Consider the following 72,089-nt stretch of genomic DNA (forward strand, 5'->3'; position numbering starts at 1 on the left):
TTGAATCATTATGTAAATTGCTTTATGAAAGAATATAACCTTATGTACTCCTGATAGAAACAGAAGTTGAAAGAGGCAAACCTGAATTAATGATTCCATCCCTGAAGAGTCTCAAGAGTGAATGGCTCACAAGGGATGCTTATGAATTTTATTCTTTCCACGTCCACCCTTGACTCTCAACTGGTGCTGAATAAGGGTTGTACAAGAGTAATCTTATTCTTTGTTCTACAATTTAAAACCGGAAAAATTATTTTTCATGGAAAGATGAAAAAATTATAAATATTAATCTATTAAATTAAGAATTATCAATGACAGGAAAAGGGAATATGGATTTTATCACACAGCAAAGTATTTTAATTAAAATTGTGTTTTTCTACCATGGCATACAAAAGAGAAAATACATTATTTACAACAGGCAAATCTGAACCTGTAATGCCCAGTTGTATAATAATGAGATACAGTGAGGTACAGGTTCCCTCAGTGGCTCTGTGGTAAAGAATCCATCTGTCAGTGCAGGAGATGTGGGTTCAATCCCTGGGTTGGGAATTCGTCCCTGCAGGAAGAAATGGTGACCCACTCCAGTATTCATGCCTGCAAAGTCCCATGTAAAGAGGAGCCTGGTGGGCTACAGTCTCTCGGGTTGCAAAGAGTCGGACATGAATGAAGTGACTTAGCATGCATGCACAGTGAGTTACACACTCTTCACAGAGAAATTTATGGAAATTGTTGAAGACTATAGGATACTCAAAATACCTGTTGGATGTTAATGGTAAAAAATTATATCTGCTGGGTAAAGATTATACTTCTTACTAGGAAGAAACTTATTTCACAATTTTAGGTTTGATAATTTTTCCCTTTTTCCTATCTTTCTAAGTAGGTGGGCATTTCTGTTAGGGCCTAATCAAGAGGCTCAATAGAGGCCCTAATCATAAAAATATCACTTCAAGTTATAGAAAGTTATAGAAAGGATTGACTAAATCACCACGTCATTTTCTACATCTTTTACTTTTCCTGCTGCTGCTAAGTCACTTCAGTCGTGTCCAACTCTGTGCGACCCCATAGACGGCAGCCCATCAGGCTCCGCCGTCCCTGGGATTCTCCAGGCAAGAACACTGGAGTGGATTGCCATTTCCTTCTCCATTTACTTTTCCTAAAATCTTTTAATACCTATTTTTGAGAAGAAGAGGAAATTGTTTCTATCCCCATATAAAAAAAGGAATCCACATAGCCTGGTTTTCTGGTTTTAACTATAGGGAGTAAGTATCTATCTACACACATATACATGCATAAATATATGTTGTTGCTCAGTGGCTCAGTTATGTCTGACTCTTGGTGACCCCATAGACTACAGAATGCCAGGGTTGCCTGTCCTTCACTATTTTGCAGAATTTTCTTATACTCTTGTCCATTGAGTCAATGATGCCATCCAACCATCTTGCCCTCTATCATCCTCTTCTCCTCTTGCTCTCAATCTTTCCAAGAATCAAGGTCTTTTCCAGTGAGTTGGCTCTTTGAATCAGGTGGCCAAAGAAGTTCAGCATCAGTCCTTCCAATGAATATTCAGGACTGATTTCCTTTAGGATTGACTGGTTGATCTTGCAGCCCAAGAGTCTCTCAAGAGTCTTCTCCAACACCACAGCTGAAAAGCATTAATTCTTTTGCACTCAGCCTTCATGGTCCAACTCTCATATCTGTAAATGACTACTAGAAAAACCATAGCTTTGACTATATAGACCTTTGTTTTCAGTGTGATGTCTCTGCTTTTTAATATGCTATCTAGGTTCATCATAATTTGTCTTCCAAGGAGCAAGTATCTTTTAATTTCATTGCTGCAGTCACTGTCTGCAGTGATTTTGGAGCCCAAGGAAATAAAGTCTCCCACCGTTTCCATTTTTTTCCTGTTTGCCATGACATGATGGGACTGGATGCCATGATCTTCATTTTTTGAATGTTGAGTTTTAAGCCAGGTCTTTCCCCCTCCTCTTTCACCCTTCTCAAGAGGCTCTCTAGTTCCTCTTCACTTTCTGCCATTAGGGTGGTGTCATCTCCATATCTGAGGTTATTGATATTTCTCCCTGTAAACTTGACTCCAGCTTGTGCTTCATCCAGCCTGGCATTTTACATGAGGTACTCTGCATATGAGATAAATAAGCAGGGTGAAAATATACAGGCTTGATGTACTCCTTTCCCAGTTTAGAACCAGTCCTTTGTTCCTTGTCCATTTCAAACTGTTGCTTCTTGACTTCTGCATACAGATTTCTCAGGAGGCAGGTAAGATGGCCCAGTATTCCCATCTCTTTCAGAATTTTCCACAGTTTGTTGTGATCCACACAGTCAAAGACTTTAGTGTAGTCAAGGAAGCAGAAGTAGATGTTTTTCTGGAATTCCTTTGCTTTTTCTATGATCCAATGGATGTTGGCAATTTGATTTATATTTTTCTATTCATAGCTTAAAAATTAGTTGATAATTAAATTTGCAATGAGTCACTGTCTAACATACTTATTGAGAGAACATTCTTGCATTGATCAAAGAAGATTCAATATTTTTGCTTTTATTTGCACAGTCTGTGATTCAAAACAATGCTGAATTCTTTTGTCATTTTTGGAAGCACTGTAATTCTGGGACCTCTTCAATTAATAATGTGTTTGTCAAGTTCACTACAGGGTACTGCTGTCTCTCAGAACAGATCATGACAAATTAGTTTGTCTCTTTACCATTCTTGATGAGCTCCAACACCATAGAAACTCTAAAGAAACTCTTACTCTTTTCCATCCTTCCTATTTTGAATTGGCATTTATTCCAAAACAATGAGTCCCTCTTATTTCTTCTAAGTTTTGATTCATTTGATCTGATCTTCAGTACAAAAGAGATGACAGCAGTGTTCTGGCTGGTATTACATATAAAGTGAATGAAAGCTTGAGGGAGATGAGAACCTCCAAATTATCTTCCTTTCATTAATATGAAAAAGTAATTCATGCTACGAGGAGACATAAACCTAACACACGAGGCAAAATTTATAATTTCATGGTTACCATAATACCAAGCAATGAACACTTTTTCTTTTATACTGTTTGTCTAGAGTATAGTCCCAAAGTGGGCTTCCCTGGTGGCTCAGCAGTAAAGAATCTGCCTTCAATGCAGGAGCTGCAGGAGACACAGTTTCAATTCCTGGGTCAGAACGATTCCCTGGAGAAAGGCATGAGAACCCACTCCATTGTTCTTGCCTGGAGAATGTCATGGACAGAGGAGCCTGGCAGGTTACAGTCCATACAGTCACAAAGAGTCTGACAAGACTGCAGCAACTTAGCATGCACGCCAAATGCTATAGTCCCAAACTAAGTCATTTTCTTATATTAATTCATGTATTCTATCTCATGGCCTAAAAATTAAATAAACTGAAAGTGTTAGTTGCTCTGTCATGTCCAACTCTTTGTGACCCCATGGACTGTAGCCTGCCAAGCTCCTTTTCCATGGAATTCTCCAGGCAAGAATACTGGAGTGAGTTGCCATTTCCTCCTACAGGGGATCTTCCCAACCCAGGTATCCATCCTGGGTCTTCTGCATTACAGGCAGATTCTTTACCATCTGAGCCACGAGTGATATATATACATGGGGCTTCCTTGGTGGCTCAGCGGTTAAAGTGTCTGCCTGCAATGCAGGAGACCTGGGTTCAATCCCTGGGCCAGGAAGATCCCCTGGAGAAGGAAATAACAACCCACTCCAGTATTCTTGCCTGGAGAATCCCATGGACGGAGGAGCCTGGTGGGCTACAGTCCATGGGGCTGCAAAAGTCGGACACAACTGAGCGAATTGCATTACAGGCAGATTCTTTACCATCTGAGCCACCAGTGATATATGTACATATGGTTTAATATATGTACATTTAAATATTAGAGTGATATACTATGTGACTAGATTAAATGTTAGATTAGATTTATTGGATTGATAACATTTATATTTTGAAGATACTATTTATACTTTTTATCATAAAAATAGAAAAGTAGAAAGCTCTTCTTATGTGCTTTTACATTTTATTATTTTTTCAAATGCTTTATATGTTGAAATTTTTTACTCTGCTAAATATTTGTAGTTCAGTAGTCAGCTGAATCATACTATTGTTATTTAAAGATTAAGATGACAGCACATGAGTTTCAAATTGGTTGTGTTCAAATCTAAACTGTACCTAAATAAGATGGAAATACCTATTTATTTTTGACAATTTAAATTTTCTTGTTGAGGATCAAGGTATACTGTAGTCTTCCAAATTTAAAATCCATGTTCATTTTACATATTCTTCATATAACTGGTTTTACATTATTGAATGATACTTTTTATTCTGTTTAAGGAAAGGAAGGTGGCTCTTGAATCAAAGTTTTTTGGTTATTGTGGTGGAAAAAATATATTTAAGCAAACATATTTCATTGAAGCTTATTGAAGCAAGAAGCTTTCTGGATGTGTGATTGTGCCTCTGAGTGTGCATGCTCGCTCACTCAGTCCTGTCCGGGTCCGATGCTTGTGGCCCTATGGAGCCCACCATGCTACTCTGTCCATGGGATTTTCCAGGCAACTGGAGAGGGTTACCATTTCCTCCTCCAGGGATCTTCCCAAACCAAGTACCGAACCTATGTCTTCTGTGTCTCCCTATCTCCAAATACTTGAAATTTATTTCTTAAAAGATAAAATTTTCAAAATTTCTATACCATGTACTTATATTTTCTACTATATTATTCTCTTTATTGTAATGGACATATATTATGCTGATTCTTATGTGATACACAGCATTATTCTGAGATATTATAACAGTAATGTAAATTGGAGCATTTGTCATGTACATGGAGATCACTTTAAGAGTGCTCACATGTAGTGGTTTATACAATTTTGACAACCCTTTGAGGTAGGTATCAATACCATCCTCATTTTACAGGTATGGAAAGAGAGGCAGTAATCTTTTTTGGAGGTAAAAAGAAAATGTGTTTTAGAAGCAAATTTGAGTTTGTCTCATCAAAACCATACTCTATCAAGTGATAACTGACAATTGAAATTTTATGATAATATCAGAACCTGTTAAACTATGTGGGATTCCTCTCCTCTACCATGTATACATAAACAGACTTCACTTTCGGAATTTTTCTCCCACTTCTTTAGTGTCATCCAGCTATCTATCTGTTAATGATTGATAACGCCAGCTGCCAGCTATCAATGTTTAAATACTTAAACACTTTAAAAGTATTAAGTATTTTTTAAATACTTAAATACTTTCAATTATTGAAGCTATATTGTTCCTTATTCGCTACCTATGTTTCCATATATTATCTAAATTTCAAGTGAAACTTTAAGTCAAAAGAAATGTCCTGAGGTTGACCTGATGAAATTTTGAATGCATAGGTTTTATGCACGTCACTTCATACTTTATCCCTTCCTATACTCTGTGTGCTCAGTTTCTCAGTCATGTGCGACTCTTTGCGGTCCCATGCCCTGTAGCCTGCCAAGCTTCTCTGCCATTGAATTCTATAAGTAAGAATACTGGAGCATGTTGTCATTTTCTACTCCAGAGGATCTTCCCAACCAAGGATGGAACATATGTCTCTTGCCTTGCCAGGCATCACCTGGGCAGCACCTAGCTTCCTATATTATTCACATAAATTCAATCTGACTTGTTGACTTGGCTGAGATTGCTTGATAATAAAATGTTTCATAATTTGTCAATAAATATCCTAAGTATGGTTAATTCATTAGGCATGTCCTATTTTAACATACATTGAAATAAGACTGCGCATTCACTTTTGATGTGACCACAGAGGCAAAGTGATTTGACCGCAAATCAAGAAATGTTGGCAGTCACCTGAAGCTGGAGAAAGCAAGACACAGATTATCTGCCAGTGATTCTGATTTAGGGCGTCTGTCCTCATAATTGTGAGCTGTAGATTTCACCACTATGTTTGTGGTAATTTGTTACAACAGTCATAGGAAATTAATACACCCTTTCATTTATTTTAACTATATGCCTTGTCCCAAAGATTACACAAATACATCTCAATTTATTGCATCAGTAAATGTTATCCACTTTAGAAAATGAAATATTTTGTGATATTGCTGTTGTACATGTTAATTATTTGCATATATTTATATTGCACACCCTATATTTAGACTATATTTCTATAGATATAGAATATAACTATATTTATACTCACATTTCTATATTTATAGACTCACATTCCCTTTGTTTTTCTTCATTTCCTGCAATGCCATAATTTCATGAGTGCAGTTTTACTTTGTTATGAATTTTACTTTGGCACAGGACTTTTGTGAAATCATTCTTTCAATTACTGTTTGTCAGAAAATACCTTAATTTCTTCTTCATTCTTGAGGAATATTATCATTGGGTATCAAAACTGATTTGCCAGTTACTATCTTTTTGTATTTTGCAAAATTATTCCGTTTGTCTTCTAGTCTCCAGCACTTCTGTTAAGAATTCATCTGTAAATCCTTTTTTTCCTATTCATGAAGATAGAGCATTCTTCCTCTAACTAAAGATCTTCTTTTCTTGGTTGTTCTGTGGCATGAAATCACAGGTTCTATTGTACAGATGTATTTTATTGCAATGACACATTCATAGTGCTTCTTAATAATGTGTACTGATATCATTTTCTAATTTTTTAAATTTTCAGTCATTATGTATTTAACTATGTATTATGTATTTAACTTTTACCCATCATATTTTACTTTATACTCTAAGATTTTCTTATAGGATTTCACTTACCTCTTATGTTAGAACTTTTTAAGTTCTATGTCATTGGTCAAATGTATATAATGCTCTTCTACATAGTTTCTATTCAAATCTCTATACTTATTTGTAAACTATTTTTACCCCTCAAGAATACTGGAGTGGGTTGTCATTCCCTCCTCCAGGGAATCTGTCTGATCTAACGATGGAACCTGGGTCTCCTGCATTGCAGACGGCTTCTTTACCATCTGAGCCACCTGGGAAGCCCATTATTAAACAAATATTTTGAGCTCATAATTTCAATTGCATTTATCACATAAGAAAATTTTACTTGATTTTTTAAAATTCTTCAGTTATTTCCTGAAAATTTCTCTCATCATCTCATTTAAAAAATTATTTATTTATTCAGTTATGCTGGGTCTTACTTGTAGCTTGTAGGATCTTTGATCTTCACTGTGGCATGTGAGATCTAGTTCCCTGGCCAGGCATCGAACCTGGGCCCCCTGCATTGGGAATGCAGAGTCAGCCACTGGACCCCCAGGAAAGTCCCTCATCATGTCATTTTAATATATTACTGATGACAATTATTTTAAAATCTTTACTCTGAAAACTCTACTATGTGGTTCCAGTATATTCTGTCTTCATCTATTTTTATTACTTTTTCTTCTTTCTTGTTTTTCAGTCATGTCAACATATCAGTCAGTATGTCTGATTATTTAATTTGATTTTACAATACAATACAAGCTACAGAAAAATAGAATTTGAGGTTATGAATAATGTTATTCTTTCTTCAGATAGGATTTGGATTTGATTCTGGGAAGGGAGCTAGAGGGAGATGAGATCACATTAGATTGTTAACATATTCAAAACCAGGCTTCAAGTTTAATGACTGCTATATTTCTCTGATTCACCCTCATTTCCATACTAGCAACTTCTATGGTATCTCAAGTAGAAAACTAGTGTGTATCAATGTCTCCACTCCTTGGTGAGTTCTGAACTCAAATATTTACACACCGAACCCTAAAATACTGACATAAATTTTATTTAATTCTCAACCTCTCAGAAGCAGTTTCCATGCAGGGTTAGTTTGCTTGCTTCCTTGATTTCTTTTTTTTTATTTTAATTTTGAATGAGTACATGACTTAAAGAGAAAGTAGTACTGAATGTCACACACTCTTTCCTGCCTTTTCTTTTTAGGATTTTGTTTTCTCAAGATACTGATACCTTGGTAGCTTTTCAATTTCATTTAAAAAATTTCTAGACATCTATTATTAGAGAAGGAGAGAAAGAAAGATTAGACTTTTATGTTCTTTTTTGAAGGTTAATTAGTTAAAGTAGTTTTCCATCCCTGGAAAAAGGAATGCAGATGTATTCTTCTAAATATAAAGTCTTCAATTCTTAAACTGTAAAATATTAAAATTTATCCTTTCCAGTATAATTGTAATAAAACAAAGGAGATGTTCAGTTCAATCCAGTCGCTCAGTCGTGTCCAACTCTTTGTGACCCCATGAATCACAGCACATCAAGCCTCCCTGTCCATCACCAACTCTCGGAGTTCACTCAGACTCATGTCCATCAAGTCAGTGACACCATCCATCCATCTTATCCTCTGTCGTCCCCTTCTCCTCCTGCCCCCAATCCTTTCCAGCATCAGAGTCTTTTCCAATGAGTCAACACTTCGTATGAGGTGGCTAAAGTACTGGAGTTTCAGCTTTAGCATCATTCCTTCCAAAGAAATCCCAGGGCTGATCTCCTTCAGAATGGACTGGTTGGATCTCCTTGCAGTCCAAGGGACTCTCAAGAGTCTTCTCCAAAACCACAGTTCAAAAACATCAATTCTTCGGCGCTCAGCTTTTTTCACAGTCCAACTCTCACATCCATACATGACCACAGGAAAAACCATAGCCTTGACTAGACGGACCTTTATTTGGCAAAGTAATGTCTCTGCATTTCAATATGCTATCTATGTTGCTCATAACTTTTCTTCCAAGGAGCAAGCGTCTTTTAATTTCATGGCTGCAGTCACCATCTGCAGTGATTTTGGAGCCCCAAAAATAAAGTCTGACACTGTTTCCACTGTTTCCTCATCTATTTCCCATGAAGTGATGGGACCAGATGCCATGATCTTAGTTTTCTGAATGTTGAGCTTTAAGCCAACTTTTTTCACACTCCACTTTCACTTTCATCAAGAGGCTTTTTAGTTCCTCTTCACTTTCTGCCATAAGGGTGGTGTCATCTGCATATCTGAGGTTATTGATATTTCTCCCGGCAACCTTGATTCCAACTTGTGCTTCTTCTAGCCCAGCATTTCTCATGATGTACTCTGCGTATAAGTTACATAAGCAGGGTGATAATATACAGCCTTGACATACTACTTTTCCTATTTGGAACCAGTCTGTTGTTCCATGTCCAGTTCTAACTGTTGTTTCCTGAACTGCATATAGGTTTCTCAAGGGGCATCTGAATGCAGAGTTCCAAAGAATAGCAAGAAGAGATAAGAAACCCTTCCTCACTGATCAATGCAGAGTAGATGTTAGACAACTATATCTTTTAATATCATTCTTTCCTCTGTAAATAATACCCATTGGAGAAACAGACCTTGAGAAGTTAATTATTTAAATCAGGAATTCTTTCAGAATATATTTACTGGGCAAATGCAATGAGCTAACCTTTGTGCCATGTTCATTAGCCCTGATCTTCTTTAATTCAGAATTAAGCAGATGATGTCATGATACTAAAGGAGATGTGGACGGATCACATCCTTTGAACCACATTTAGTCTGCCAGCTGTTTCACTGTTGGATATGAGCTAAGCATGCTTTCAACATTTCTGAATGTTCAAAAACATCAAGAAAAAGAGAATCATGACATGTGAATATTGCACAAAATTCAAATTTCTGTGATCAGAAAAAAGTCTTACTTAAATGTAGCCACACTCAATTGTCACATACTTTTCTGTGACTTATTTTACACTACAGTGTTGGAATTGAGTAACAGATATTATATGACCCTGAAAGTCTAACAGATTTACTGTCTGGTCATACATAAAATGTTGACAAATGAGTTATTGGATTATTGACTTTGTTTTTTGACTCAAAACAACATGGATTATATTCTGAAACTTTTTCAAAAATAAAACTTTTACTTTACAAAATGTCCATCAGCAGATGAATGGATAAGAAAGCTGTGGTACATATACACAATGGAATATTACTCAGCTATTAAAAAAGAATGCATTTGAATTAGTTCCAATGAGGTGGATGAAACTGGAATCTATTATACAGAGTGAAGTAAGTCAGAAAGAAAAACACCAATACAGTATATTAATGCATATATATGGAATTTAGAAAGATGGTAACAATGACCCTATATGTGAGACAGCAAAAGAGACACAGATGTAAAGAACAGAGTTTTGGACTCTGTGGGAGAATGCGAGGGTGGGATGATCTGAGAGAATAGCATTGAAACATGTACATTACCATATATGAAACAGATCACTAGTCCAGGTTTGATGCATGAGACAGGGCACCCAGGGCTGGTGCACTGGGATAACCCTGAGGAATGGGATGGGGGGAGGTGGGAAGGGGGTTCAGGATGGAGGACACATGTACACCCATGGCTGATTCATGTGAATGTATGGCAAAAACCACCACAGTATTGTAAACTAATTAGCTTCCAATTAAAATAAATAAATTAATTTACAAAAACATTTTAAAAAATTCTCTGAAGAAGCATTCTATACTTGAACTTGATTTTTTTTCCTACCAGCAAAAGCTCAAAAGGTATATCTGCATTTCTATTTTCTTTGGCTATACATTGGCAATTAGACTTCAGATAGTCCCTCTCTATAAATAGCATCCCTTAAGGCTTACCTTTTAAAAATCCAGAATTTCTAATTTGTAGGAAGGTGAAAGTCACTCAGTGGTGTCCAACTCTTTGCGACTCCATGGACTATACAGTCCATGGAATTCTTCAGACCAGAATACTGGAGTGGGTAGCCTTTTCCTTCTCCAGGGGATCTTCCCAACCCAGGGATTGAACCTAGTCTCCCATATTGTGGGTGGATTCTTTACCAGCTGAGCCATTTGTTGGAAAACCTATCCTCAAAAATTATGTCAAAATGACAACCTCAGCTCATGGATTATTTTAGACTCCTAGCATGTATTTATCCCATCCTCCATGGTTATATAACAGCTCCTTTAAAGTACCTTAGAAATTACATAGGTTACTTTTCAATATAAAATGCCACATCTATTTGATCATGTACATTTGCTCTTCAGTTATTTAGATAATTATTTTTCTATTTTCTAAAAAAAATAAGCCATATACAGAAAAATGGCTTGATAATAATTTACAGAAATAGTTGCAAGTAAGTATAGCTTAAGGCAGTTTGGCTGGTGGGAAACCAGATAGAAAACTGTTTTTTTTTTTTTTTCCATTTTAGTTTTGTATAGTTTACCTGATACTCTATGAAGTCTTTAAAATTTTTACTCTTCTCTGGTATGGCATTAAGTTTATAAAAATAATTTTACTGGCCAACTTAAATACTTTCAAGCAAATGATTTGTGAATCAGGTCCAAGTGTTAATCCAAGCTTTAATACTTCTAATTAATTAACCTTGGCTACAGCAGCTATAAGCTTCTAAGCAAGGGATTATTGGTGACTTATCTGAGAATAAAACAAGTCCATTATTTGAACAAAATATCTTTAAAATGGTTGCCTAAAACCTACAAAAGCTCTGAAGCATGTTGATATAAAAATCACTCTCAAAAACCAATTAATTCCCTTAAGATACTAAAACCTACTAAGCTTAAGAAAAAAAAAAAAACCCTCAAACTTTAAATACTTGATGATTAATCCCCTTGTCTTAAAACTTAAATTCAACCTTTCTAGTATTTGAACAGCAATTGAAGTAGAGCACTTATGCAAAAGAAAGGAGGCATTACTTTCTAGAGGAATAGTATGTTGATTGGGTTGGGACACTCCTATTTTTACCTACCTTTCCAGAAAATCTTGAATTAGGCAGTAAAATAACTTTGTATTTAAATAAAAGCAAATCAATGTAAAATTCAGAGAAGTGTGACTTTTGGAGCTATAAAGAATTTTCCAATTCTACGGTTTTATATTGTCTTGAAATGTGATTTTTTGCATTGGTTTTATGTAAAACAATGGCAACAAATTTAAAATCAAAATGTATAAAATCATGTCAATTCTCATAATCTATATTTTAAAATTATTGATGACATCCTCTAGGCCCTGAGGAATATAAATGCAGTGAAAATGAATCTAAATTCCCATTTAGTGTCACTTCAGTATAGCTGTAATGAATTTGAATGTGTTTGTGGTATATTCCTATTATAATTGTAAGTTCACAAAAATTAGAGAAGAACTGGAAAGATTCACATTCTTTTTTTTTTAATGATAGTTTATAAGCCCTATAATACATGCATCCCCAAATGTATATATTTTAAAATTTTTGGCTTAGAAAATATCAAAAATAAAATGGGAAAATCTGGGTAAAAATGACATAGTAAACATATATTTTTGCTTCCTTCCAAAATACTTAATAAAAAGAATTGATTAGATTTTTAGATCACAAGCCCATAAAGATGAAGCAAACAAAAGAGGAGAAAATAGCCAACTAAGTATTGGAGTGTTTAGAGTAAATTGGTAAATGGTAACTGAGCAGCAGACCAAAGAATGATAAATTCTAAGCAGACAATAAAGAGACTCATGTGACTTAAACTTCAGTTCAGTTCAGTTCAGTCGCTCAGTCATGTCTGACTCTTTACGACCCCATGAATCGCAGCACACCAGGCCTCCCTGTCCATGACCAACTCCCGGAGTTCACTCAGACTCACGTAGAACCCCTCAATTATTATTTTGAGTTGAATTCCATCTGAAAGCAAAGGCACAATGGACTAAATAAAGATATATTTTATAAATGTCACTAAAATAAGATACATTTTTTTTTTTTTAAGATACATTTTTTAATGCAAACAGATTATCTAGGTGTGATTTCTCACGTTTTGGGGTTAAAAAAAAATCATCATCTGTCTCTAATTGCAGAACAAAACTGCAAAGATAAAGCTTATTTTTCAGAGCTTAAAACATAGAGATAACAACTTACATTTGAGCACAGCAGCCCTCTTCTACTATTCTGATCCTAGCATGCTGAATCATAGAACACTGACATCCAGGTATGATGTGGTGGTGTGTGGGTAATTTTATTTTTTTTAATCCAACCATTCCCATAGGATTGGAAAAGAGATGCTATCAACACATATTCTCAAAGAAACCAGCCATCTAGAAAATCCAGAAGATAGCCCACATTTATTAAGCATTACCTTCTAATGGAGCTTCCATGCATCTTTTTATTCAGGAATTCTTAATTATGAACAGGTAACCAAAGATTACTCTACACATGGACATCACCAGATGGTCAATACCAAAATCAGAGTGATTATATTATTTGCAGCCAAAGATGGAGTAGCTCTATACAGTCAGCAAAAATAAGACCAGGAGCTGACTGTGGCTCAGATCATGAACTCCTAATTGCCTAATTCAGACTTAAATTGAAGAAAGTAAGGAAAACCAATAGACCATTCAGGTATGACCAAAATCAAATCCTTTATAATTATACAGTGGAAGTGACAAACAGATTCAAGGAATTAGATCTGAAAGAGCACCTGAAGAACTATGGACGGAGGTTCGTGACATTGTACAGGAGGTATTGATCAAGACCACCCTCAAGGAAAAGAAATGCAAAAAGGCAAAATGGTTGTATGAGGAGGCCTTACAAATAGCTATGAAAAGAAGTGAAGTGAAAGGCAAAAGAGAAAAGGACAGGTATACCCATTTGAATGCAGAGTTCCAAAGAATAGCAAGAAGAGATAAAAAAGCCTTCTTCAGTGATCAATGCAAACAAATAGAGGAAAAAAATAGAATGGGAAAGACTAGAGATCTCTTCAAGAAAATTCGAGATACCAAGCGAACATTTCATGCAAAGATGGGCACAATAAAGGAGAGAAATGCTTCCAACAGAAGCAGATGATATTAAGAAGAGGTGGCAAGAATACACAGAAGAATTATACGAAAGAGATCTTCACAACCCAGATAATCACAATGGTGTGGTCACTCACCTAGAGGCAGACATTCTGGAATGAGAAGTTAAGCGGGCCTTAGGAAGCATCACTATGAACAAAGCTAGTGGAGGTGATGGAATTCCAGTTGAGCTATTTCAGATCCTTAAAAATGATGCTGTGAAAGTGTTGCACTCAATATGCCAGCAAATTTGGAAAACTCAACAGTGGCCACAGGACTGGAAAAGGTCAGTTTTCATTTCCAATCCCAAAGAAAGGCAATGCCAAAGAAGGCTCAAACTACTGCACAGCTGCACTCATCTCATGCTAGCAACATAATGCTCAAAATTCTCCAAGCCAGGCTTCAACAGTATGTGAACAATGAACCACAAATGTTCAAGCAGGATTTAGAAAAGGCAGAGGAACCAGAGATCAAAATGTCAACATCTGTTGGATCATTGAAAAAGCAAGAGAGCTCCAGAAAAAACATCTATTTCTGCTTTACTGACTATGCCAAAGCCTTTGACTGTGTGGATCACAATCTGTAGAAAATTCTTAAAGAGATGGGAAAACCAGGCCACCTGACCTGCCTCCTGAGATATCTGTATGCAGGTCAGGAAGCAACAGTTAGAATTGGACAAGGAACAACAGACTGGTTCCAAATAGGAAAAGGAGAATGTCAAGGCTGTATATTGTCACCCTGCTTATTTAACTTATATGCAGAGAACATCATGAGAAACGCTGGGCTGGATGAAGCACAAGCTGAAATCAAGATTGCCCGGAGAAATATCAATAACCTCAGATATGTAGATGACACCACCCTTGTGGCAGAAAGTGAAGAAGAACTAAAAAGCCTCTTGATGAAAGTGAAAGAGGAGACTGAAAAAGTTGGCTTAAAACTCAACATTCAGAGAACTAAGATCATAGCATCTGGTCCCATCACTGTGTGGCAAACAGATGGTGAAATAATGACAGAGTTTATTTTTTTGGGGCTCCAAAATCACGGCAGATGGTGACTGCAGACATGAAATTAAAAGACGCTTGCTCCTTGAAAGAAACCAACCTAGACCACATATTAAAGAGCATATCAAAAAGCAAAGATATTACTTTGACAACAAAGGTCCATCTAGTCAAAGCTATAGTTTTTCCAGCAGTCATGTATGGATATGAGAGTTGGACTATAAAGAAAGCTGAACACCGAAGAATTGATGCTTTTGAACTGTGGTGTTGGAGAAGACTCTTGAGAGTCCCTTGGACTGCAAGGAAATCCAACCAGTCCAACCTAAAGGAAATCAGTCCTGAATATTAATTGGAAAGACTGATGCTAAAGCTGAAACTCCAGTACTTTGGTCACCTGATGTGAAGAACTGACTCATTTGAAAAGACCCTTATGCTGGGAAAGATTGAAGGCAAGAGAAGAAGGGGATGACAAAGGATGAGATGATTGGATGGAATCACCAACTCAATGGACATGACTTTGAGTAAACTGTGGGAGTTGGTGATGGACAGGGAGGCCTGTGTGCTGCAGTCTATGCAGTTGCAAAGATCAGACACGTCTAAGTGACTGAACTGAACTAACCAAAGATTATCTGTGAAAATCATCTAATCTGAAAGAGATAAAAAATAATAAAAAATTTTACTTATACAGTGACTACTTGTACCAAATAAATATCAAATACCCTTTGCATACAATTTAGATCAATTAAATCTAATTATATGTTTGAGGAATTCTATTTGGAAAAATGAAAAAAATTTGAGTATTTCTTATTATATGGCACCATTAATATATATCAGAACTTTGTCTCTCTTAGAAGTGTATCAAGAAAGAGAGACATTATGTTATTTTTAAAAACTGATTCTTTCAGTTACCACATAGTTCCATTTGAAACTTTTCTACCATATAGTACAGAATCTTAGTAGTCATTTTCTTATAACAAAGTATTTCACTATTTCATTAATCTATGAATTATTCATTTCTTATCAATTTTCCCCAACTGAAGATTCAAATAATTTTTAAAAAAGAAAAGAAATTTGGAATCATATAGAATGATTATGCAGTAGTGAAATAAATTATTCTGTTTTGTTTTGACACTGTAAAGGATTTTTTATCATCTCTTGGAAAATAAAAGAGAAAAGTAAGGAATCCATCTCTGCAGTGTGCTTTTTGATTTCTTTAAACAAAAGTGAGAAGTAAGATTTTTCATGTTTGGTCTTTGATAGTGAAAAGAAGAAAATTGACAGAGGATTATATTTCACAATTATTAGATAAATCAGAAGTTAACTTCAGAGAGACTAATTATACTCTAGACTGATTATGATGATAAAGTTTATCATAAAAATGAAACCTTAGACTGTTAGTCACTAGATGATGATATCTTACTTGATTTTTCCCAACTTCACAAATGAATAAAAGACAAAAGAGAATATTTCTAAAGACAAAAAAGAAAAATGTATTCTTATGCAGTTAGTAACTTGAAAGGAAGAACTTCCTGATATAATGTTTTGGGATAAAAACCTAATCTAAGCCAGTTTTCCCGAAAGAGTGTTAAGAGTATTTTTTTATCTTTTAAAATGTCTGCATACCAAAATGTATTAACATTAAAAGATTTACATGTTTAATCTATTATTAAAATTACTTCAAAAATGTACTCTCCTTTTCTAACTATCCTTTTGCTTTACCCTTTTTAAAAAACTTACTATTTACTATTTCTTTTCTCTTATACTTGAAATTAATCATTTTAAACACATAAAGCATTGAAAATGTCTGTTGGAACCATGTAGAAAATGATGATGATATTTTCTGAGGGATAATATTTCCAGAGAGAAGGCAATGTACCCATGAATAAATAGCAGTACGCTAAAAAAAAGGAGGATCAAATTAACAAATTAGTTTTCTTAGAAAACAAAAATATGTAACAGAAATTTAAAAAAAGCACGGAGTGAAACATAACAATAAATATCTAATCAAACACTCAATTAAAAGATAGTAATCAGAAAACGGTATTAAAAAACAGTAGTCAGACATAATGAGTTGGCCAAAAGAGTTCTTTCAAGTTTTTCTGTAAGTTCATATGAAAAAACCAAAATGAACTTTCTGGCCAACCCAATATTTTCTATACAATACAACAGACACATATCTATGAGTTCTAAGGGAAAAAAAAAAAAAAGAGAGAGAGAGAGAGAACTGTTTAAATGATAGAAACATTGAAATAATTCAAGAAAACTTTTAAAAACTGAAGGATATTGACTTTACAAACTGAAAGAGGTCACCTGATCCCTGACAAAACCTCCAAAAATATATGCCTGAGTTTCACTGTTGTGAAATGTTGTAACTATGGAAACAAAGCCAGTACAAGATTTCACAGAAAATGAAAGTGGCACACAGAGAATTAACGACATCAGCATTGAACTTCACAAAAGAAATATCAGAAACTCAACACATAGCTTCACAGTTCTGAAGAGAATTTGCTTCTAAACTAGACTTCTGTACCTATCATATCAACCAAATGTGGGACAGAATTTGAATATAAGTTATAAAACGGTTGGGCTTCCCAGGTGCAGCTAGTGGTAAAGACCCTACCTGCCAATGCAGGAGATTTGAGAGACGTGGGTTCAATCCCTGGGGAATGAAAATTCTCTGGAGGGGGGCGTGGCAACTCAGTTCAGTATTGTTGCCTTGAGAATACCATCCTTAGAGGAAACTGGCGGACTACAGTGCACAGAGTCACAAAGAGTCGGACAAGATTGAAGCAATTTAGCACTATAAAAATGTTTCACAATGAAAAAAATTATCTTAATGAAATTTTAAAATAACCTAATAGGGTATGTAGCCACTAAAAGGAAAGAGGAACAACAAAAAAATAAGTGAAAACCAGAAAACAGGAGATCCTGGAAAAATAAAGATGAACAAATATGATGAACTGAGATCTCAGCTATTCACATAGATAGGACAATATTCACTGGTTAAAATAATGGAACTTTGAAGATAGCCATGTTAATGATTCTCTTCGTTTATGCATCTTCTCTAGTTTCCCGCTAATTTAAACATGACTTAAGAAAAATCATATTTACTAAGGAAAGAAATTACATATTTTATTGTAAAAACTGGCTCCCCATAGTATTTAATTAATGAAATTGATACCTTTCTCAAATGACTAAAAATCATTTGCATTTAAATCTTGGTTAGGTTCCCTTGTTTTAGTTACAAATAAATCTCAGCCCATGAATATATGAACTTTATACAAAGGATATTACCCTGCAACAATTCCTCACAATATTAATAAATGATGAATGCTTCAGCAGTAATTTGTCATAAGTTAAATTTACTTCCATATAGTAATTTTAAACATATGAAAGAAGTAATTAAGTCCCTTTTTTAGTATTATCTATATTTCAACATTTGGGTGATTTTGAAAACCTCCTGGCTATTATCATTATTTCACAAAGTCAAGAAATCTGACCAAATATTTTAGCTTAAGGGGACTTATATGAGGGAGGCTGAAAAATTACCAATTTCCTGGGATGTAATCACATGCAATTAATCTCTCCTTCTGAGAATATACCAGAAAATCTGCACATTAAGTACCCCGGGGATTTTGAGTCACACATAAATTTCAGGTTAATTCCTTTAAGAAATGATTATTAGCATGATTTTCTATATATAAGTTTATTCTTCAAAAAAGAGTAATTGTATAAAATGCCACCAGACTGTAGAACATGGGGCCAATTATAACTGCTTATTAAACATTCCATGATTATATAAATAAGTTAAATAGACTGAATATAGCACAATTGGGATTTCGTGGAGATTGGGAAAACTGGTAAGAGAAAATGCCCTGTCAAAAAAGAATAATGTGTTGCCAGCTGATGGTTGCCAATGAGAAGTTGATCTTAGTGTTGCCAGATCCTATTTTTCAAAGGATGATGAAAATAGACACTTCTACATTTAGAGTCTCTTGCCTTTTAAATCTAGGCAATCACTTTTTTTTACACACTGATGGGTATCAACATGACCACCAAACACACCAATTTGTGAGCTCCCTATATATAGCAGGCTGACAATTTGTGACACTTTACATCTTGCTATTTCCATGTGATGGATAAGATGCTAATTGTATACTGAAATTTATTTAGTTTAATTTCCAAACTTTGTAGATTAGATTAAAAAAAATAACAAACCAAGTCTACTTTCCCTTTGAGAAGTAACATTTTAGTGAATGTGTCCCCATATTTTTTACTCCTCTATCATTTTTAGAAGGCACTTTTGTAATCTGAAGAGAAAACTGACATTCTAATAAAGGAATTTCTGATCTTCTGAGTGATTGTGTAATGAACAGTAAGACTAACTTGGCATCATAAAACTCTTAGGTGTGTGATTTACATAAATGAAGGACCATACTCTTTGTTGATAGGTAATATCAGATTAGGAAAAAATAAGATTAGGGATTCAAAGTACTAGAATTTCACTACATTAATGTCCTAGAAACATAAGCTGGGGAATATGATAGTTTTACCTATCTCTTCTCTCACTGCACCTTCTCACTGTCTCTTTTCTGACCTTCCTCATCTCTTTCTCCATGCTGCCTCCAGCCTCTCAGTGGAAAGTCTCTATAACTAGGCAGGAGTGTGAATATAGACTCAGTACTGTAAAATTTAATATCATATAAAGGAACATACAGAGAAGGCAATGGCACCCCACTCCAGTACTCTGGCCTGGAAAATCCATGGATGGAGGAGTCTAGTAGGCTGCAGTCCGTGGGGTCGCTAAGAGTTGGACACTACTGAGCGACTTCACTTTCAATTTTTACTTTCATGCATTGGAGAAGGAAATGGCAACCCACTCCAGTGTTCTTGCCTGGAGAAACCCAGGGATGGGGAAGCCTGGTGGGCGGCCGTCTATGGGGTCGCACAGAGTCAGATGCGACTAAAGCAACTTAGCAGCAGACTTAGAAGCAAAGGAACGTAAAGATGCTGCAGAGCCCAGACCCAATTGTTTCTTCAACTCCCAATTCCCACTCAATCCCACTGAAATATAAATTCCATGAGGGAAGAAAATAGTCAGATTCTTTCTCTGCAGAGAAAAGAGCTTGTATCATAGCAGATAATACATAAATATTTGTTTAAAGATGAAATTACAGTATATATAGCAATAAATAGGGCTTCCCAGGACGCTCAGTGGTAAAGAATCTGCTTGCAATGCAGGAGATCTGATTTGGACCCCTGAATTGGAAGATACCCTGGAGAAGGAAATGGTTACCCATCTAGTATTCTTGCCTCTCTAACTCCATGAACAGTGGAGCCTGACAGGCTACAGTCCATGGGGATGCACAGCAGTTGGATACAACTTAGTAACTAAACACACAAACACAACACACAGCAATCAATTTTGGATTCTTTAGGATTTTTCAAAATATCTGGATTTACTTTTGTGTACATATTTTTAGAGTTTTCTTAAAAGCTTGTATATGGAAGTGAAAGAATGAATTACAAAATTACTGTTTACTAACTGCCTGTTGTCCGGAGAATGGAATGACTACCCACTCCAGTATTCTTGCCTGGAGAATTCCCATGGACAGAGGAGCCTGGTGGGCTTCAGTCCACGGGGTCACAAAGAGTCAGACTGAGCTACTAACACATACAACTGCCTATTAAGTGTCAACAATGTGTGCTGGATTGTAATGGTGAATTTTTCAAGCCATCACGCCCATAAAATGGTCATCATTGAGGGGATACTAATGAATCTAACAGTTATAAGCCCAATGTGATCCCTGTTGCAATAAGAACTGGATATCACATGGTGGATAGTGTTCATGAGCCTGTATTAAGGGATTTCCTAGAGGAAATCACTTATAAACTAAGACTTGAAATATAAATAGCAATTAGCTAAAGGAAATGTTCTGGTCACTGAAATTAATGTGGAGGGAAAGAGTAGGGAACATGAGGCTGAAACAATCAGGGACTAGGTTGTTTTAATTATCTTATAGGTCATGACAGTGAGTTGAACTTTACCTTTAAAGGGACTATCTGAGTGCAAAACAGATCATAATCGAGAGAGGCTGTATTATACCAGTATTTATTGTATTGATAATGCCAGAGAAGTTGTGTTGAGACCATTCGGATGGGTGCTATCTCAATAATACAGGGAAGAATGGATTTTGATACAAATCACTAATATAGCTGTAACGGAATGAAGATTGGAGAGATTTGAATCTTTGAAGTTGCTGTGTGTTAGGTAAAGTAGAGTTGAATATCAATGACTTCATAGGGTTTAATGCACTAAGTTGATAGAGTTTCTTGATTTATTGGCAGCATTGGAGAGATAAAAGAAATCAACTATTTTTGCTGAAGTTTTTGGCTGGTGAGCTATTGGTAGTGATTAAGAGAGCATTTTCTCATTAATACTGCCTTTGAAGGCTAACTGTTTGTTAGCTATCTTAAACTTTCCAATGTCGAAACTAATAAACTGACAAGACATTCACTTTTCCTTTCTCTGCAAAATATTTGGATTCTCCAGTTTGAGTTTCTTCTGGATTCACATTTGTGGAGATGTGTGTGTTTGCTAAGAAATGTAATGTGGTTTGGAGAATTCTCTCACCTTGTTTAGCTAAGACCTACTTACTGAAGAATAAATTCAAGAATTATTGTTATACACACACACACAGAATCCAGTAGTTGGTAACTTGTGGAAAATCAGTAATGATATCATATTTCTTTTAAAATACATTTTTCAATAAAACATGTACTATGAGAAATATTTTTTCTGTGTCACTTGTCGTTTTTGAAGCTGTGTGCTTTGAAATTCAATACAAAATGAAAGGCACATTATCAGAAATTATAACATATATTCACAGTTTTATATTAAACTATCCTATGTTAAATTCTAATTTCTTTATCCTGGGGTGAGTTGGGCTGTTTCATCTAACATTATTACTAGAAATATAAATTAGATAAAGGTTAAGACTGGTAGATATCCTATATTTTCATTAACTTTAAAACATATGATTAAAAATGGTGATTTCGTAATACAGTAAAATCCATATGAAAAACACGTTGAAAAGACACACTAATTTTAAAAGTTTGTTTAATGTTTTGCCTAAAAGAATTTAGCTCATTATAGGTTTCCGTAGTACTCCTTTTTAACACAGAACCAAAAATGGTATCAGTTATTCGCTGGAACTTGCTCAGTGCTATAGTTAAATTTCTATTTATCTGTCAAGCTGTCTTTCCCTCACTGGAGCTCCTGTCAGAAATAATCATTTCATGGGTCTCACATTTACAAAGGTGCAAACCCCAGATATTCTTGCCTTTTTTATGTCAAAAATTGCACAGACATGAAATGTTTAATAAAACTACTACGGACACACAAGTAAGTCCCCTCCTTTTTGCTCTCTGTGTTTTGTTCTATTTTTTCAAGAGTAGGTCCTGAAATATAGATAATCATCAGGTTTTAAAAATGTTGCCAGGATAATTTCTTAGTTTACTATAATAAGTTACATAAGAAATTCTTCTATTACATCAATGGATGTTTCAAAACTGGGATCCCTAATATAAAGTCACTGAGGATGTCTATTGATAAGAGCTAATACCTTCAAAATTTTGTTTAAATAAGAAATCTAGCCTAGATTTGCTATCTTCTTACATATCACAAAAGAGAGAATGACAAAATATTCTTATGATTCAATGTGAAAACATTAAAATATACACATACTGAGAAAACAGAGCTATTAGTTTACATATTCTTATAGGCCATATGTCTTTTAGATAAACCATTTAAAAGAAATCAGAGATCTTAGAAACTAAATACCATTTTATGGTATTCAAAGTCCTGTATCCTACAAACTGTATTAGAATTTGCATTTGCAAGGATGCTTAAATTACGTAGAACTGTATCTACAATTGTGTTTTTTCTGTAGATGCAAGAAATACAGATATAGTCCTTTCTTATATTGATGATATATCTTCCCCTAGCATTTAGTGGGCTTCAGTTTCAAGGCCAAATACTGTAATTTTATTTGTTAGAATAATGGAACATATACTTAGCTCTACAAGATAATTCCCAATATACTCATTCCAAGAAATATTGATAAAGCATCCAGTGGTGTAACATTTAAATCAGTATGGAAATGATATAATTTCATTGAGAAAAATTCAATTTCTATGCTAATTTCATGAGATTGCACAACAGATGTTCATTTAGGAGAGAGTCTTAATGGGAATTATAAAGACATCTACTAGCAGATTTTTATCCTTGCTATTGACTCCTAAAATATTTGTTAAAAATATGGATAGCTTGTTTTTATAAGGATGAAATTTGCTTCTGGAGCTTCAGAGTAGGGCCAGAAGTTCTTATTTTAAAATTAATTAATTTAGCCTCTTAATTTTAGCAAGTACTTTGATCCTTGCTAAATCTGATGATCAATTAAGTTGTAGAACTACTGTTTGAAATAATAAAAGAAATCCCCTAGTGTTTGTTCAGAATTTCAGATTTTTTCCTCTGGGTAATCTCCTTTATTCTAGCCCACTGAAGTGGATAAATAGCCAGATAGCTGGAACTGAAAGAAAGTGTCATAAAAGGGTTTTCTGTGTAGTACTTAGGACTAGTTTAGATGCTGGGTAATAACTTATCTAATAATTAGGGTGCCTGGTTTTCAATTCAGACTTACTCCTGGTTAACTCTGAGTTTAAATAAGCTACCAAACCTCACTAAATCTCATTTCCTGATTTTAACGATATTTATCAGTTGGAGGCATTTTACAATATTTAGAATAATGTGTGGCATATGAAGTTTATCTTTTAAAAACCATTATCCTTCTTAAATTATTATAGTTGATATTATTCAATGTTGGTATTTGAAAGAATACTCAATAACCCAGAATATTCCTATGGAGAAAGAATGATAATTGTTTAGTATATTCATAATCCCACAATATAAAAGTAGTGACAAAATACCATTATATAATGAAACAAAAGTAATTATCCTAGTTGGAATAAGTTTTAGACATAACAGTCCTCTCACATAAAAGCAAAAACCCAGCAAACAAAACAAGAACAAAAACTCTTCCTTGATCACCATTGCTTTCCCAATGAGATATATTCAGGAATAGAGCAACACTTATATTTTCTTATTTTCAGTTACTACATAAAAATTTCCTTGCCAAGAGTAAATGTTAATTTGACACACAACATGCTTTAAGGTGTGAAGACCCTCAGGCAAAAAGTAACAATAGATTTGTTAGAGTAAACTATGACTAGCCTATCTTTTCCCTACGAAAGAAAATGACCTAAGACTTACACCTGAATCAGGTGGCATTGAAATCTAAGTTCCTAACTCTCATTCCAAAACTCTCTCTGCTACTAAAAGAGCAAATTTGAAAAAAGGATTTAATTTGATATACCTTTTAATAAATATCTTCTTTTCCATGGTTTCTGTTACTGAAGCCAATAAAAGTTTAGTGTAGGCTTCCTGTTTTATCACCTATTATGTATTCCTCCTATCCATCTATATTCAAAATGGAATATACTCTTATCTCCCACTTACCAACTGTCAATCTTCCACCCCTTCATTCATTTAATATTCATCCTGATCACTTTCAAAATATGTTTTTATGCTATTTAGGAAGGTAGATCAAAATGATAAAATCCTTAGCAAATGATTACTGTTAATATATTAAATTTACCAAAGATAGACAAATTTTACAACAGATAGGAAAAGTGTTACACCTGTGTTGAAAGTTTGGTTGAAAATGTTAATGAATAAAATGTAAGAGTATCAGAAATTTTCTGCCTTAACATGTACTTAAAAGTATTAAATAGAAATAAGATGGACAGTAGCAGTTTTAAAGTGACAACAATAGCCAAACACAAGATAATGATAAGGATTTTCACACATTTATAGTTGTTTACTGCAACCATAACAATTTGCCACAAATACAGAAGCTTAATACAACACAAATTTGTTATAATAGAGTTCAGTGGGTCAGAGGTTTGGTGGGCCTGGCTGGTATCTCTGCTTCATATTTAACAAGTTTGAAGTTTAAAAATTATTTCATAATACGGCCCCATGAACACAAAAACAGCCTTTCTTGAGATTTTGATTCAGTATGAAAAAGGGAGAAATATGTTTGATTCATAAGTATGTAAAAATGATGTAAAAGAGGAACAATAGAAAGAAAGTAAATAGCTGTAATGAATGTGTTCTTCAACCATGGTAAATTTTGATTCATATTTTAACTTTCTATGAATAAATTTCTTCAGATTTCATAAATGGAGCACAAAGTAATTTTAATATCAAAGTCCTAGTTCTAACCAAATTACACAAAATGCAGATTTTTTTTCTACCTTTGTAATGGGGCTTCCCATGTGGTGCTAGTGGTAAAGAAGCTGTCTGTCAATGCAGGAGATAAAAGAGATGGCGGTTTGATCCCTGGGTCAGGAAGATCCCCTGGAGGAAGGTGTGGTGACCCACTCCAGTATTCTTGCCTGGAGAATCCCATGGACAGAAGAGCCTGGTGGCCTACAATTCATAGGGTCGCAAACAGCCAGACACAACTGAAGTGACTTAGCACAGCAAGCAAGCGATGTGGCAAACAAATTACAGTTATACTTTATTAAGTAGTGTATAACATAAGTTGGCAGATCTTCTATTCAGAATATATAAATGATTAAACCAACATCACTAACCTTTATGATTAAAACTATTTAATTCGAAATAAAGTAATTTTAATTGAATTGAGCATTGTCTCAAAGAGGCAAAGAAGTTACACTTCTTTAAAAAAGACAAATATTCTAGTGTTTCTTTTTCTTCTGCATCTTAATCACCTCAAGATGTCCCAAAGTTAAGATAGTTGCTAAATTTTCATGTCAAAGCCAGCAAGTGCTCCCAAATCCATTTAGTAAGGTTTATAGGAATTGGCACCCACTCCAGTACTCTTGCCTGGAAAATCCCATGGATGGAGGAGCCTGGTGAGCTGCAGTCCATGGGGTTGCTGAAGGTCGGACACGACTGAGCGACTTCACTTTAACTTTTCACTTTCATGCATTGGAGAAGGAAATGGCAACTCACTCCAGTGTTCTTGCCTGGAGAATCCCAGGGACAGGGGAGCCTGGTGGGCTGCTGTCTATGGGGTCGCACAGAGTGGGACACGACTGAAGCGACTTAGCAGCAGCAACAGCAGCAGCATAGGAATTGTAGGTCCTGAGCTATCAGGCTATTTTCCAGCAATGCTCTAAGTGGACAGTGAGGCCAAAATTACTATTAGAAAATTGGGATGTATTTTCTTTGGGGGGATATTTACAGATAATAAAAAAATGTAGTTTAGGATAAATTAAAATGAAGTAATCGTTTATTATGGGCTTCCCTGGTTCCTTAGCAGTAAAGAATCTGCTTGCCAATGCACTTGATGTGGGTTTAATCCCTGGGTCTGGAAGATCCCCTGGAGAAGGAAATGGCAACCCACTCCAGGATTCTTGCCAGGGAAATCTCATGGACAGAGGAGCCTGGTGGGCTACAGTCCATGGGGTCATAGAGTCAGAAATGACTTAGCAACTAAACAACAACAACACTCATTTATCATAAAGCTGGCAGTTTTAATGCATACGTTAAACACAAAATGCTTGGGAGAATATGCTATTCTATAGAAATTTAGTCTATTTTATTTTAATCATTTAAGGAAATACTCCATACCTTTAAATTAATGTACACAAAATAATTCTGAACATGCTTTAAAGATTTAGAAGAATTCAAGAGTGAAACTGTGTTTAAAGTATTTCTATTTTCCTTTTCAAGAAACAGTTTTGTGTTTATGCTGCTTTTTATGAGATTACCTTCATAAGTGAAGCTTGTTTATATTAATAAAACAAATTTAAAATTACTAAATTAAAATTAAATTTATTAACAGCTAAACTCATGTTTCCAAGATTAAAACTTCTTGTTGTATGTGCTTTTATTAGAGATGGTCCCCAGTTGATCTTTTTCAAGAAAAAGAATCCACTGAAAAAGGAGGGCATGCTAATAGACTACAATCAAGTGTTAATATAAAATCATTATAGAACATTGCTTACAGCACCAGGAGAAAGAATAATTGTCTAGAAGATTCTGAAAGATTGTATCTTAAACTGGTCCTGGGATTTTGAGACCTACAGCTTTCCCAATGGCATTATCCATTCAAAGGACTTGTCAAAGGAATCAAAACAAGTTTCCTGCTTTTACTATGGATGCAGCAAACCGGAAAGATCACTCCAATTTAAAAAAAAAAAAACCAAATAAATCACAAAATTATAACTTCACATGTGTCCATCAGAGACCAGAGAACAAGCAAGGAATTTCTGAAACCAGAAGAGGATAAGAAAACCAAGCAACTTGAATTCCAAAGAAAGAAAAGTCCCACGAAGAAGAAACAGAAGATACAAACTGTCTCCCATGTTAAAAAAGAACAGAAGAAAGAGGCACCATTCACCAGGCAAACTTATCCAAAACTAAAGACAAAGTGTGGGTATCACATGTGTAGTCTCTCAGTTGTGTTCAACTCTTTGTAACCCCATGGACTGTGGCCCACCAGGCTCCTCTATCCGTGGAGTTTTCCTGGGAAGAATACTGGAGTGGGTTGCCATTTCCTCCTCCAGGGTGGGTACCATATCACTCTGTAATTCTAGTGACCTTGGACCCAAGGCTTTTTTCATTGGTCCCCATCATTTGCTCACAAGTAAAATCAGGGGCAGGGAAGGAAGAAGCCAGAGGAAGTCTTGCTCAGTGCAACAGAAATGAAGGAACGATTATTAGTGTCTGGGGATGAACAGAAGATAAACATTGCCAGCTCTTCCCCTCTCCTTCAAATAAAATCCTTAAGATTCTGAGAGAAGATAGAAAATATTCTAAACAACAGGCAGAAACTTATCGTTGAGGAAGGGTAGAAGAAACTATCGCTGGGAGACAACCGGGAAACGTCACGGGCATTGATTCCTGTATTAACACCAACCTGAGATCAGATGCCAGAAGGCAGGAAACACCCCTCCGGTGCAATCTCAGACATAAGGCAGTGTTTAGAGCACCGAGAAATTTCACCCTCCCAAGGCCCCAAAGCAGAGGTATGCCTGACATTTAGGCAGAAACTGTCCAACCGAGTCCACACCACACAAGCTTGATGCCAAGCCTAGAAGGGAATGCAATAGAGAGAAGTTGGCCCTGGGGAGGAAGGATGAAGAGCAAGGTAAATGTCCCATCTGGAGTGTAGCTATATGAGGTTGTTGAAAACTGAGACTGTGGAGTAGTCACTGAGGAAAACACCTCTTGGGACCTTATCCCAAACCCTCAATACACAGCCAGTTTTGCTCACCAGTGTAGAAATCTGAGGTCTGTGCTTTGATGAACAATAGCAGCGCCAAAGCCCAAATCCAGATGAACTCCTGAATAAATTGGCTAATTTGCCCACAATGATGTCCAAATAGAGGAAGCACTTCTAGGATTAAATAGAAGTGTGTTTCAGTTACTACTATCCCACACATGACGTTAATCATTTAACTAAAAAAAATGTTAAACGCACCAAGAAATCAAGAAAATGAAACCTGTATGCAGGTCAGGAAGCAACAGTTAGAACTGGACATGGAACAACAGACTGGTTCCAAATAGGAAAAGGAGTACGTCAATCTGTATATTGCCCCCCTGCTTATTTAAATTATATGCAGAGTACATCACGAGAAACGCTGGGCTGGAAGAAGCACAAGCTGGATTTAAGATTGCCGGGAAAAATAGCAGTAACCACAGATATGCAGATGGCTACACCCTTATAGCAGAAAATTAAGAAGTATTAAAGAGCCTCTTGATGAAAGTGAAAGAGGAGAATGAAAAAGTTGGCTTAAAGCTCAACATTCAGAAAACTAAGATTATGGCAACCCATCCCATCACTTCATGGCAAACAGATGGGTAAACAGTGGAAACAGTGGCTGATTTATTTTCTGGGACTCCAAAATCACTGCAGATGATGATTACAGCCATGAGATTAAAAGACACTTACTCCTTGGAAGGAAAGTTAGGACTGACCTAGACAGCATATTCAAAAGCAGAGCCATTACTTTTTCGACAAAGGTCCATCTAGTCAAGGCTATGGTTTTTCCAGTAGTCATGTATGGATGTGAGAGTTGGACCATAAAGAAAGCTGAGCACCAAAGAATTGATGCTTTTCAACTGTGATGTTGGAGAAAACTCTTGAGAGTCCCCTGGACTGTGAGGAGATCCAACCAGTGCTTCCTGAAGGAAATCAGTCCTGAATGTTCATTGGAAGGACTGATGTTGAAGCTGAAACTCCAATACTTTGGCCACCTGATGTGAAGAGCTGACTCATTTGAAAAGACTCTGATTCTGGGAAAGATTGAAGGCAGGAGGAGGAGGGGATGACAGAGGATGAGATGGATGGATGGCAACACCGACTCAATGGACATGAGTTTGGGTAAACTTTGGGAGTTGGTGATGGACAGGGAGGCCTGGCGTGCTGCAGTTCATGGGGTCACACAGAGTAGAAGAGGACTGAGCCACTGAACTGACTGAACTGAAGGATAAAGCAACTATGGAAACAAGAGTTGGGGATGATATAGATGTTGGAAATATCAGAAAGAATATATAAAATAATTAACATGTTAAAGGACATAGCGAATGCAGAATGTGGCATACAACAATTAAGTGTTAGTCCTTCAGTCATGTCTGACTCTATGTGACCCTATGGACTACAGTGGGCCAGGCTCCTCTATTCGTGTAATTCCTCAGGCAAGAATACTGGAGTGGGTTGCTATTCCCTTGTTCAGGGGATCTTTCTGACCCAGGGATTGAACCCGGTCTCCCACATTGCAGGCTAATTCTTTACCATCCTAGCCACCAGGGAAGCCCTTGGCATACATAAAGAGGTACATAATTTTGCAGAGAGATGAAAAATATAATAAAAGATCAGTGGTGCAGCTGAAGAAAGAATTTGAAAATAGGCCAATCTTTGTCTAACGCCTATCCTTAGACAAAGTAATCATTTTTAAAGAGAAGATAGAGGGGAAAAAAAAAAAAAAAAACAAACCAAGGACCCAAAATAGAACACAGAATCCAAGAGCTGTGGTAACACCCACATATTTCCAATCCAAAAGAAGAAAGAACAATACTAAGGAAATACTTGAAGACTGAAACATTCCAAAATGAATTTTCAAAAAAAATCAAACAATAGATTAGCCCAGAGAATGCTAGCCCACATAAATGTTAACTTTGAGTCATATCTGATGTTTGCTGACTCAAAGAAGCAATTTGTAGGGTGTAGCTGTTCCCAAATTCATAGCATGATATAATATATCATATAGCATACGTTCTATATAGCTAGACATATAGCATGATACAGATAAAATCAGAATATTCTCTTTTTTGCTGTTTGTGGTCATAGAAATTAACAAGGTAGTTTTAAATTTGAATAAGGGCAAAGGACACTGGGTAGCCAAACATTTCTGAACAAAGAACAGATTTGGAAGGCTTGCACCACCTGGTGTAGGATTGCCAAACAAAGCCACATGCCATCTAAAAGCTGCAATAAACACAACAGTGTGGTGCTGGCATAAAGACAGACATATAGACCCATGAAATAGAATAGAGGGTTCAAACACACTTGCACACATAATAATTTTTTTTTTTTTTACATTTAAGTCCAAGGCCATTCAATGTTAAAAGGATATTCTTTGCAATAAATAGTGTGCTGGAAGAATTGGATATCCATATATAAAGCAATATCCTTACCTGTCTCGTGAGAAATTTGTATGCAGGTCAAGAAAAAACAGTTAAAACCAGACATGGAACTAACGGACTGGCACCAAAATGGGAAAGGAGTATGTCAAGGCTGCATGTTGTCACCCTGCTTATTTAACTTATACAGAGAGTTCAGTTCAGTTCAGTTAAGTCACTCAGTCGTGTCCAACTCTTTGCAACCCCATGAACCACAGCACGCCAGGCCTCCCTGTCCATCACCAACTCCGAGTCCACACAAACTCATGTCCATGTGGTCGGTGATGCCATCCAACCATCTCATCCTCTGTCGTCCCCTTCTCCTCCCACCCTCAATCTTTCCCAGCATCAGGGTCTTTTCAAATGAGTCAGTACCTCACATCAGGTGGCCAAAGTACTGGACTTTTAGCTTCGACATCAGGACCTCCAATGAACACCCAAGACTGATCTCCGTTAGAATGGACTGGTTGGGTCTCCATGCAGTCCAAGGGACTCTCAAGAGTCTTCTCCAACATCACAGTTGAAAAGCATCAATTCTTTGGCGCTCAGCTTTCTTTATAGTCCAACTCTCACATCCATACATGACCACTGGAAAAACCATAGACTTGACTAGATGGACCTTTGTTGGCAAAGTAATGTCTCTGCTTTTCAATATGCTATCTAGGTTGGTCATAACTTTCCTTCCAAGGAGTAAGCATGTTATAATTTCATGGCTGCAATCACCGTCTGCAGTGATTTTGGAGCCCAAAAACATAAAGTGTGACACTGTTTCCCCATCTATTTCCCATGTAGTGATGGGACCAGATGCCATGATCTTCATTTCCTGAATGTTGAGCATTAAGCCAATTTTTCACTCTCCTCTTTCACTTTCATCAAGAGGCTTTTTAGTTCCTCTTCACTTTCTGCCATAAGGGTGGTGTCATCTGCATATCTGAGGTTATTGATATTTCTCCCGGCAATCTTGATTCCAGCTTGTGCTTCTTCCAGGCCAGCATTTCTCATGATGTACTCTGCATAGAAGTTAAATAAGCAGGGTGACAACATATGACCTAGACATACTCCTTTTCCTATTTGGAACCAGTCTGTTGTTCCATGTCCAGTTCTAACTGTTGCTTGCTGACCTGCATATAGCTTTCTCAAGAGGCAGGTCAGGTGGTCTGGTATTCCCATCTCTTGAAGAATTTTCCACAGTTTATTGTGATCCACACAGTCAAAGGCCTTGGCATAGTCAATAAAGCAGATGTTTTTCTGGAAGTCTCTTGCTTTTTCCATGATCCAGCGGATGTTGGCAATTTGATCTCTGGTTCCTCTGCCTTTTCTAAAACCAGCTTGAACATCAGGAAGTTCACGGTTCACATATTGCTGAAGCCTGGCTTGGAGAATTTTGAGCATTACTTTACTAGTGTGTGAGATGAGTGCAATTGTGCGGTAGCTTGAACATTCTTTGGCATTGCATTTCTCTGGGATTGGAAAGAAAACTGACCTTTTCCAGTCCTCTGACCACTGCTGAGTTTTCCAAATTTGCTGGCATATTGAGTGCAACACTTTCACAGCATCATCTTTCAGGATTTGAAATAGCTCCACTGGAATTCCATCACCTCCACTAGCTTTGTTTGTAGTGATGCTTTCTAAGGCCCACTTGACTTCACACTCCAGGATGTCTTGCTCTAGGTGAGTGATTATTGTGATTATCTTGGTCGTGAAGATCCATTTTGTACAGTTTTTCTGTGTATTCTTGCCACCTCTTCTTAATATTTTCTGCTTCTGTTAGGTCCATACCATTTCTGTCCTTTATCGAGCCCATCTTTGCATGAAATATTCCCTTTGTATCTCTAATTTTCTTGAAGGATCTCTAGTCTTTCCCATTCTGTTGTTTTCCTTTCTTTGCATTGATTGCTGAGGAAGGCTTTCTTATCTCTTCTTGCTATTCTTTGGAACTCTGCATTCAGATGCTTATATCTTTCCTTTTCTCCTTTGCTTTTCTCTTCCCTTCTTTTCACAGCTATTTGTAAGGCCTCTTCAGACAGCTATTTTGCTTTTTTGCATTCTTTTCCATGGGGATGGTCTTGATCCCTGTCTCCTGTACAATGTCATGAACCTCCGTCCATAGTTCATCAGGCACTCTATCAGATCTAGTCCCTTAAATCTACTTCTCACTTTCACTGTATAATCATATGGGATTTGATTTAGGTCATACCTGAATCGTCTAGTGGTTTTCCCTACTTTCTTCACTTTAAGTCTGAATTTGGCCATAAGGAGCTCATGATCTGAGCCACAGTCAGCTCCCGGTCTTGCTGACTGTATAGAGCTTCTCCATCTTTGGCTGCAAAGAATATAATCAATCTGATTTCAGTGTTGATCATCTGGTGATGTCCATGTGTAGAGTTTTCTCTTTTGTTGTTGGAAGAGCGTGTTTGCTATGACCAGTGCGTTCTCTTGGCAAAATTCTGTTAGCCTTTTCCCTGCTTCATTCCTTTTTCCAAGGCCAAATTTGCCTTTTACTCCAGGTGTTTCTTGACTTCCTACTTTTGCATTCCAGTCCCCTATAATGAAAAGGACATCTTTTTTGGGTGTTAGTTCTAATAGGTCTTGTAGGTCTTCATAGAACTGTTCAACTTCAGCTTCTTCAGTGTTACTGGTTGGGGCATAGACTTGGATTACTGTGATATTGAATGGTTTGCCTTGGAAACAAACAGAGATCATTCTGTCGTTTTTGAGATTGCATCCAAGTACTGCATTTTGGACTCTTTTTGTTGACCATGATGGCTACTCCATTTCTTCTAAGGGATTCCTGCCCACAGTAGTAGATATAATGGTCATCTGAGTTAAATTCACCCATTCCAGTCCATTTTAGTTCGCTGATTCCTAGAATGTCGACATTCACTCTTGCCATCTCCTGTTTGACCACTTCCAATTTGCCTTGATTCATGGACCTGACATTTCAGGTTCCTGTGCAATATTGCTCTTTACAGGATCTTTACTTGCTTCTATCACCAGTCACATCCACAACTGGGTATTGTTTTTGCTTTGGCTCCATCTCTTCATTCTTTCTGAAGTTATTTCTGCACTCACCTCCAGTAGCATATTGGGCACCTACTGACTTGGGGAGTTCCTCTTTCAGTATCCTATCATTTTGCCTTTTCATACTGTTCATGGAGTTCTCAAGGCAAGAATACTGAAGTGGTTTGCCATTTCCTTCTCCAGTGGACCACATTCTGTCAGACCTCTCCATCTTGACCCACCTGTCTTGGGTGGCCCCACACGGCATGGCTTCTCATTGAGTTTCATTGAGTTAGACAAGGCTGTGGTCCTAGTGTTATTAGATTGACTAGTTTTCTGTGATTATGGTTTCAGTGTGTCTGCCCTGAAGGTGCAGTGGCCGAGAGTGCCAGGCTCCGACAGCGCAGAAACGGCTGAGAGGAGCTACCCCATGTCTGAGGTCAGGGGTGGCGGCTGAGAGTGCCAGGTTGCGACAGAACAGGAGCAGCCGAAAGGAGCTATAATTTTTCAGACTACAAGGACAAATATCATGCTGTAAGTTCCAAGATCTAGAGTGAAAGGCGGAATGGTAAGAAAGGGGTAAAGGAAACAGTTTGAGATGATTAATGTGTTCAGTTGATCTACATCACCAGAGAATCTTTATATTTTTAATCACTTCCTAATTTACATTTTAACATATGTATATATAATTGTCATTTTCATAATTTTTAAAATTTGTTTACTACTGCGTTTTTTACAGTTTGGTGCTGTATCAAGTGTTTCTTCTAGAATGATGGACATTCTTTCCTTTCAAAACATATTAGATATGTCAGATATATGCTCCTATTGTATATCTTCAACCATTGTTTCATACTCTATTTTATTTGCTCATGAAATTATCCATTCCCTTTATACTGAATATTTTGAAGGTGGACACTATCAGTGGCTTATTATTGAGGTTCTTCACTGAGCCTAGAAATCTTCAGTTAGATGATGGTTAATTATTATTTTGAATGACATGTTTCAAGTGATAAGAAATTTGAATTTTTACTTCTAAAATAAAATTTAGTTAAGTAGAAATTGAATGCTACTGTGTAGGAATGTATTGTCCATGTATTTATCTAAAGGCAACTTAAATTAGGAGTCAGTGGCTAAATATTATATCCTAAATGAGGAGTCAGTGGCTAAGTATTATATCTGGATCTCTCCAAGACTCAATAATCCTTGAAGATAAATGATCTTTAGAGAAGACTAAGCTTTAAAAGATGCTAATCAATACATCTTTATCACATACCAACACTTACTTAATAGTAAAGTAAGCTGAAATTGTATGTGGTAAGTGGAGATTTCAAAAGAGATATTGTTAAGAACATTTAAATAAAAAAGATATTAAACTTGAAGTTTCCCCTAACTTTACTAAGAATTTATTTTTAGTATAACTTATTTGTTAACTTATCTGTGTGTGTGAAAATTCTACATGCAAAAGGAGATATATTTTTTTCTTTTTTATTTTTTACAAAAAGCATTAAAATCTTACAGTTTTGTCGTTAACAATATAGACAATGGACATAAATGGATGGAATCAAATCATGACTCTAATTTCATTTTCTATAAAATGGGGATATTAATTGATTAATCTTATTGGATTATTTAAAAATTAAATAATTTAGTATGCATATAAATACATAATATGTTAACTAAGACCTTAAAATCTGTATATAAGCACTGGGTTTTCATATCATATCTAATTTTAAATTTGCTTAGTATCCACTGAAATTTATTTAGGAGGTTAGTTAAACTCATATTTCTCCATTTGTTATTATACATTTAAATTATACATTAAAAACTAACAGGCTTATCAAGTCAAAATACATAGATGTGATTGGCTGTGCTAAAACCTAAAGATATAATATTTAAAGAAAACATGGCACTCTAATCAACAAATTAGCAAACTTTTCTAAAAGAAAATTAGTTTTCTTGAGAATACAACAGTCTGAAATATATACTACCTCTAGGAATTTGAGTTAAAGGATCTAGGGAAAATATTGAAGCCTATACTTAAACTTTTCTATATAGTGAGTCAGTGAAAGACGAAGCTGTAAAGCAAACCAATTTATGAGCAAATAAAGTGTCCATTTCTGCATTAAGATATTTCTCCTTGGTCTCAAAAGACTAAAAACTATCTAAATGATAATTGCTTCTATGCACAAGACAATTCCCTGCCCCCAAAATGGGTGAGTGGAAAGAGAAACCAATATTCTGTAGATAAAATACTATTTAGATATTTAGATCGCTCTCTGAATATAGGATGCACTATTTATGATTTTTCTATTTCTTTTAATCCCATTACCTAAATTTTTCTATATACTCCATTATTAAAATTTTGTAGGATAATCTACACTATTTTAAGGGGCTTTCAGAGATTTATGTAGAGTATTAACATCAATCATCTCTTGGCTATATTAGTATGTAAACTTACATTATCAGGTCTGTTTCTTAGGCCTGTGTACTATGCAGTTTGGGGTCTTGGCACTATGCCAAATAAGGCAACTTCTTAAAGTTGGAAAGTTTTTACTTTCTGTAAGTATGATAGAATATAATTATTTCATATCTGACCAAGGGATTAAAGAACCTGGTGCAATATTATGACTCCTAATGTCTCAGTTTTGAAATTTTTTTTTATTTAGTGCTTGTACTTATTTTTAGTATGTAAATATGCATCCAGAGAATGCTATACTGAAAATGGAATGATTGTTGAAGTTTTAAATTCTGATTTAAAGTGAAGAATCCTTGACCTTAAATGGCTTTCATTTACTTTGGCTTCATCTCAGGAATATATAAAGTTGGAAAGGGCATCACTCTACACTTAGAAAAAGAAAAATATTCAGACAAAATTCCAGTCAGGTCCATGACTTCACTTGAACCCATCAGAGGTCTGACATTTCAGAGTAACCAAATAATCCAAACTCTCAAGAGACATAGACTCCTGTGGGGAGGTATAGGAAGCAAACTCTGTATTAGAAGGGCAAAGGATACAAGATGCCAGGTAAGAATTCAGCTAGAATACTCAATGAATTGGCGATGACCAAGAACAGCCTGGCAAAAGAGCATGAAGCTCTTACAGGCCACAGATAGAAGGAGAAATTGCACCTTCTTTTTTATATAAATGTTCTTAACAATATCCCCTCTGAAGTCTTCACTTACCACATACATTCTCAACTTACCTTATTTAAATCAGTGGCCGGGTGTGATAGGGCCTCCCGGGTGGCTCAGTTGGTAAAGAATTTGCCTGCAATACAGGAGACCCCGGTTTTCTTCCTGGACCGGGAACATCTGCTGGAGAAGGGATAAGCTACCCACTCCAGTATTTTTGGGCTTCCCTGCTGGCTCAGTTGGTAAAGAATCCACCTGCAATGCAGGAGATCTGGGTTTGATCCCTGGGTTGGGAAAATCCCCCGGAGAAGAGAAAGGCTACCCACTCTGGCCTGGAGAATGCCATGGACTATATAGTCCATGGGATCTCAAAAAGTTGGACACGACTGAGTGACTTTCACTTTCACTTTGGTGTGTGATAAAGATGCATTGCATTGATTAATACCCTAACAATTGATTTTTAGTATGACTCTTCTTTGTGAACTGCTCTGTGTATAAATTCTACACATATTAATATGCATTATTCTGATTTTTTTCTATTCTTTCTTTTTTCTAGTTCTTTCTTTTTTACAAAAAGCATAAAAACCTTATAGTTTTGTCATTAATGATGTAGTCAGTGGAGATATACTGGACTAGAATCTAATCATGACCCTAATATTTGTTAATTAGGTGTCCTTGAATAGGACTTGATTGAAGCAATTGAACACATAATAGTATTGAAGGAATAAAAACATGTTCAGATAAATTTAATGAAGGGCTGAACATGTATGCACCTTTATGTAGAAAATAGACAAAGGTGAGAAAACAGCACAAGTTCCCACATTTTCCCCATGAACTCTACAGAGATATCAGTATGGGCAACCCCAGATTTGCATGCCTCACTTCCTAGTAAACACCTGTGTAGGTGATTGATTGTCCAAGTCATGGCTTTAGGAAAGACAGTTTATGTAAATAAGTTAATATGGAGGGGTTCATTTTATTTTCTAACTTGTGTGGCCTAAAATCTAATATGAGAGGAGAATTGTCATAGTTCAATTCTTTGACTGAACAAAGTTCAGTCCATGATGGGAGTACTCATCAAATGGTTTGTTGTTGCTGTTGTTGTTCAGTTGCTAAGTCACATATGATTTTTATTTTGACTTCATGAACTGTAGCATGCCAGGCTTCCCTGTCCTTCACTATCTCCCTGAGTTTATTCAAACTCAGGTCCCTTGAGTCAGTGATGCCATCCAACCATCTCATTCTCTGTCTCCGCTTTCTCCTCTTGCTCTCAATCTTTCCCAGCATCAGGGTCTTTTCCAATGAGTTGGCTCTTCCCATCAGGTGGCCAAAGTATTGGAGCTGCAGCTTCAGCACCAGTCCTTCCAATGGATATTCAGGGTTGATTTTCCTGAATCAAAATCAAATGGTTTCTTTTTCTTCAAATGCGTCAGCTTGTAATTGAATTCACTTTCCAATCATTTCATCAATTTCTATAATAAATACTTCATAATAACACAGTTGATAAAATTATTGCAATAGTTCAAAATATAATCAATTTTTTAAAACTGGTTTCTCATTAACATGAACATGAAGTACTTATAATTTGATCTCATGGGTATGGAGGTGACATTACAATAAATCATATGTAATTTCTATAATGAACGTATGATACAGGGTCAGGCTATTGTCAGTGATTCTCTGAGAAGCAGTCTTTGAGAGGAATAGGAAGTTATACCTTTAAACTGATGTTTTTATAATGTAACTTTTTCATGGAATGCAGGCATGTCTTTTGTAGATTCTGTTAGCATGAAGTCTGATATTCATTGAGTTTAAAAAGCATGATGCAGTTCATAAGTGACTTACTATTACTATCAAGTAATTTCCTCACCAGGGAACATTAAAACTCCTCCTTTTCCATCAATTACATTTAGTTGAGTCAATAGTAAGAATTTCACATCTACTTTAACAAATAATACATCTGGTAAGGTCAAGTCAATGTTCTAAATGTCATGGTCACTGTATACATACTTTAATCATGTTTTAAAATATTTTCTCAGTTTTCTTTTCAGACTAGCTTATTTCCACAGGGGTGGGGCGGGGGGAATGATGTGCTTAGCATTAGCCAATGCAATAAACTGAACTGGTTCCTCTTGGTTCATAAAATATTTACCATGTCCTAAAATGTCAAAATACTTTAGCTTAGTGTTTTCAAAAACTATGATTTATCATGCTGCCAGGGGTGAAGAATTAGATTTATTTTTTGAAGCAGATAATAAAAATAAACTGATATTTTTAAATTAATATTTCAAAATCCATGGAATCAAGTTTCATTTCACATTTTCTTCTATGTTATATGCATCTTTTGTATTAATAAAAATTTATCTAACACACTTCTCATTCCTAAAAAGTAAAATAAAAGTTAGTCAAAATATTAAGCTTTGCTAACGAGAAGTCATTATAATTTGCAACAATTACCTTACATTTAACAATAACTCCCTTCATATTCAGAAGGCCATATGCAGTGATTATACACCCATAGTGGGGAATAAACTTTTTCTTTCACTCCACTGGTATTTTGTATATATATTTTTTTCTTTCACCCACTTATTTATAATAGCTTTAAAGGAAGAATGGTTTCTCAGATATCAAAAGCGGTGAAGCAGCTAACATAGAATTTCATAAGGTTTCTGCTGGGTGGCAGAGCAGCAACAGCTGCATAAGTAGAAGCATTGCTGGGTGCACTTGGTCTTTATCACTAATTCCAGGGCACGGTTGTCTTTGGTGCGTGGCCAGTTTTATAATCAGGAGACAACAGAGAAGCTGCATAATGATGACTTTCATGATGATTTTAGGAGATTGAAGAACTAATGGTTACTATCTTCATGGTTAATGATGAAACCGAAATGATCATGAATATTTCTAGAAATATATTTGAAATTCAAGTCTTCCTAATGAGCAAATTAAGCAATATTTTGGTATTACAGAAGATAAATGAGAAATACTTTTTTAGAAATGTCTTCAAAATGGAGAGTGTTGTACAGAAGATAAACAATAAATCATATTAATAGTAGGAATAGAATCTAATCAAATGTATATATTATTTTAAATGTTTTTGTGAATTTATTTTCACTGTACCTAATGTACTTTTGTGGTTAAAAATAGTTCTTACCTGCTAATATTGTCTTAACTTTAAAAAAGTAATTTAAATGCAATAACATTCTCACATTACCTATTAAAATATTGATAATTATTAAAATCATGGCTTCAAGAAACTTCTTTATTTCAATGTAAATGCCATGAAAATATATTTTTGAAAAGATTTATTTCAGCAATAAAAATAGGTAATAAATTTGGATTCTACATTTAAAGTAATTATGTAATCTAAACATGTGTGTTTCAGTAAGGATATGATATTCCTTTAATGCCTTTCTATTTTGAACTATATAGTCATCGTTTTTAAACTAACCTTTTTTCACTTATAAGTTTTTTAAGATCTTTTCATAGTGTCTGCATATGTGTGACTGATGGTTTATCCATATATGATCAAAATCCTATCACCTTCTCATAATTCTCATTAGCAGTTAGACTTCTATTACTTACAGATCCAATGAAAAATTAGTCAATGATCTTGAATGAGACATGTAATTTGAGTTTCAGTTTTCTCAGCCTTAGATCAATGGTGTAGGAATATATGAAATATATAGTCTTTTATATTCTTAAGTCTGTCCTTCTGTAATAATTTATGTCAATGAATGTCATATTGTATTAGAATTGAGAAATAAGAGACTAAAATCATATATATATATATATATATATATTTCTACTTTGTCATTCTATTTTGAAATTTCATTTTACTATTTAAAGACTAGAAATAGACAATGTGTCTAACACAAATAAGAGGAAATTAGTTAATAATAGTAACATTTCACACAAATAAAACATGAAATTATATTATTTGAAAAAGCTCCCATGTCCCCTCTTTCTCCAACCTCATAGACACACACACACATCACACACATATACCCCACATGAATATAAACATGTGCCTTTGAATAATACATACTTCTAAGCCTATCTTTCACTATCAGTTTTGCTTTGTGATTAAGGCAAGAATTCTGAAGTAAAAGCTAAAATATATTTTCCTTTGATCTATTTTGCTTCCATTTTTCTTGTTCTCTCTCTCATAGTTCTTCAAGGTATAAAAATGTTAAGGGGCCATGCTGTAGGTGTTAGAAAAAAAGAGAGGAGAACTTTTGTTTTACTAACCTCAGGAAACTTAGGAATCTCTATATTTCTTCCTACAAACACTATCCAAAGCTCTCAATGTTAACTTTTGTTTCAGAAACTCTTACAGCACTGTTTCCAGGTATACCTATTTTTGTCTTCATGCTATGTCTTTGCACTCTCCGTTGATTTTTCCCTCATGATTTCACAACATTATATATTTTTTGTAGTTTAATTTTTAAAATATAATCAAAGTACTACATGCAACATGATTTTTAAAAATATCAAATAATTACAGCTCAGTTTAATTATGAAAATGAAGAATTCCCACCATAATCATCCTCTCTCTGCATACATATCCAGAGACAACTTTAATTATTTCTATGTCTTTACTGTTTTTTCCCCCTATGACAGACTTCTAATTTTCCCTCATTACTTATTCTTCCCTTATTCCATTAGCGATAGGACCCTATACAAAGCTAGAAACCTTCCTCCCCAGCCTGTTTTACTGCTAGATGTGGCCTGTGACTGAATTAAAGCCAATGGTGTAAGAGTAACTTCTGGCTACAAATTTTAAAAAATTAAAATAATAGTCTTCTATTGGCTTTCTTTCTTCATTCCCAGGAAAAAAAACAAATGTGGTGTTAGTGAACCAGCTTCTATCAGGCAGGAAAATAGAGCAATAAGAATAAAGGGTACCATCATAGAGTATAGCCAGTTATGTTACCTGACTGCCCAATTACAATAGGCTGCTCTGGGAGAGAGGACTATACTTCTCAAGGACATGAATGAGTCTGAATTAACCTATGTCCTTTTTAGGGCAGAAATTGGCCTTTCCTTTTTTTCTTTTCTTTTTCTTTTTTTTTAACTTTTAAGGTATTTTATCTAGGTAGAGATGTAGGATCATTAAAAGACTAATACATAATAAAACAAAACTAACTCAACATTGTTTTACTCTGACAACCAGTGATTGATGATTATAGCCACTGAACAACAAATATGTAAAACAGATAGCCAGTGGGAATTTTCTGTATGACTCAGGGAGCTCAAACCCAGTTCTCTGTGACAACTTAGAGGGTTGAGATGGAGTGGGAGAAGGGAAGGAGGGGATATATATACCTGTGGCTGATTCATGTTGATGTATAGCAGAAACCAGCACAATATTATAAAGCAATTATTCTCCAGTTAAGAATAAATAAATTTTTAATAATTCCCCAGTTAGATCTGAAGGAAAAAAGAGAGAACATTTAGACACATAGTAGCAGGAGGGTGGATTGTGGACGATGCTAACAGTTCTCAATATCCATTTTCCTTCGCTGTTAAATTAATAAAAACACTCATGTTTTAGCAGATACATAACCACCTGGGTAGAAAAAACATTGTCCAGATTCTCAGATACCCAGATATGACCATGAGATTAATTTTGTCACATGAGTGTGAGTTAAATTCTCAGGTCATGCTATTTAAAAAGGAACATTTTGCTTGGCTTCTTCATTCTCTCTCTCCACATGTATGTGGAAGGATGGTACTGTCCAGTCAGCTTGAATCAAATAGACTGGATATCGTCCCATGAAGACTGAGGAAAAAATATCAGGAACCTAGGTCTTTGGAAGAGTTGTTAGAGTAAACCATCTTATCTAGGTTGGAACACCTTTTTACCTTTTGACTGATAAGTGAGGGAAAAAAAATCTTTATTTTATCTGAACCACTATAAAGTTTTATAGTATTTTGGCATGTGTTTTTACTAATACACAAATGCTTCTGTAAATATTAGGCTTAAAGAGATTTTTAAAAAAATCAACTAAATATATATTTTCTTTACTTCCTCCTTTGATAGATAAGCACATATTTGACATAATTTTTACACTTTCCCACCACTCCAAGGTTTAACTATACATTTCAAAATGTTCATTTGTATTTCTATTTCATATTCCATCACCCACAACTGTATTTCTACTCCTATTTTACATATTAAAGTTATTAGTCTTCCGTACTTTTCATTTATCTTTCCTCTCAAATTGCAGCTCCCAAACTTACCAATTATGTTTTTATACTTTTTGAAAGTAAATATTAAATTTAAGAATCCTATGGTTATGTATTAATAAAGTACATTCTTTGAGGAAAGCACTGTTAGCATAGGATTTCTCTTGTGCTCAGGCATCACTTGAGGAACATTCTTAGAAATAGGGACATTTTCTTCCTTAGAGATAGCCTTACTAGTGAATTCCATCCATTTACTTCATTATAATGCATACTTCCGTAGATTTGCAGCATATATAATTTGAAAGGACTTGTATTTACTATTGTCCTGGGTTGGACTCACTTTTTGCTTCGGTCTTTGTTCTTGTTTTATTCCTTAGCCCCACTGGTGGCAATGAGAGGTGGATGGGTTATAGAACCAAAAGTTAAAATCAAAAGGAGATACATGGAAATAGAATTATCAGTTCAAAATAATTTTCCCTTAAATTTTGAAGCAATTTCCCCATTGTCTTTCAAAAGCTGTAGAAAGTTTTCTACAGTTTGATTCTTGTTCTATTAGATTTATTATGTATTTTTATTTGCTTTACTTTTAACTTTTATTTGCATCTTTAAAATGGTACATGTGTGTTAGTCACTCAGTCATGTCCGACTCTATGCGACCCATGGATTGTAGTCTGCCAGGCTCCTCTGTCCATGGAATTCTCAAGTGAGCTGCCATGCCCTTCTCCAAATGGTATACCAATATATATAAAATGTATATATATATAAAATGGTGTCTGTGTGTAGTGTAAGTCACTCAGTCGTGTCCAACTCTTTGCGACCCCATGGACTATCCAATCTATGGAATTCTCCAGGCCAGAATACTGGAGTTGGTAGCCTTTCCCTTCTCTAGAGGATCTTCCAAAACCCAGGGATGGAACCCAGGTCTCCCGCATTGCCAGCAGATTCTTTACCAGCTGAGCCACAAGTGAAGCCCAAGAATACTGGAGTGGGTAGCCTAGCCCTTCTCCAGGGGATCTAACCAACCCAGGAATTGAACTGGGGTTTCTGGCATTGTGGTGGATTCTTTACCAACTGAGCTATGAGGGAACAGTTCCTTATACAGGGCAGTCAGAACAGGCCTTCTTAACAAAGTAAAGTGGAGCAGAGACATTAAGGGATGCGTGGGGATGGGCCCAGCAGGTCCGGGAGGGGATGGGCCGTCTCCTTCCCATGAAATTCTCACTGTACCTGCTGCAATGGTGTACTAATAAATATGAACTGTATACCAATATATATTTCAACATATTTTAAATATTTCTTTAAAGGTGTACATTTCTTTCATGGATTCTGTTTAGACACTGTAATCCTATTTTAATTCCTATGCCATTCAGCTTTGGGATATTTTTTACTATTATAGTTCTGTTATTTTTCTTATCCCCATTTTCTTTCATTGCCTTTGAGATGTCTAATGTTTAGCTCAGATACAATTTGCTATTTGAAATCATACCAGTGAAGTGCAGTTTCTACCTAACTAGCCTATATAATGGTCACTGAAATCCTCAGACATTACTTGATGATTAATAAATTTGAACAAATATGGCTCCCGCTCTTTTACCCACTCCGTATTTTTCATGCCTTGAAATATCTTCTTTAGTACAATGTTTTGTCTGTTAAAAAAAATTAGTGAAACTTCAGAGTACATAAATATAGTTCTGATGTGAGAATTTTCTCCCTTCTGAGTGAATTTGTCCCACCTCTGAACCTTCTAAGATACCCTGGTACATTCAGAGTTCTAGAGGTCTCAAGAAGAACCTAAGCAGGTATGCTCATTAAAGATGACCTCATTTGTTTCTTTCTCTGCATAGGGTCAGGAACAGAAATAAAAATAGAATTCCCTTTCTGGATTCATAATTGGGTCCCTGAGTGAATGAGTCAATGATCTGAGGACTGGCTTGTTATAATGACCTGTAAAATCAAAGCAAATTAAGAAGTTTGAAAACCAAAGCTATTTTCAAGGTTCAGTTTTGAGCGGGTGGCAGCAGAACCCCTTGAAAAATAACAGTGATCTTTTAAAAGTTATTTTTAAATGGAGGATAATTACTTTACAATGTTGTATGGTTTCTGCCATATATCAACATGAATCAGTTACACACAATGTCCCCTCCTTCTTAAGCCTCCTCCCACCTCCCACCCCATCCCATCTCTCTAGGTTGTCATAGAGCATGAGGTTGAGCTCCCTGGAGTAACACTCAACTTCAAAGAGAGTATGGATCAGTTGTATGGGGGAGGACTCCAGTGTTGTATTTGACTGATAGTTCCCAACTAGGTTCCTGGGAATCAGACAATAATGACTGAAGGTATTAGAATAAAACACATTAAGTTGAATCTCAACTCATTTAGATTTCTTTTGTTTACAAATATCCTAAGCTGCATTTTGATTAAAATAGTTAATAATAGCTATTAAAATGATTACTGTTGTTCAGTTGTTAAGTTACATCAGACTCTTTGTGACCCCGTGGACTGCAGCATGCCATGCTTCCTGTCCTTCACTATCTCCTGGAATTTGCTCAAACTCATGTTCATTGAATCGATGATGCCTTCCAACCATTTAATCCTTTGTCGTCCCCTTCTCTTCCTGCCCTCAATCTTTTGACTCACTGGAATAGACTCTGATGCTGGGAAAGAGTGAAGGCAGGAGAAGGGGATGAAAGAGGATGAAATCGTTGGATGGCATTACTGACTCAATGGACATGAGTTTGAGCAAGCTCTGGAAGATGGCAAAGGACAGGGAGGCCTGGCATGCTGCAGTCCATTGGGTCACAAAGAGTTGGTCACGACTGAGTGAACAACAACTGCTCTTCCCATCAGGTAGCCAAAGTACTGGCACTTCAGCTTTAACATCAGTCCTTCCAATGAATATTCAAGATTGATTTCCTTGAGGATGGACTGGGTGGATCTCCTTGCAGTCCAAGGGACTCTCAAGAGTCTTCTCCAAACCCACAATTCAAAAGCATCAATTCTTCAGTGCTCAGTTTTCTTTTGGTCCAACTCTCACATTCATACATCACTACTAGAAAATCCATAGCTTTGACTAGACAGACCTTTGTCAGCAAAGTCATGTCTCTGCTTTTTAACATGCTGTCTAGGTTTGTAGACTGTATCCATTAAATGACAGCTCTTATGAGCTGTATTTTCTAACTAGAAATAAATGTTAAAATTCCATGTTAATATTGTACCATTATGTTAAAATACTAAAAATGTAAGTAATGGAAATAATCCTATCTTTTTTTAAAATTTTATTTTATTTTTTAACTTTACAATATTGTATTGGTTTTGCCATATATCAAAATGAATCCTCCACAGGTATACATGTGTTCCCCAACCTGAACCCTCCTCCCTCCTCCCTCCCCATACCATTCCTCTAAAATGAAGTGATTTTTGTGTAAAATGCTTTTTTTTTCTGACTAATAAAAAAATGACTGCTTTTAGTTAGAAATTAATAGACTCTGAGCTACATTTTAATAAAATAATAAAGTGAAATAAAATAAAATAATTTTTACTTGGAATTTATACATCCTTTGTGGAAATGGTGTGTTTATAGTTACACGAGTTCACAACAGTTTTGGATAGTTACCTTTGTACCTATAGGTACCTATAAAATTACCTTTATACCTGAAACGGAGAAGGCAATGGCACCCCATTCTAGTACTCTTGCCTGGAAAATCCCATGGATGAAGGAGCCTGGTAGGCTGAAGTCCATGGGGTTGCACACAGTCGGGCATGACTGAGTGACTTCACTTTCACTTTTCACTTTCATGCATTGAAGAAGGAAATGGCAACCCACTCCAGTGCTCTTGTCTGGAGAATCCCAGGGATGGGGGAGCCTGGTGGGCTGCTGTCTATGGGGTCGCACAGAGTCAGACACGACTGAAGCGACTTAGCAGCAGCATACCTGAAAAAGCCTCTATTTAGATAGGAGAAGGTATAATTTAATAAAAGGGACTTTGTTCTGATATTTGTAAGACCTGAACTTCCATCTCATTTACAATCTTATGCTAACTTTCATAAGATAATTAACCTCTTTGATCTGTGAAGTAAATATATCATGTTATAAATAGAAATATTATGCTTGATCCAAAATAGGAGCTGACCTATGAAAACTGTATTTCCATTTCATATGAAAATCTAGGACATATAAGAAGAATTAGAAGGTAATATGTTTTGATCTCCCAAATGTACTGTATGCTATTCATTTTGATATGAATAACAAACCTTTTCGTAGTTTCAAGCAATGCCTTTTGGGATATAGTCTATGATGCTTATGTAAAATATCTTGCAGATGCTTTATTCCTTTAACATTTGCAAAATTTGTATTTCATCCTCATGAGTCTTCTGTTTTGTTTAAGGCCGAATAGGGTAAATGTTGGTGCATCTAATTAGCATCAAAAAATACCAAGTTGATCAGATAGTAATTCAAAAGCAAATACACATGGTCTTGTTATAGAGGTAACTAGATTTTACTTTAATGCTCAGTAGATGAAAAACATGTTCCCCAAGTATGTGTTCAGATTGGCTTTCTTAACTCTGTTTCAAATTATATAGTTCTTTTAATTATTCTTACATTTAATAAATGTATTTGGCATATTTTTAGTAACTTTCACTTAATTTGGAAGTATGCTCTGGTTTCTCTTCTCTATTCTAAATATCTAATCTATTCTAAATATCCTAAATATTTCTAGTAAAGAATATTTTGTTATTGAAGTGCTTGAAATGCTAGTAACTATTAGCAGCTATGTACTTTCATTATATCAAGTTCAGTAATATCAACTTGATAAAAGAACAAGAATAAAACAATATTATTAAATAAATATCAATGTTAAAACCACTTTCTCTTTGTATTTTGGCTCCTGTGTGCTCTGTCACTGAAAAACAAACAAGTATTTCTAATTTCACATGTCACCAAGAAGCAATATCATTAAGAAACCAAGTTAAAACACATTACTTTATTGTAAAACCAGTAATATATTTCAGCTTTAAAACCAGTTCTTTTCACTTATGTCTGTACATGTATCTTGATGAAAAGTAGAAACCTGAACTTTTGAGTGACACTATTGCTTTACAGAATGATAAAGAACCACAAAACCCTAAAATTCTGAATTTGAATACAAGTTTTGTCAATTAACAGCTACATAAATTTCAGGTATCACATAACAGCTTGAAGTCTCAGTGACCTCACTGAAGAAAAGCAGGTCATATCTACTTTGATGAATTTTTAGTATGCTTACCTTTCAAAATTTAGATAAAATGCCTGATATATCACTTAGTAAATAATAAGTACTCAATATTACTAGGCACAGTGATAATATATTTTACTTGTTCACACTCCAGTTTTGTTGAAAAATCAGTAAATAATATATAGAAAGTGTGGAAAGAAAGGAAAAATATTTTTGTCATTCGAACAGCACTGTTAACATATGCTTCTATTTTTCCCTATGTATATTGTGCTTAATTGTAAATATGGTATAATACAATTTATAGACTTTTACATTTTAATTTATATCAGGGACATTTCTCTATGCTTAGACATGGGCATATTTTTCATAGTTTCATAGAATTTTTTCAGGCGTGAAGATGAAAATTCCACTTCTATAATTTGAAAAGAGAGTGATCTGTTTACAGGTGTTTGACACCACTCACCTGGAAAACACAAGTGTACCCCTCCTCCACACACACACAAATAAAAATGATCAAAGGGATATATAAAACAATATTGAAGATATCAATCAGAAGAAGCCTGAATATGGTACCATACAACATAAATTCCTGTTAGACATACTAAAAATATACTCATTAACAAGGAAGCTGTAATATATTAAGAACTAATATGGAAATGCAATAAAAACTGCAATTCTCTAATTTGGAGGGTCAAGGGTTATAGAAGAAGCTAGAACACTGGGCAGGACTACCTCATTTGGAAGTGCTGCTAATGTGATAGAGCCATAGATTTCAAAAGGGATATGCCCACATATAGACACATTGGACAGAAAACACCTGTTGATACCAGAAAGGCACCTTGATCTTAATTGCTCCTTATACTCTGGACTTATCTTGAACTACCAGAGCAGTTGGCTGATGTGGTAGTAGTATTACATGAAATGGCAGGATCATGACATGCTGTTACACATCTCTACAAAGTCACAGAGAGAAACATCCCAGTATTGAGACTAGACATAATCATATCTTGTATCTACTCAAACAAAAAACTGAATTACAAATACTGTCCTTAGAATAGTAAATTCAACAAACATAGAAGAGCAGTGAAGCAGAAAGTTCCAGTGAATCATTTCTCATATCAATTGATATGCTGAATCACAGGAATGGTAATATTTGCATAATATAGTGTTTCAGCTAAAAATATGAGTATTTATTTGTTCAGCACAAATTAATAATGAAAAGAAGTAATAAAATCATGAATAATTTATGCATAAATATCTGATGAAGAGAAACTTCTCCATTCATTGATAAATATAAGGAAATATAAAATATGCAATAAAAGATAAAATAGAAAAATATGAAATAAACAGATTAAATCGACTCTATTTTGAAGCTTGACTGTGTTACATAGGTCCAAATAACATAATCACATTATCTCAGTTTAACTAGAGAATTTAGGATGGTTAAATTCTAGAATTCTCCAATAATTTTGTAATTAGATTGACATGATTTCTTAATAATTTAGAAGATTTAAACTAATTATGTGTGTAAATACATAGCTGTTCATCATATATTTATATTTAATCAGGGTTCCCAGAAGTTCTTAGGAAACCAAGATATATCTCAGGTAACTTTTAACTTTTATATACATTATATGTTTAGATATACTCATAAACAATGATTTATCTAACACAAATAATTTGAGCAACTAAAACATAGTTCAGGGCAGCTCTTGAGTTTTCAAGGCTATGAGACCAAAAGTACAGAGGGAAATTTTTCCTTAAAAAAATAAGTTAACTAGAGTTCATAAAGGAGATATTCCTAGAAGATGGTGCATATCACATGTTTCCATAATATATATAGCTGAATGATAGTAACTGTTTTTAGTTTCTTAGGATTGTCATATCAATGTATTACTAACTGGTGGCTTAAAAAAACAAGATAAATTTATTATTGTGCTGTTTTGGATACTAGACATCTAAAATCAGTATCAGCTTGGCTGCTTCCTTCTAAGGGCTCTGAGTGATCAAAGAGAATGTTCTATTTAACTGCACACAATGAATAAGGCAATTTAAATTACAAAAGTGATTTCAATTTGGGCACTGTATAACAAAAGCCTATCGTGTAAAAATACATGCTATTTACATATGTGTTGATTAGAATGAAGATTGTTAACATATCATTAAATAAATTACCAGGATATAACACTAACATTTTTGTTGATTTTTATCAGAGTTGTTGATTTAAAACCCACTTAATAAAACATATTTTTATTATAATAATGTGGACTGAGTTTGACATTGAGTATCTTTGTTTTAGGAAATTCAAGAAGATTTATTTCATAAAGATTTATTTCTATAATTTCCTATATGTGGATAAATACCATCTCTTACAGGAAGTAGCTTTTAACTGCCTTATAAGTCTTTTTGTAAAAGTTTTAAAGACCACATTTTACAGAAATCTTTTAATTTATTTTATTATATTTTAAATAATCAAAATTCAAACATTTAAATATCTTTTAACTAGATAAATTTAGAGACACTTCATATGAAAATTTAAAAAATTATACTTTAGTAAAGAAAAGGCTTACTAAATATCTACTTGAACTTATTGATTATATATTATTGTTGAGTATACTTGATAAGTTTGTTGACAAAATTCCAAACCTTAATGGCCATTAAAAGTAATGGTTGAGCTATTAAAATCTCTGTTAGAGCAATTTGGTCTAAAAAGCATTGTACTGGAGTTCATGACTGAATGAACCACAAAATTATTGAAAGCATTTGTCAATTACCAAAATGGAGCAATATTAGTAAACATTTAAAAAATGAGTATGCCTTTCAACTACATGGCATCTAAGGGACACAAATCTATAGAAAGTAAAGGAAGCAAATCAAACAACCTTTCTGCTCATCAAGACCTTTAACCTTTCTCTGTTGACAAATTCATAATCACATTGGTTCTCAGAGCCAGCTAATTTATTGATTACATGTGAGGCACATCTCTCCTTCATCATTAAGGAAATAGAGAATCACATTTTAATGGAGTTATAAATAGTCTTTTAAAGAGATAGCACTATAAGTTCAGCATATTTTTGATACTAATTTATTTTATGTTGAATGTGCTTTAGTTTCTCTTATGGTTATTGGACAGCTCCAGTTTTTCTCCTCTTTTTTTTGACAATTTTGATAAATTAGGCACTGTTTGAAAAATATCCATTTCATTATATTTGAATATTTTATCACCATAGAGTTATGTATCGCTTTAATGTTTATCACTCTCTTCTGTGTATTCAGCTTTTTCATCATTTTTGTTTCTGTGTATTCCTATTTCCTATAATTAATAACAATGAACACATTACAATTTTATTCTTTTTTTTTGGAAAGGCAGCTACTATATTTATCAGTTCTTATTTATTCTTTTCAAATTCATTTATTTCTGCTTTTGTTCTTATTTATTTGTTTTTCTGATTTCTTTTGCATTGCTATAATTTTTGGCATTTCATGTACTAAATGGTTATTCTCATTTTTGGGGGTTAATGTTGAAAATATTTAAACACTGTCATGTGTCTAATTATCCCTTTGGTCATCAGATCAGATCAGTCACTCAGTCGTGTCCGACTCTTTGCGACCCCATGAATCACAGCACGCCAGGCCTCCCTGTCCATCACCAACTCCCGAAGTTCACTCAGACTCACGTCCAGTCATAGCCAGTTTCAAAGAGACATGTACAACGACTCTACTTGGGGCAGTGTTCTAGTTTAGGAAACATGGTTTCAGTTGTAAAGGTGAATGATAGACAACATTGATTACTTATTCTGATCTAAGCATTTAAGTCCTTATGTATATACACAATTAAGGTAGCCCCATGAGGAAAGTTCTACTCCATATTTACTTTACTGATGATATAATTAACACCTAGACTTGCTGATATCTTGCTCAAGATCTTCATTTATGAAACAGCAAAACCAAATCTCAGTATGACAGTCTCACATGTCAACTTGGCTGGACTGTGGTCACTAATTAAACACTAGATGTTGCTCTGAAGGTATTTCACAGATGTGATTATTTGGAATCAGCTGACTTAATTAAAAGGAAGTTACCTTCAATAAAGTCAGTGGATTTAATTCAGTCAGTTGAAGGCCTTAAAGACAAAAATTGAGTTTTCACAAAGAAGAAGAAATTCTGCCTCAAAACTGTTAACAGAAATCTTGCCTGAGTATCTTGCCTGCTGGCCTGCCCTATAAACTTAGCAGCCCCCCATACTTCATGAGCCAAATGGTTAATCCAGCTCTTTCTCTCTGTCCAACCCTTCTTCCCTCCCTCTTTCTCTCTCTTTCTTTCTCAGTGAATCATACTTCTTAGCCATTTACCCAAGATATAGACACAAACTGATGTCAATATTTCATTAAAAACTGCTATGATTCCTATCTGTCATCCCATGAATTTTGAAAGAGGCTTTGCTTCTTTTTATGCTTATTATTTGCTGATTTATGAGATTTTTTTAAAAAGAATCTTACTAGGGTTCCATAAGTATCACTGAATCCTATATTTACAGAGATCAGAGTCTTGTCATGGCAACCTCATATTTGACTGTTCCCTCTGCACTTAATATTGGTTTACTTTCAGCTCATGGTTTCTGACATATGCTCATTCTCTCCATGAACTATGAAAAGAGACAACAGATATTCCACTCTTCCTCAGTCTATAGAATACCACCAGACTGGCCTGATATTCCTATAAATCCTAGTGGAAAACAAAAACAAGCAAAAACCCCCAGAAAACCATGAAAAAAAAAAAGTGAAATACATGATGCACATTATTAAAACTATGCACATATTTCAGTTTGTTTTTTGACGGACCTCCCTGGGGAACTTAACATATCTAACCATTCTTGCTTTACTGAAACTTTCCTCTTTTGATATCTTTGACAGTCAGGCTGTACGTGTTAGTTTTTTTACGACTTTCCTTAGTTTATCTCTGAAATATTCATGTGCTTTTTCTCTACCAGGACAATTTCCTATATACACATAGCTTCAACTAGACTACTTATACCCTAATATCTCCAAACAACTGCATAACCTGTACAACCGTACAATTCAGTCATGCCAGTCATTTTCAAGTGGTCCAGAGTCACTTAAAGTTATATAAAAGGTTAACTGGTCACCCCCTCCCACCTCTACTCTATTCCAGTCACACTCCCTCTCTCTCATGATCCATAGTCTCAGGGACTCTATTATTCAGACAATTGAAAACCAGAAATCTAGGAGGAAAATAGTCTGCTTAAGATGAATGTTCAATGATGCTACCAATTTCCATCGTCTTCTATCTCCATTATTGTGACTAAATTACTTTGTTTGTACATATTGTGTATTTACTAGATTGCAAACCTTGTGAAGATAGAAATGATGCATTTTACCTTTATATGGCCAAGGGAATTCAGTGATAAAAATGTGGGAAATAAATGAAATAATAAATTACAAATATGATATCTATGTAAGCATATCTATTCTCATAGATTTTATCATTCTTATTGAACATTACCATACATTGTATCTGGAATACACTTGAGAAAGTTATCATGCACTGCATTTGAGACATGTGCCTAAATTTTTGATAGTCAAATGAGTCCAAAACATACATTTCTAATGCCACATGACAAAGTGTCCAACTGGGGAAAAATATACAAGCAGAGAAGTAGTAGAGACAAGTCATTGTCCCATTATTTCCAGCTAGGCATAACTTGATCTGGCTCATAAAAGGAGCCAGGCTTATTATTTTTGGCTAATCCTCATTCCCATCCCCAGTAAGGCTTTATACATCTATCTGCAAGAAAGGGAACAAAGAGCTCTGTGATCATGTAATGATGAAAACTCCTGGCTATGGAGTGCTTTGTTAGAGAAGGGGAGCCTCTGAAGCCTGGTGGCTGGTGTCACCCTGTTTAGCTAACGAGGACCTTCTGAATCAATTCTCTGTTCAGCTGTCAGAGAAAGAAAATGAACCAATGAGACTGTCCAAATTTGTTGCCTATCAGTATTCAAGTGGAAAATTCATTGCCAAAAGGCAGTATGATATAGTGGGATAACATTGTGATTTTATGATTTTTAAAATCAGGTAAACATTTGTTGGAATCTCAGATGTGCCCTTCATGAGTTGTGTTCTTTAAACTCTTTTAATAAAAAGGAGTTTTTAAAGCTGAATTTATAATAGAGACCATTACTGTTATTGGGTACATTAACTAAAAATGTACATATTAGTTCAATGATTATACTAATTCTGTACTAATTTATGTACCACTCAACCAATTTACTAAATAACATACATAGAAAGTCTATATCCAATAGAAGATAGGCTTCCCTGGTGGCTTAGCAGTAAAGAATCCACTTGAGATGCAGGAGATCTCCTGCCAATGCAGGAGACTTGGGTTAGATCCTTGGTTCAGGAAGATCTTCTGGAGAAGGAAATAGCAAACCACTCCAATACTCTTGCCTGGGAAATTTCTTGGACAAAAGAGCCTGGCAGGCTACAGTCCATGGGGTCACAAAAGAGTTAGACATGATTTAGCCACTAAAACACCACTACCTATTCTTTGTTGTTGACCAACACCTACATCCAGTAATAAATAACTTTTAAGACCCTCTCATTTTTAAAATTTACATTAAAAAATTAACTCCCCATGGTCTCTTATAGCTACAGAAAGACAGACTTTTATTTATTTTACTTATTACTTATCACTTCATGATAAATAAAAGTCAACAGAAACCATTTTTTTAATTGATGGAAATTAAGTGATAACAGAAACCAAAAATTCTGTAAGCATTCATTTCACTTACTTATTATTTAGAAATTGGATCTACATAGATTTTTGACATTGTTCTTTTAATATGCTAGAAAATTATTAATATTTAGCTTCTTTTCCTATAATGCACACCTTTTCAAATATAAGACCACTTTAGCTCCCAGAGTAAGCAAATGAATAAAAAATTAGTTGGTAGAGGAACTCCTCTAACTTGGAGACTGAAAGGGTAGATAAATGCAATTTTGGAGATTCTTATTGTAGTCATAAATAAAATTGACAAATGAACGGGATTTCTGATCACTATATTACTAAACAGAGGTCTGAAACCGATGATTAGTTTAGCATTTGTGAAATTTGGATATGAACAAATTCAATGTAATAGTCCTAGATTTTGAAGAGAACAAGAATATGAAGAAATATTTTCAACCTCTCCAACCAAGTACAAAATATAAGAATTTTCTGTTTTTTTAATATTTATAAAAATGTTGTGCAAACATTACTGAAGGGCACTATACCATCACAGCCAAAATTATCTGATAATCAACACAAGATAAAAACTGTCACCATAATGAACTGTGATTGCTAAAGATCTTCAGGAACCCGAGGGCACTCAGATGTAATTAAAGAAATAGATTAGGAAAAGAACCACACTATAATGGTAATTTGGAAAAAACCTGCAGAAGTATTTTCTTCCTTATACTTTTCCCTAATTCATTTTATGATGTATAAGCATTAAGAAAAAATAATATGCTACACAATAAATAACCTTCATGTTAAACAAAATTTTACCTTAAAAATAAGCATTTTAAAAGTCCCAACCCCTCGTGGAGTCCCTCAGATTGAAGTTACATTTGACATTGATGCCAATGGGATTGTACATGTTTCTGCTAAAGATAAAGGTACAGGACGTGAGCAGCAGATTGTGATTCAGTCTTCTGGTGGATTAAGCAAAGATGATATTGAAAATATGGTTTAAAATGCAGAGAAGTATGCTGAGGAAGACCGGCAAAAGAAGGAACGAGTTGAAGCAGTTAATATGGCTGAAGGAATCATCCATGATACAGAGACCAAGATGGAAGAATTCAAGGACCAACTGCCTGCTGATGAATGCAACAAGCTAAAAGAAGAGATCTCCAAAATGAGGGAGCTCCTTGTTCAGAAAGACAGTGAAACAGGTTAAAACATAAGGCAGGCGGCATCTTCCCTTCAGCAAGCATCATTGAAGCTTTTCGAAATGGCATACAAAAAGATGGCATCAGAGCGAGAAGGCTCTGGAAGCTCTGGCACTGGGGAGCAAAAGGACAATCAAAAGGAGGAGAAACAGTAACAGCAGAAAACTTTGGAGTTGAAAGGACAACGTGCTTGGGAGTGAAGGGATTTCCTGAGCTGAAACGGGCAAACTTCAGTCTTCTACTGTGTTTTTGCAGTATTCTATATATAATTTCCTGAATATGTAAATTTAGTGACCATTAGCTAATGATCATTTCATGAGTAACAAGTCCAGCAGTACAAAATTCACAGTATTCTGTCCCTAGCCTGTCATTCTTTTTCATTTCAGCTGCATGTAAAGTTGGAAAGATGATTTATTGATCATTCTAAAGAGGTAACATTGTTTTGTGTTGAAGTAGTCTATGGGGTCGCACAGAGTCAGACATGACTGAAGCGACTTAGCAGCAGCAGCAGCCGTATTTTCAAGGGGTGAAATCTCACACAGTGAAGACAGTTGGGTCTGGAATGAAACCACAAGGTGATGAGATCCTTCTAGTGACCTGAGTACTGCTGTACCAGCCTGTGTGTATGTGGAATTCCTCGACTGAGGCCTTGCAAAGCAAGCCAGCTGTGCCATGTTGGGAGGAGGAGCAGGGAAAGCTAGATCAAAAGAAAACTGAGCTAACTATTTGTTAGATCCAGCTTTTAAAACACAAGTCGCCCAAATTTTCTGAAGGCAAACTTTCCTAGCTACCCTTTGGCCTTATGTCTGGCACCTGTGTCCTTGATGAGTGTTCTTTTTGATCCATTCTGGACTTTTAAAAAAAAATAAATAGGAAAACCATCTTGAAAAAAAAAATAAAAGTCACAACAAATATAGGGTGGAGGATATACAAAAAAAAGAAATGGAAAAAAGCAAAATAGCTGTCTGAAGAGGCCTTACAAATAGCTGCGAAAAGAAGGGAAGCAAAAAGCAAAGGAGAAAAGGAAAGATATACCCATTTGAATGCAGAGTTCCAAAGAATAGAAATGAGATATAAGAAAGCCTTCCTCAGCATCCAATGCAAAGAAATAGAGGAAAACAATAGAATGGGAAAGACTAGAGATCTCTTCAAGAATACTAGAGATACCAAGGGAATGTTTCATGCAAAGATGGGCTCAATAAAGGACAGAAACGGGAGGGAATAACAGAAGCAGACGATATTAAGAAGAGGTGGCAAGAATACACAGAAGAACTGTACAAAAAGATCTTCATGACCCAGATAATCACTAAGGTGTGATCACTGACCTAGAGCCAGACATCCTGGAATGTGAAGTCAAGTGGGCCTTAGAAAGCATCACTACAAACAAAGCCAGTGGAGGTGATGGAATTCCAGTTGATCTAATTCAAATCCTAAAAGATGATGCTGTGAAAGTGCTGCACTCAATATACCAGCAAATTTGGAAAACTCAGCAGTGGCCACAGGACTGGAAAAGGTCAGTTTTCATTCCAATCCCAAAGAAAGGCAATGCCAAAGAATGCTCAAGCTACCACACAATTGCACCCATCTCACATGCTAGTAAAGTAATGCTCAAAATTCTCCAAGCCAGGCTTCAGCAATACGTGAACTGTGAACCGAGAACCAGATGTTCAAGCTGGTTTTAGAATAGGCAGAGGAACCAGAGATCAAATTGCCAACATCCAATGGATCATCAAAAAAGCAAGAGAGCTCCAGAAAAAAACCCTATTTCTGTTTTATTGACTATGTCAAAGCCTTTGACTGTGTGGATCACAATAAATTGGAAAATTCTGAAAGACATGGGCATACCAGGCCACCTGACTTGCCTCTTGAGAAACCTGTATGCAGGTCAGGAAGCAACAGTTAGAACTGGACATAGAACAGACTGGTTCCAAATAGGAAAAGGAGTACGTCAAGGCTGTATATTGTCACCCTGCTTATTTAAGTTATATACAGAGTACATCATGAGAAAAGCTGGGCTGGAGGAAGCACAAGCTGGAATCAAGATTGCCGGGAGAAATCTCAATAACCTCATATATGCAGATGACACCACCCTTATGGCAGAAAGTGAAGAAGAACTAAAGAGCCTCTTGATGAAAGTGAAAGAGGAGAGTGAAAAAGTTGGCTTAAAGCTCAACATTCAGAAAACTAAGATCATGGCATCCGGTCCCATCATTTCATGGCAAATAGATGAGAAAACAGTGGAAACAGTGGCTGACTGTATTTATCTGGGCTCCAAAAACACTGCAGATGTGATTGCAGCCATGAAACTAAAAGACGCTTGCTCCTTGAAGGAAAGTTATGACCAACCTATATAGCATATTAAAAAGCAGAGACATTACTTTGCCAACAAAGGTCCATCCTGTCAAGGCTATGGTTTTTCCAGTGGTCATGTATGTATGTGAGAGTTGGACTATAAAGAAAGCTGAGCAGCAAAGAATTGATGCTTTAAACTGTGGTGTTGGAGAAGACTCTTGAGAGTCCCTTGGACTGCAAGGACATCCAGCCAGTCCATCCTAATGGTGATCAATCCTGGGTGTTCATTGGAAGGACTGATGTTGAAGCTGAAACGCCAATACTTTGGCCACCTGATGTGAAGAGCTGACTCATTTGAAAAGACCCTGATGCTGGGAAAGATTGAGGGCAGGAGGAGAAGGGGATGATGGAAGATGAGATGGTTGGATGGCATCTCTGAGTCGATGGACATGGGTTTGGGTGGACTCCGGGAGTTGATGATGGACAGGGAAGCCTGGTGTGCTGCGGTCATGCAGTCACAAAGAGTCAGACATGACTCAGCGACTGAACTGAACTGAACTGATATACTATAGAAGTATTTACAAAATATCTTACTACAAAGTATTATGATGAAAATCATATTCAAGTATGCCCAGACATTTAATATCTTTCAGTTCAGTTCAGTCGCTCAGTCATGTCTGACTCTTTGTGACCCCTTGATCCGCAGCACGCCAGGCCTCCCTGTCCATCATAAACTCTGGGAGTCCACCCAAACCCATGTCCATTGAGTCTGTGATGCCATCCAACCATGTCATCCTCTGTCATCCCCTTCTCCTCCTTTCTTTAATCTTTCCCAGCATCAGGGTCTTTTCAAATGAATCAGCTCTTCACATTAGGTGGCCAAAGTATTGGAGTTTCAGCTTCAACATCAGTCCTTCCAATGAACACCCAAGACTGATCTCCTTTAGAATAGACTGGTTGGATGTCCCTGCAGTCCGAGGGACTCTCAAGAGTCTTCTCCAATACCACAGTTTAAAGCATCAATTCTTTGGCGCTCAGCTTTCTTGAGTCCAACTCTCACATCTATTCATGACCACTGGAAAAACCATAGCCTTGACTAGACAGACCTTTGTTGGCAAAGTAGTGTCTCTGCTTTTTAATATGCTGTCTAGGTTGGTCATAACTTTCCTTCCAAAGAGTAAGCATCTGTTAATTTCATGGCTGCAATCACCATCTGCAGTGATTTTAGAGCCCAGAAAAATAAAATCTCGCACTGTTTCCACTGTTTCCCCATCTATTTGCCATGAAGTGATGGGACTAGATGCCATGATCTTGATTTTCTGAATGTTGAGCTTTAAGCCAACTTTTTCACTCTCTTTCACTTTCATCAAGAAGCTCTTTAGTTTCTCTTCGCTTTCTGCCATAAGGGTGATGTCATCTGCATATCTGAGGTTATTGATATTTTCCTGGCTATCTTGATTCCAGCCTGTCTTTCTTCAATCCTGGCATTTCACATGATATATTCTGCATATAAGTTAAATATGCAGGGTGACAATATACAGCCTTGATGTACTCCTTTCCTCATTTGGAACCAGTCTGTCGTTCCATGTTCAGTTCTAATTGTTACTTCTTGACTTGCATGAATATTTCTCAGGAGGCAGGTCAGGTGGTCCGGTATCCCCATCTCTTTAAGAGTTTTCCACAGTTTGTTGTGATCCACACAATTAAAGGCTTTGGTGTAGTCAATAAATCAGAATTAGATGTTTTACTGGAAGTCTCTTGCTTTTTTGATGATCCAATAGATGTTGGCAATTTGATCTCTCATTCCTGATTATGTTAATGGTTTTAATTGGAATCAGGGAACCAGAGATCAATAATAATATTAAACCTCATTAAAATAATACCAGTTTATCAAGTATATATTAATCAATGTAAATTTTTGTGCCTTGTTGACATAAGGGACTACATCTTAGTTTTTAATGTCAGTTTGGGAAAGAAAAAACTACAGTATATATAAAAAGTAACTGTAGAGTAATGGAGCAAAAAATAAAAGGCAAGTAAAAATAACATACCCAGCCTTAAATTTAAACTTAATGATTAGTTTTTCAATTCTATAAACTACTCTAAAAATATTTTTATCTGCCCTCCTTTGATTTCAACTTTATAATCTAGAAATAAAGTAGCACAATTAACAAGCTTATTTACTGTTTTTACAATAGGATTTATTTAACTATAATAATAAGTTTCTGGTCTAAAACCTCACCCCCCAATTTTTGTTACATCAAATTATACTAATTCACTGCATGAAAATGCCAATATTTATTTGTCTTTTTAATCTTAGTCTATCTTTGTTTATTGCTTGTGATTTTAATTTTAGATTTTGAACCTATAATTTCTTAGTAAAATAATTTTTCTCCAGAAAACATTGTATGTTCTGACTTAGTGTTGTTATACTGATCTAATTATCTATAAAGCAACATTTTTTTTTGTATTTTCTAGTTCTTACACTTCATCACCCTTTCTGTTTTTCACTTAGGCAAGAATTTTAAGGATTCTTTTGTATGCTTACCTATGTGTTTTTAAAGACAAAATAATTCAAATCTGTTTTTCATCTGATTGAATTATGTTTCTTCTTCTTCCACCTTTCTAAATTTATTAAGTTCTGTTAATTTGCACTTTTTCTATATCTCTATACTAATATGCCATTTTGATTTGTCTTAATAAAACAGATATTACTTTGTTTGTCATAAAAGTAGCTTGGTTTTTTCCAAAATAGCTTTACTAATCATCTGTAAATGTATTCATAGATCAAAATTCTATCATAAATAACATTTACCATTTTCTTAAAAATACTGAAGATATTTTAATTCCTTGAAAATAATTCTCCTTTGCCCTTATTGTCTACCTTAGAGAATATTTTGTGTTTACTCTGAAAATTTACATTTTAGAAGTTTTCTTGATTGAACCCTAAGGGAATGCTTTTCTCTGCAATTACCCTTGTTTATCATCCCTTTGATTTTATTTAACACATTATCTGACAACAAGAAAAGATCCATGACCTTAATCTTGCTGATCCTCCTATATCCATTAGGTAAATGCCTAATTTAACAAATGAGTCTTCTGCTCTGCCCTAAAACCAGAAAACTCATTTTTCCTAAAGCTAATCAATGAACAAGCTTAGAGAATCAAATTTCTTTTCTTTTTTTTTTTAAGGAGAAAAAACATAACAAAGGAAAAAAAAAAGTAAAACCATTATTTAAGGGTAGTGTTTAAACATGAAACATGTTAAAGTTATGAATCTAGACTGTATAAATATTCTGATTGATATCAGAGCATCGGCATATCAGTATCTGCAGTTGGAGAACCTCCACTTATTGCCTACATATTATTTTTTGTTATTTTAAGATTGGCAAACCAGTGGATAATACAATAGTATTACTACAATTCCAATAGCCAACAATAGTTTCTGAAGTATTATACATTTTCATAAATATTTGTTAAATCAGTATTACATAGCCTCACTTTGATAGTACATGTATGATGTACGCTTAATAAAAACTTTCTTGTTCCTACCCATTAACTTTTAAAAATCCAGAGAAAATTTGCTTTGTTAATATCCACAGTGAGAATCACTTTTCAGTTTGGTTCTGTATTCTGTAAACAAGCAGTGACTATATCAGTTTACATATAAAATAATTTTCCAGAGATGTAAACAGGAACAGCAATAAATTACTGAAACACTGTAAAAATCTCATGTTGACTATCACACAGGAAGGTGGTCAAGCCATGATTCACTTCTCTTGAAATTAGTTTTGCTACATATTGAAAATATATATAAATTACTATTAAATAAGTAAAATCATAATTTCATTCAATAATTAAGAACACATTTTCTAGAACTAGAAATTCATAGACTAAAATAGCATTATCTAATAATTTATTTATATCTTCTCAATTTGTGTATGTCTTCAATATTCTCTCAATAATCATTTTGAACCCTCATTCTTTTCACCAAGCCCTTTCCTGTGTTCACTAGGCATTTCTGGTTGCTCAGCTAATAAAGGATGAAGGGATGCTTATTTTACTGATACACATTTTTAAAATGGAAAACAAGAAGTTCTTTGACAAGACGAAACTTTGCCAACTATTAAAAGTAGCCGGAAATCACACCTACTGGGAAGTGGCCTGTGTGCACCATCATGTCTGAGAGGAGACACTAATATAGTAAATACTGGGTCATATGGAGATTGGAACTGGAAATTTATTCATGATTCAAAACAGCTCTGTAGAATCGATTATTATTTTAACTGCATTTGTTCTTGTTTAGTTGCTAAGTAATGTCCAACTGTTTTGTGATCCCATGGACTATAGCCCACCAGATTCCTCTCAGGCAAGAATAGTGGTGTGGATTGCGGTTTCCTTCCAGGGGATCTTCCTGACACAGGGATCGAATCTGTGTCTCCTGCATTGGCAGGCAGATTCTTTAGCTGTGAGCCACCAGGGAAGCCCATTTCCCTATTAAATATAATAGTATTAAGAATAATAAACATAATAAATTATAACAATCACAACAGATAATTCTTGGATTTCTACTAGAGACCTCATCTATATGAAACTTTCTGTCTGCATTTCCATGCCCTGTGTGTGCATGCTCAGTCCATGTCCGACTCTTTGCGACCCCATATAGCCTGTCAGGCTCCTCTGTCCATGGAATTTTCCAGGCAAGAATACTGAAGCGGGTGCCCTTTCCTATGCCAAGGCATCTTCCCGAACTAGGGATCAAACCCATTTCTCTTGCATTTCCTGCACTGGCAGGCCGATTCTTTACAACTGTGCCACCTGGGAAGTCCTTTCCAAGTCCCACACCTTATCAAAACATAACAGCAACTAAAACATTAAGAGCAACTCACTTTCTTTTGAATTTCATGTTGACAGTTGGGAAGAAACAGAGGTCTTTCTGCTCATTAAAGTTTTTCCTTATCTTTGTTTGGCAAGGATTTTTCAATACAGCACAGATAAGTCATTTGCTACCCTATGGATTGCCTGGTAGGTCACTTCTGATAATCTATTGTGAGTACATGAAAGGGCCATAAGGTTGAGAAAAATTTCAGAATGGACTTACTACTCACAGAATGGACTTACAATAAGATTTAAATCAATGTTGCTTCCTACCAGAGTCCAGGCTTTTTAATATTTGCTACGCTTTATCTCTGTGAATGGTAATTTCAATCACCTTCAAGTTTCTACCTAACAATTGTGAAGATGTGATTCCTAAAGCTATTATCCTGATCTCTTTAAAACTATTCTCCTTTACATATTCCAAAAGTTTGGGTTTTAGGTACTCACATAATATACTATTTATAAGTGTTCTGAAAGTTTAATATTTTCTACTCATCTCTTTACACTTATTTCTCTCAATAGACTGCTTTTTGAAGAGAGTCAATATTTAGGCTGTGTATATTTATATATATTGGTTTGACCAAAAAGTTCATTGGCCCAAACAAACTTTTTGGCCAACCCAATACAATACTTAGCCTAAGTTTGGTATATAGACAGTTGCTATTTAAATCTTTGGCAAATAAAATTTATGAATTAACTTTTATTATGGAATTTCCCAGCAAAAACAGTGGAGTGGGTTGCCGTTTCCTACTCCAGAGGATCTAGCCTGTACCAGGGGTTGAACCCAAATCTCTTGCATCTCCTACATCAACAGGTGGATTCGTTACCATTGGTGCCACCTGGCACACTGGCTTAACTTTTTATTATGAACTAACTCTTAAGATTTTGTGCCTAAAGGTAAAGGCATAATTGGTACATCATCTGGATCAAAGAAATCACCAGAAGTTAGCAAATGTTCAGTTTTGTTCTAAATATGTTTATCAGAACCTATTAGGAAAAAAAAAATCTGATTCATATATCCTGATGAAGAAAACACTTTGAGGACATAAAACACTTTGAGGATAGAAAAATTTGGAATATACATGTTAGGGTTAAGAAATTTAAAAATGAAGTATGAAAAAGAGATCAATAAATAGATATATGAGATTTGTTACTTTAACTATGCTGTCAATTATGCACTGTTTAATCACAGTACACCTTAAGGACTATTTGTGAACTTTAAAATGACGTCTGATTCAACAAACACCACTGGGAAAACCTTTTGAGAGCCAAAACATTTCAGAGAAAGAGTACAATGAAGAGAAACCTCTAAACCCACTGAAGTAACACTGTCAACTGAGGGACAAATGACCAAAACTTAGAAAACTCAAACATGAATTGAAAAAGAGTGTCACTGTGTAAACAGTGGTTGAATAAAATTCATTGGAAAATAGCATCAACCGCAATACTAAACTTTATGTGACAGGAGTTTTATATAATTTTAAGAACTGCTACAACAATAATTAGATTTTCAGGAAATGTTACCAACCTTAATTTTGAGACATATCAATATTCAATATTAAATGTTAAGCCTGCTTTTAATCAACTAGATAACTATAACATGACACTTATCTTTGCATAGAATGTCTTCAATAAAATCATTGCTTATGCTATATTACTCATTAACTTTGTTTGTTTTTTTACCCAAACTAGTTTGTTGTCTAATTTTATTACTAAAGAAAATATGTTTTTTAATGTATTTACCAGTTATTTTAAACTCAAAAGTTTAAATGCTTGTTTAATTTACATTTTAGTGACTCAGTCAACTGAACATGCCTATCATGAGATACCAGTTGTAAAAATCAACGTATTTGCAAAATATAAATCCCTTTTTCTAATAGTGCCAGACTAATCTCCCTATTTAAAACCCATTTCACTCTGAAACTCATTATCTTTATCTTTCTTCACAAAGGATTGTAGAATGCAGCAGATTGTGAGTTGAATAAAAAACTTTGATTAGATTTGGTATTTATCATTTCATTGAGTGTTAGTCAATCAGTTGTGTCCTACTCTTTACAATTCCATATACCATAGCCCACTAGGCTCCTCTGTCCATGGAATTCTCTAGGCAAGAATACTGGATGGGTAGCCATTCCATTCTTCAGGGGATCTTCCCAACCCAGGGACTGAATCTGGGTCTGCTGCATTGCAGACAGATTGTTTACCATATGAACCACCAGGAAAATCCGTTATTTCATTAACTCATGAAATATTTAAAGAAATATCCATTTTTCTTTGGTTATTAATAAGGATTTAGCAATCATAAAATGTGAATATATTTCTATATACACACATTTAAGTAATTGTGCATGTATATAATTATCTTTGTTAAATATGTGACAGTATATGAAATAAAATTTAACATAGCTTATATAAATTATTTACTTCTCTAAATTACTTGAGGTTCTAATAAACTATCAGATTCACACTTTCTACAATGATTGCCCAAATATTTTGTTCTCTAAATTTTAATGTTTTAAATTTTAAAGAATGAGTGAAATTACAGAACTATTTTTAGTCTTTAAATTTGAGCAACCTTAAAAATAATAAAAGAAATTTATATATACAATACTTTTGAGCACAGTTCTCACAAATCATTACTTTAAAAGACATGTTTACAATAGTGTTACCACAATGCCACTTTCTGGTAATTCATCAAAAATTATACAAGTATAAAAATTATTGGCTTACATAACTCCCTTTAAAATGGCTAATATTTGGCACTTACTTTCTCAAAATAAATACATACATTTGTTAATTAGAATTGTTTCTACAGGCCTTTTAACAATCAGCTTTTCCAGAAAATTGCCAACATTTGCTGGATCATTGAAAAAGCTACAGAGTTCTAGAAAAACATCTACTTTTGCTTTATTGACTAAGGACCTGCCTTAGACATGTCACCCAAGACTTTAGCTGGAGGGTAAAGGACTGAGAGGGAAGACTGAAAGAGGCCAGGTGCTATAGAAAAGGGGAAGGGGCCAGATGGAGAACTGGGGAAATGCAGCTGTGAGGTATTTGAATACCTCTTAGAGCGAGGGTGTGTGTGTGTGTGTATATATATACATATATATATATCTATATTTATGACTGATTCACAATGTATGGCAGAGATCACAACATTGTAAAGTAATTATCCTCCCAATTAAAAAATAATAAAAATTAAAAAGAAACAAATCAAAGATAAAAAATAAAAATACATCTTAATTTTTACATGATATCAAAAATGGAAAAGGAAAACACACCACAGGACAATGCGGACTATTCACTAATATAGTTCCATATTTTCAAAAATTTTCTGAGTTTAAAATGGAAAGCTAAAACACATCTGAAAATTAACTCGTGTGAGAATTTTATAGCCTCATTCTAATAAAGGGTAGTTTAGAAACATAAGATTCCTACCAAAAATGTACTCATATTTCTTCTTATCCTCCCACATTTTGTGTTCACTACTCAGTCATAGCCACAGATACATGATAGAACATAGTTGTTTGCCTCATGTATTTAACTAAACCAGCACTTTGGTTCTACTTATAAGAATAAATTCTAATAACTAATCAATCAAGGAAGCATACATATGATTGTGTATTTGACTCAGCCTGGTATGAACTAACCAATTTGAGACCCTAGAGACATTTGACATTCAATAATTTGTGAAAAGTTATTTAATTGCTAAAGACTTTATTTAAAGTTTTATTCTCACTAACTTTAACCTAGCAGGGCAATGTCCTTTTGACTGCCATTTTCTTTACATTTTCCTTCATCAAGCTGAATATTTTTTTTTTGCTAATATTATGCTTAATGTAAATCTCTTTGGTTTCTTAATTTAAAAAGCACTAAAATATGTTTTCTTTTTTTATGCATTGGGGATTTCTAATTCTTTCTAGGTTATTTTGCTTTCCAAAGTTCTTTTCTAAATTTCATCATGATAGCTCAAACTACAATGAAGTTTTTATAAAAAATTTTCTTTGAATAATATATTAAGCCCAAACAATTTTATTATTGTACATTTCATGAGTATTTCTATCACAACCTTTCAAAGTGTGTTATTTAACCTATAATTTTAAAATTTATGCCTTTTATATTACAACAATATAAATATAGGGATATTATCTTCAATTTGAGATATCTTGAATACATACGAAAGACTTGGGGAAAATATCATCATTGAGATAATAAAAAACATTTTACAATTCATACTTTCAATATACTCTAAAATGATATGATTATTTTGCCTTCAAAATCTTCATTAAACTTTTCTTCATGTTTAAGACTTAATGTGCTTTTTCCAGAATGTAGTCTATTTTCTTGAACAAAACAAGAAAAGGCTTTGAAAAGTATGTTAATGAATAAAATCAGTTAATTATGACAAAAGGAGATGGTTTGATAAACTCAATTATTGGAAAGTTACTCTTTATATCAGAAATATAGGAAATTTTATATGGTTATTGGATTTATCTCTATTTCCACATTGTTTAATAAAAATACAGAATTAAAATATTCCTCTTTGCAGATATGAGGAAATCTTTGCCAGTATAAAATACTGTGAAGTTTATCTGTGTAAAATTCCAGATTGTAATCATCATGCATTGCTGCTATGTGTAGGGCATTCACTTAGACGTATGTATGTAGTCACAGTGTTGACTCTTATGATTGAAGTGAAAGTGAAGTCGCTCAGTCGTGTCCGACTCTTTGCGACCCCGTGGACTGTAGCCTGGTAGGCTCCTCCCTCCATGGGATTCTCCATACAAGAATGCTGGAGTGGGTTGCCATTTCCTTCTCCAGGTGATCTTCCCGATCCAGGGATCAAACCTGGGTCTCCCGCATTGCAGGCAGACGCTTTAACCTCTGAGCCACCAGGGAAGCCTCCAATTCTTATGATTAAGACTGTGTAAATATTTGCCCAAACCCATGGAGTATATAACACTAAGGGTGAACTGTAACCTTAAACTTCGTACTTTGATTTATCAATGTAGAGTTATTAATTGTCACAAATGTACCTGGTGGGCGAGTTAATTGTGGGAGAGAGTACATGTATGATGGCAGGGGCTATGTGGAGAAGTCTCTGTTTTCACTAAGTTTTGCTCTGAACTTAAAACTGCTCTAAAAATATAAATTCTATTATGGCATCTAGTGTAAATATAGTTTAATATAGTATAAATATGAAATAAAATTAATCATGAAAATAATTAAAGTTCTACATAAAAATATAATACCTCAATATAAATCTATATAAATAGACTCCTTTAGATTCTGGTAGGTTCACTTTTCCATGTAAGCCATATATTAACTTTCAATTTTTGTATACTGCCTGAAAACCCAAGCAAAATGAGGTACACATTTTTCCCTTAAAAATTAAATCTCTCAAATGCTTTCAACATTGTGTTCTCCAAAAAACGTTGTCACATTTGCTCAAGCAGTCATTATATAGTCAATTGCGGCTGGAGTTATTCAGTCAGAATAACAACATCTTGTTGGCAACCCTCCTGATCTGTATAAAAGCCAATAAATACTGTATATAGTGGTGTTATCTGAGAAGAGCAATCTTGCCCAGGACACAGAAGAATCATTCCTATCTTCCTTCAAGTGCTTTCATGAAATGTTTATGGTGCAAATATACCTGAAGTGGATTTTAGTTTAATATCTACTCTCAGCTGTAGCTGTGCTGAAGCATGCATTAGTCTTTCCATGTGGATTTTGAAAGTGTAATTTTGAATTGTAATAATAAATCGAGGCAACTATTAATTACTTGTCATGAATGGGGAAAATGAACACTGACATAAATTGTTCTAATTAAATTAGTAAGGGTGTATGTGTGAAATGCATTTTTACATTATTGAAAATTGAACCCCCAATCTCCATACCACAGTGGATTCAGTAACACAGTCATTCCATACCATGTTTAAGAAATGCCACTGAGATGCAGATGCAGATTGAAAAATAAATAAATTAGGACGTTAAATGATGTGAAATTAATCTTGGAAAAAAGTGTGTAAAAGTTAAACTGAACCAGATAACTCCGAAATTTTTTACATGGTACTAAGGGGGGAAATATATTCATGCATTATACATTTTGATAAACTATTTTTAAACTGTATGAAACAACAATAAATTCCACACATTTAAGGACTGCATATTTATAGAGATTCCAATGCCATTTTAATCTCCCATAGAAACTCTTGAGGTGTCAGTCAAAAAATATGTGTACTTTATGTTGTCTACAAATATGTAATTTTGTCTCCATTACATCAGTTATTATATTTAAATATTTAATTACATTCAGGGGATTTTGGTCTATTTTGAGGAAAAGCAAGAAGGGTCATTCTGTTCTCACTGGATCATCTTTTCCACATATTTTTTCTGATAATATTTTTTATGCATGAAAAAAAATTACAAAATATAAGATAGCTTAATTCCAGGATATGACAACACAGTAAGCAAGGCAACATATACACTGGAGCCACAAACCTTTATTTGCTTTGTTATCTAAAGTACATCTGAATTTCAAGCTATACTGATTGTTTCACTTTCTAGCTGTCATTCCATTTGATGTCTACTTATTATGACTTCTCTCATAAAAAAAAAAAAAATTACATTAAAAAAATCCATACAAGAAGATGAGCACTGGCATGAGAGTTGACATAGCAGTATATTGGCCTAACATCAACAACTAACTAGGAGTGTGACCTGAGGCAAGATCAGTTTTTGAGACTATGTTTTATCATCTCTAAAAAGAGCAAATTGGAACTAGATCATAACTCAGATACTCTAGCTATTGGTATCTATTAAATACACATTTTCCCTTATTTTTGTATCTAGGACATGTTAAAAATCTTCACCACTGATTTCATTACACTCCCAGATACACTCACACATAGACATTTTAAAGCATTACATGGCCCTAACTCGACTCTTAAAGTACTTAACACTGAAATCTCTGGATCAGTAGTCCACTAACAAGTCCACTACTTGTTAGAACTCTGGTTTATATAAAGATAATTCTTCATACTTTCATGATTCTAGAGAGGGAAAGAACTGGACGTATTTTTTTTTTCAATTTTATATCAGTTCAGTTCAGTTCAGTCACTCAGTCGTGTCCGACTCTTTGCGACCCCATGAACCACAGCACGCCAGGCCTAACTGTCCATCACCAACTCCCGGAGTTCACTCAGACTCATGTCCATCAAGTCAGTGATGCCATCCAGCCATCTCATCCTCTGTCTTCCCCTTCTCCTCCTGCCCCCAATCCCTCCCAGCATCAGGGTCTTTTCCAATGAGTCAACCTTTCACATGAGGTGGCCAAAATATTGGAGTTTCAGCTTCAGAATCTGTCCTTCCAATGAACACCCATGACTGATCTCCTTTAGGATGGACTGGTTGGATCTCCTTGCAGTCCAATTGACTCTCAAGAGTCTTCTTACAGTTCAAAAGCATCAATCAATTCTTTGGCGCTCATCTTTCTTCACAGTCCAATTCTCACATCCATACATGACCACTGGAAAAGCAATAGCCTTGACCAGACGGACCTTTGTTAGCAAAGTAATGTTTCTGCTTTTGCATATGCTGTCTAGGTTGGTCATAACTTTCCTTCCAAGGAGTAAGCGTCTTTTAATTTCATGGCTGCAGTCACCATCTGCAGTGATTTTTGAGCCCCCAAAAATAAAGTCTGACACTGTTTCCGCATCTATTTCCCATGAAGTAATGGGACCGGATGCCATGATCTTCATTTTCTGAATGTTGAGCTCTAAGCCAACTTTTTCACTCTCCTCTTTCACTTTCATCAAGAGGCTCTTTAGCTCCTCTTCACTTTCTGCCATAAAGGTGGTGTCATCTGCATATCTGAGGTTATTGATATTTCTCCCAGCAATCTTGATTCCAGCTTGTGTTTCTTCCAGCCCAGTGTTTCTCATGATGTACTCTGCATAGAAGTTAAATAAGCAGGGTGACAATATACAGCCTTGATGTACTCCTTTTCCTATTTGGAACCAGTCTGTTGTTCTATGTCCAGTTCGAACTGTTGCTTCCTGACCTGCATAGAGGTTTCTCAAAAGGCAGATCAGGTGGTCTGTTATTCCCATCTCTTTCAGAATTTTCCACAGTTTATTATGATCCACACAGTCAAAGGCTTTGGCATAGTCAATAAAGCAGAAATAGATGTTTTTCTGGAACTCTCTTGCTTTTTCCATGATCCAGCGGATGTTGGCAATTTGATCTCTGGTTCCTCTGCCTTTTCTAAAACCAGCTTGAACATCTGGAAGTTCACAGTTCACATATTGCTGAAGCCTGGCTTGGAGAATTTTGAGCATTACTTTACTAGTGTGTGAGATGAGTGCAATTGTACATTTCTTTTCCATGGGGATGGTCTTGATCCCTGTGTCCTGTAAAATGTAATGTACCTCAGTTCATAGTTCATCAAATTATATATATATATATATATATATATATATATATATATATATAAATATGTGTGCATGCTAAGTTGCTTCAGTTGTATCCAACTGTTTACAACCTACTGTATTGCACCCTGCCAGGCTCATAAATAATAATTTAATAATATTTATTATTTCTTAATAATAATTCAAAGAAGTATTTAATAACTCAAAGAACATAGGCAAGAGTAAACCACAAACAGTCGTCTTTTAGAGAGGTCCAAAAACATCAATTCAGTTACATGTGTCTTCTCTTTTGCTTGGGACATAAATTTTAGATTGGATTTACATATAATATTAAAGAAATGTGTGTGGGATATAGTTTAAAGATAAAGAAAATTTCTGTTGTGGCACAATTTCAATTAAATCCCATAATGTAGAAAACTATCTGATATTCTCCAGCCAGTATATTGTCCACGTCCATAAA

Source organism: Bos javanicus, chromosome 17, assembly GCF_032452875.1.
Source record: "Bos javanicus breed banteng chromosome 17, ARS-OSU_banteng_1.0, whole genome shotgun sequence".
NCBI lineage: Eukaryota > Metazoa > Chordata > Mammalia > Artiodactyla > Bovidae > Bos > Bos javanicus.